General features: G+C 38.3%; 1 pseudogene across 1 annotated transcript; it reads left to right on the top strand.

Moving 5' to 3' along the window:
* Positions 1-28226: 28226 nt before the first annotated feature.
* LOC143535767 (uncharacterized) lies at positions 28227-29217 on the top strand (annotated as a pseudogene). The gene is made up of 3 exons (XR_013135761.1): positions 28227-28555; positions 28628-28876; positions 28967-29217. The product of XR_013135761.1 is annotated as an uncharacterized LOC143535767 (transcript).
* Positions 29218-72089: the final 42872 nt, after the last annotated feature.

Here is a 72089-nt window from a genome sequence, read left to right as displayed (position 1 = left end):
ATGCCTTTGTGGGAAGCTGTTGGAACACAGATGGTCAGGAGTTCCCACAATTAAAATTCTTGAGACTTGAAAGGTTAAATATCAAGCAGTGGGAGGCCTATAGTCCAAGCTTCCCGTGTCTCAAACAATTAGAAATCCTTATATGCTTTAATCTTGAAGAGATCCCCATTGAAATTGGGGACATACCAATGCTTGAGCTTATTAAAATCAAAAAATGCAGGCATTCTGTTGATGAATCCGTTAGAAGAATTCAACAAGAGCAGCAAGATATGACAAGAAACTACGACCTAAAGATTGAGGTCACCCCATCTAAATATAACGTTGTATAGAAACATTCAAAATCAATCAATTTGCCTGCCAATTTTTTAAGATTGAAATTAGGTCAAGAATTATTGTACATTTTTATTTGCTAAATCCCAAATTATATTGTGAATTCTTCAGAAAAAAATATTAGTACTGCTATAAATGGTGAGTTCAAAACTTAGTTCTTTGCATCATATATAGATGATCAGCTTTCTCAATCTTGATGATGATTGCACACACAAGTGCTTAAGCCATTACCAACAGAAGATCAAACATAAACCGAATAGATTCAATCTTAAGTAGGTAATCCTGTCGAAAATAATTGTTAACCGATTAAACAGAGTGACCTGTTTATGATTCAGGTAAATCAGGTTTCGGGTAGGGGAATATGGTTATTTTAGTTTAGACGAAGATTTTCGGTTCTGATTATAGGTGTAGGTGTAGAAGATCTTAATCGGGTAATACTGGAATAAGATTTATGGCAAGAATGCAGCAAGGCATGAGCCACACGCAGAGGATGCGGGAGGCTTGCATGGACATGCAACTTGGAGGTAATTACTATTCCATCCTTCAGGTAATAAAAGCTAGTATATAATGTAAATTTCTTAAATGCAGACATCAGAAGATGGATCAATAACAGTGCAAATGGTGTTATATGAGTCTTTCTAAATGGTACTGTAATTCATGCCTGATATGAGGGGTATATTTCTACATAATAATTAATAATAGTGCAAATTTCTGAACAAGGGAGAGTACTAGTGGCGTATCCAGGAAATTTTCTTACAGTGGTCGGGAATTTTTATGGTCGGTACTAATACAACTATCGGGTCGAATCGGGTCGATTCGGGTCATATATATATATATATATATATATATATATATATATATATAAAAGGATTACCAAACAAAATATTAGATAACAAATACATCAAAGTTGTTCTCTACGAGTTTTCATTTTTTGACATCTAACCATTACATCATCTACTTTAACATTGATAAGCAAGTCTTTCTCAATGTAACAAATACAACTATCGCTTAAATTTTCATCACCCATTCGATTACGCAAATCAGACTTCACATACTTCATCGCCGAAAAGGATCTTTCAACGGTTGCGGTTGCGACGGGTAATACGAGAGCTAACTTTATTAAACGATACACCAATGCAAATGAATGGTGTTTCTTTGTTTAAACCATCAATTGAACAAGACTTGCTAAACCATTCAAGTTTTCAAATCGTTTATCTCCTTTCAAATTATCAATGTATGTCGCGAGTTCAACCGGGAGTCTTCTTTTATCACTTTCATCAAAATCATATGGGTATAACTCGACTAATTGTAATATTTTTGGAATAGAAAATGCCCGAAAATTATCACAAGGAGTTAAACAACTCAAAGAAACAAGTAAGTCGGATGTTACCTCGTGAAAACGGTCCCCAAACTCTTGGATTTGCAAATCTAGAACCGCATTGAAGCAATCATACTCATAATAGTGGCGATTTTTCATGTTTGTCTTTTTTCTTGGCGTTAGTATGTTAATGTAGTAATCATCCATCTTTACCTCTAGAATATCATGTTTTTCACAAAAAGAGCTAACCTTCTCCACAAACTTGTTATACCCCTCCAACCTAAAGTCTTTAGGTTGCCGCTTGGTTGAAGAAACCAATGAATTCGCGTTCACCAAATCTTGTTCTTTTCTTTGAAGACATTGAGACAATGAGTTTGTGACGTCTAGAATATGCAACATCAAGTACAAGTAATATACAAAGTCGTATTTTTTCATTTCCAATTGAAGTCCTTGCGCTTGGCTCATGATAGCTTTCGTCTTACCCGTTTCTTCAACATATTTAAACACATCCATGATCATTGGATATAAAGTAACCAAACGATCAAGTGTTTTATAGTGGGAATTCCAACGTGTATCTCCGGGCCTTGTAAGAGATAGCTCTTGATTCAACCCACTTCCGGTAACCAAGACACCTCTCAAGTGTTTTTTTTACTTTCTCAAAGCTTATCTTGTAGTTTGCTAGATGCGCAAACGACATTTGCTATAGATGCAACCATTTCAAAAAGTCTCCAAATAGGCTTACGTTTGTTCGCAACACCCATAACAACAAGTTGAAGTTGGTGAGCAAAACAATGTGTATAAAAAGCCGAAACATTTTCTTTTAGAATTAAAGCCCTTAACCCGTTGAACTCACCCGACATATTACTTGCGCCATCATAACCTTGGCCTGTAATCTTGCCCAAACTAAGTCCATGCCGGCTAAATAAATCATCAATAGCAGATTTGAGAGTTAACGCTGACGTCTCCAAGACATGAACAAGCCCAATAAACCTTTCCTTAACCACCCCATATTTATCCACGTATCGAATAACCACGGACATTTGTTCCTTGTTGGATACATCACATGATTCATCAACTAATAAAGAGAAATAATCTTCACCAAGATCTTCAAAAATTTGTTGTAATTCCTCTTGAGCAAAGCAATGTTTAAGATCTTGTTGAATTGTTGGACTTGTCATTTGGCTATTCCTGGGTGCATTACCTAAAATAACCTTGCCAAGCTCTTCGTTTTGTTCTCCCATTAATTCTAAAATTTCCAAGAAAATCCCTTTATTTAATGAATCTTTTGATTCATTATGACCACGAAATGGTGCCCCTACCTTCACTAGTCTTTTTGTAGCGATTGATCTTGGTTAAGCACCTAATCTAAGTCGATAATTGGACTTTTCTTTCTCACTCTTTTTATCAACAAAAGTTTGTAGCGATTGATCTTGGTTAAGCAAATCTTCACCCATTTTAAAGGCTTTATTATGAAAACTATTAAACTCCCCTCTCTAATGAAAGCTTGTTGGATATTTCTAACTTGATCCTTGAACAAGTAGCAATGTAAGCAATAAACACGATCGTTTTTTATACTATACTCTAACCACCCCGTAAAATTAGTATACCAACTAACCGGAAAACGTCTTGAATCATTACCGATCATTCTATATGGAAATGCCACACCGCTTGGTTGACATGGTCCTCTTAGTAGATATGTTCTTATTGAATCTCGTTGATTCACGTTATATAGAGATCGATTTTCTATCGGCGGGATCCGAAGGAAGATCATCCAATTCAACAAACTCGGGAGTCTTAGAAGACGATCCTTGATTTCCTTTTTGTTTAAGAAATCTCTCAATTATCGGATTCATTATTCTTTCTTCCTATAAGATCAAAAATACAACAAACTTAGCAAGTAATCAAACTATTAACCTAAAATCACAAAATTCCCCCATTTTCTTTAACATAATCTAAACATCATTAACCTAAAAAAGCCTAACTAAATTAGACATAAATTAAATGTATTATGTATTTATGTTATACCTTATCACAAAGATGGATGTTGGAAATCGAGTCAGAGGAGGCAGAGCCGCAGAGGCTGTGAGTTGAGAAAACATGAACGGACCAGGGAGGGAGGCAGAGAGAGGCTGACGCCGATCAAAGGGACGAGGGTGTGACCGATTATGTTTGTTCTGTGTTCAATTGTTCTTGTTCAATTGTTTGGCCGATCAGATATTCAGAGGCGGTAAAGGGGTAAAAGAAAATATTAATTTAGAATAGGATTGGGTATTGGGCTAAAAATGGAGTAGGGTTTGAGTTGGGTCTTGGGCTTAAAATTGGATTGGATATTAGACTAATGGGCTTATTGATATTAATAGGAAAAATTGTTTGTATAACGTCTATATAATTATATTTATAAAATTTTCATTATATTTTTTAATACGGTTAGTCTCAAAATCTCATGAGGGTCGTCTTGAAGTTATACAGGGTTCGGCTTCAAAATTTCACAGGGGTCGGGGTCAAAATTTTACAGGGGTCGGTCGGGAATTTTTCGGTATATTAACACTAATTTTTTTTTTCACAGGGGACGGGGGACACCCCCGGCTTGTTACTATCTCCGCCCCTGGAGAGTACCTTAAAGGATTGAGGCGTATGAATCTATACTTAAAAGATTTTTCATCTTTTGCTGCTGATCATGACGTATCACAAATGTAACTGTAAACCTCAAGAGGCCATGAAGACTTACTATCCTAAGATACCTCAGCAATGCTATTGTAAACCCCAAAAAGCCGAAAGGTTCAAATGAATATTCAGACTTATTGTAAGTCAAAAGATAAAAGGTTTCGTTTCTGTATTAATATTAATGATAATGTTGCTCTCCTCGAGTTGGAGTAGCTTACAAAGAAAGGTTATCTCCACATATTTTAAGATTCTTGCAAGTTGCAAAAAGCCTCAGCTTCCGCAACCAAAAATCTCAACATGAGCTAATTCCTCCTCCTTGAAAGTGATGATAACGAATCGGATCTCTAATAACAATATTCCGACCCTCCATTTGAGCCAAAAGTTTAGCAAACATGTGACACCCGGTAAATTCCCAATCCCTTAAACCAAGTAATCAACCTAAATATTAGGTAATTATGTTATGTGCGCCTTGCGCGAGCGCGCCATATTAGAATCAGCGCGTGCATTTGTTATGTGCGCCCTGCGCGAGCGCGCTATGTTAATCAGCGCGTGCATTTGTTATGTGCGCCCTGCGCGAGCGCGCTATGTTAATCAGCGCGTGCATTTGTTATGTGCGCCCTGCGCGAGCGCGCTATGTTAGTCAGCGCGGGCATGTTATGTGCACCCTGCGCGAGCGCGCCATGATAAGAACCAGCGTAGGCATATGTTATATGCGCCATGCGCGAGTGTATTGGTTTTATGTATCCATAACTTAATGTTGTCTATTGGGTTGACCGTCTCGCATGAGGCTAAGGCGGGTGCATCCCAAATCGTTTATGCGCGTGCGGAAAGGGAACTAACCTCCCCGCATGGCGGGAACATTGAGAGCTAGTTTGTCTGAAGCTCCAAGATGGAATTGACTTCAACATAACTGATCACTATGTTGAAATACCAAGACCACCTGGAGAACCTACAAATGAAACTCAATGTCCCTGACTGCGAGAAGGTTACGCACCTACCCGCAGCAAAGAAATGTCCTTCACGCAGAAAGCTATGCGCACAAAGTAATACGCGCAGAACACTTGGTTTATTCTCCAGATGTAAGGAGATTATTCCCGCCCAAAAAGAAACAGTAGCGTGTTTCAGAGATTTCTACTTTTTACTGTACACTGACAAAAGTGCCTGAAAAAGCACACTGTAACATGAAAAGTCAACTGTCAGCCACCCTACTCCCACCAACCACAGACCTGCATGTCCTGTCCAAATCAAATCAAAATCTTTTATCCACTACTCCACTTTTCAATAAATAATAATAATTTCCAGACTTTATCATCATTACACCTAGATATGAAAAGATTACAATCCCCTAAAGCAAGGGATTGTGTTCCCTTGAGTTTGCCTATAAATATGTAACCTAAATTATCACCCAAAACACACTTCAAAGAACTGCAAACTTGCACTAATCCTCTCCCAAGCATCCGTTGTTTTCATTTCCGATCCTGTTACTAGGTAAGCCAAGAATATAACCTTGAGATCTACTTTTCAACCCTTATATTCTCCTATTTCTTGATCTTAATATATATACTTCTTGTTATTTAATCGTATTCTAGACCTTCAATTCCGAGGCCAACACCAAGAAAACCCGAATCTCGATTAATCCCTTAACAAGAACCACAGGTGAGTCTCACAGCCCCTATTTTCACTGTTTTCACTACTTTTAAACTGTTTTCGGGGCGAGGGACACGTACTTAAATAATGTTTTATCATGGTATACTTACAAGCTATGCAAGCGATTATGTGTTTAAATTATGTTTCATGATGAGCAATGCGAACGGTTATCTACGGTTTTCGATGTATGTGCGCTAGAATTCGAGTAAGTGATCACTTTACCATTGGAACTCTAAGGGTAGGGACTGCTGGTTTGATCCACCCACTCGTAGGGGTCGCACCTCTTTGCATGGACGAGTGCCTAGTATGGTCATGGGGCAGTACTATGGGATTGAGCCCGCTCGTAGGGGTCGCGCCTCTTTGCATGGACGAGCGCCTTGTTTTCCGGAACAACGTCCGCGCGTAACCCGCGGGACGGTATTATTGATTAGCTCGTAGGGGCAACGCCTCTTTGCATGGACGAGCACGGTTTTTCAGAAATGTCCACGCGTAACCCGCGGGACGGCATTACATTATTTAGCTCGTAGTGGCAACGCCACTTTGCATGGACGAGCACGTTTTCTAGAAACGTTCGCGCGTAACCCGCGGGACGGTATTACTTGTTTCACTCGTAGTGGCAGCGCCACTTGCACAGACGAGCACAGTTCCCAGAAATGTTCGCGCGTAACCCGCGGAACGATTTTATCAGATTATGTTATCAGAACTATGTTTTACTAAGCATGTGTTTCAATGATGCTATCAGAATTATGTATAGAATGATTTTTATCAAGACTATGACGCGATACGATTTATCAAGTTACTAAAACTTGTGAACTCACTCAGTTTATACTGATTCAAATGTTTTTACGTGTCTTTCAGGAGATAACTAGGTAGCGCATGGAGTCACACTTAGAGCACCTCACGCTGAACATCTAAAACTAGCTTTTTGGAAGATTTTAGTTCTATCCCTTCGATGCGCGTGCTTGTTCCCGCCGCGCAAGGGGATATGGCGTGGAAATCTTCAACAGTTTTATACTTGGATGTTTTTATGAAATTTTTAAACAATGTAATGTATCTGTATTAAACATTTCATGCGCAATGAAAATCTTACTTTGAATGTTTGCAATGGCCCGTGCTTAATTATCAATCCCCACACGCGCGCGTCCGGCTGTTTCCGCCGCTCAGGGCCGGGTGTGACAGATTGGTATCAGAGCACTGGTTATAGCGAACTAGGAAAAGAAGTTTTAAACCTAGACTAAAACCGTTGGGGAATCGCATGAAATATTTTTCAAAGAAAATATTTTCAAAAGAAACTATACACACACTTAGGAACACGGGTCACACAGTGTCTAGTGAGTAAAGACAAGAACATTATGTGCTCAGAGTACATGCGCTAAGTTTGATATATTTTCATTCTATTTTAAAGCGAGAATGCCTCCAACTAAATCCAAGGGAATTACCATGACACCCGAGGAACTCGCGGAAATAATCGCGCAAGCGATCGCAACACACGAGGCCAGCAAGGCCGAATCAAGTCAGGGTCGTCAGAATGAGACCCCAGAACCCGAATCAGGAGCCTTGGACAAAGGATGCTCCTACAAGACATTCATGGCCTGTAAGCCTTGGCCATTCAAGGGTACCGAAGGGGCCATTGGGCTCTACAACTGGATTGACAAGATGGAGACAGTTCTCTCCATTAGCGGATGTAGTGAGAACCAGAAGGTCCTTTACGTGACCTGCATGTTCCAAGAAGCAGCTTCGTCTTGGTGGAAGCTTCAAGTGAAGACTTTGGGGCGAGAATTTGCTCTTCACAGGACCTGGGAGGAGCTGAAAGAGATGATGATGAGAAAGTTCTGCTCTCGCGCAGAAATTCAGAGTCTGCAACAGGAATTCTGGAACCACACCATGGTAGGAATGGATATCGACGCCTACAACAACCGCTTCAACGAGCTTTGCCAGTTGGTGCCAGACATGGCAAACACGGAGGAAAAGAAGATCGAGAGGTATATCTTTGGGTTACCTCCTGTTGTTAGGGTTCCGCTCAACGCCGCAGCGCCTCCAACCTTTGATGAGGCGGTAGCGCGGGCCATCACCCTTACAAGGGATACGGTCCGTGCGGGTATGTTGACTACGCGCGGAATCGAGCAGCGAACCTCTGATCCCAAGAGGAAATGGAACTCTCACCACCGAGGGTCCGACTCCAAGCAGCCACCGTTCAAGAAGCAGGAGAGCGCAAGGGCTTACGCGATCCAAGCCGCGGAGCCATCAAGGAAAGGATACAGCGGGCCTCGCCCATGGTGCAACAAATGCAAGTATCACCACGAGGGTGAATGCGCAAGAATCGAATGCGCCAAATGTGGCAGACCAGGGCACAAGGAGATGAATTGCCGTATCAGAGAAGCTGGAGCGAGCGACAGCTGCTACGCATGCGGGAAGCCAGGGCATTTTAGTCGGGATTGCCCGCAAAAAGGAAACCAAGCTCGCGGGAGAGCTTTTGTGATCGGCGCAGGCGAAGCTAAAGAAGAGCCGAATGTGGTAACCGGTACGTTTTTGCTTAACGGACATTTTGCATCTGTCTTATTTGATACTGGCGCTGACCTAAGTTTTATATCCGCTGAGTTTAAAGACTCCCTAGGCCTAGCAACCAGTATGCTAGACACACCTTATACTATAGAACTAGCCAATGGTAGGCAGTTATGCGCGAACGAAAGAACTGAACAATGTGTAATAGTCATGGGAGGTCACGGGTTCAATATTAACTTGTTGCCAATAGACTTGGGAAGTTTTGACATTGTGGTGGGTATGGATTGGTTAGTCGAGAACCACGCGGAGGTTATTTGCCATGAGAAGCAGGTTCGGATCCCACTGTTGAACGGAGAAACCTTGGTAATTCAAGGGGAAAGAAGGGGAGTTGCGACGAAACTGATTTCGTGCCTAAAGGCGCGCAAGTGCTTAAGGAAAGGGTGCTACGCCTTCCTGGCGCATGTAGTAGAGAAGAAAGGAGATGAGCGAAGAATTGAAGACTTACCAGTAGTGCGCGAATTTCCAGAAGTTTTTCCTGAAGATTTGCCCGGATTACCGCTGCCGCGACAAGTCGAGTTTCGTATTGATTTAGTCCCAGGAGCTGCGCCAGTAGCTCGAGCGCCTTATCGACTAGCTCCATCTGAGATGCAAGAGCTATCCAATCAGTTACAGATATATTGGATAAGGGTTTCATACGCCCAAGCTTTTCACCTTGGGGAGCTCCAGTACTGTTTGTTAAGAAGAAGGATGGTTCGTTCAGAATGTGTATTGACTACAGGGAGCTGAATAAGCTGACAGTCAAGAATCGGTACCCTTTACCGAGGATTGACGACTTATTTGACCAGTTACAGGGATCCAGTTATTATTCGAAGATAGATCTACGGTCAGGATACCACCAACTTAGGGTCCATGAGGAAGATATGCCGAAAACATCCTTCCGAACTAGATACGGCCATTATGAGTTCTTAGTGATGCCTTTCGGGCTAACTAATGCGCCGGCTGTATTCATGGATCTGATGAACCGCGTGTGCAAACCATACTTGGACAAGTTTGTGATTGTGTTTATAGATGATATTCTGATTTACTCTCGGACCAAGGCCGAGCATGAGCAACACCTGAGATCGATTTTGGAATTGTTGAGGAAAGAAAAGTTGTATGCGAAGTTTTCCAAGTGTGAGTTTTGGCTTAGAGAAGTTCACTTTCTCGGTCACGTTGTAAACGAGAAAGGAATACACGTTGATCCTTCCAAAGTCAAGGCCATCGAAAACTGGGAAGCGCCAAAAACCCCAACTGAGGTGAGGCAATTCCTAGGACTAGCTGGCTACTATCGACGCTTCATTGAGAACTTCTCCAAGATAGCTCTACCTCTGACCGCGCTAACTCAGAAAGACAAGAAGTTTGTTTGGGGCGAAAATCAGGAAGCAGCGTTTCAAATGTTGAAACAGAAGTTATGTAGTGCGCCAATTTTGTCTCTGCCCGAGGGGACGGATGACATCGTCGTTTACTGCGACGCTTCACATCAGGGACTTGGATGTGTCCTTATGCAGCGAGACAAAGTCATAGCGTATGCCTCGCGCCAACTCAAGACCAATGAAAAGAACTACACAACGCATGATCTGGAACTTGGAGCGGTTGTCTTCGCGCTAAAGATTTGGCGCCATTACCTCTATGGTACAAAGTGTATAATCTTTACGGATCACAAGAGCCTTCAACATATATTTGATCAAAAGGATTTAAACATGAGGCAACGAAGATGGGTTGAATTGTTGAATGATTATGATTGTGAAATAAAGTATCACCCTGGAAAGGCGAATGTGGTAGCAGACGCGCTAAGTAGGAAGGAGCGAATAAAAACGCTACGAGTCAAGACTCTAAGGTTGACCATTAGCGCAGATCTCTCTACCCGCATCCGAGACGCTCAGCAAGAAGCCTTGAAACCAGAGTTTGTTAAAAACGAATCCCTTGGGGGTATGATTAAGAGTTTGGAACTTAAAGAGAACGGCAATCTATATTTCGCTAACCGCATATGGGTCCCTCTCAAGGGAGGATTGCGCGAGCAAGTATTAAACGAGGCTCACAAGACGCGGTATTCCGTACATCCTGGCACAGACAAGATGTACCAAGATGTTAAAGCACTGTATTGGTGGCCCAATCTTAAAGGCGCCATCGCGACGTATGTCAGTAAGTGCCTGACGTGTTCGAAGGTAAAGGCTGAATACCAGAAACCATCAGGGTTGCTTCAACAGCCAGAAATTCCCATGTGGAAGTGGGAACAAATCTCTATGGACTTCATCACCAAACTGCCAAGGACACCTGGGGGTTACGACACGATCTGGGTTATTGTAGATCGACTAACTAAATCAGCGCACTTCCTGCCGATCAAGGAAACCGATAAGATGGAAAAGTTAGCCCGATTGTATATTCGAGAAGTAGTTTCAAAACATGGAGTCCCAGTGTCCATCATTTCTGATAGAGATAGTCGGTTCACATCAAGGTTTTGGAGATCGTTGCAAGGGGCTTTAGGTACTCGTCTTGACATGAGTACGGCATATCATCCCCAAACGGATGGACAAAGCGAGCGAACAATCCAGACATTGGAAGATATGCTGCGCGCGTGCGCAATCGATTTCGGTGGTAGCTGGGATACTCATCTCCCATTGGTTGAATTTTCTTACAACAACAGTTATCACACAAGCCTCAAGGCTGCGCCGTTTGAAGCTTTGTATGGGCGCAAGTGTAGATCCCCACTGTGCTGGGCTGAAGTGGGTGACAAGCAAATGACTGGTCCAGAATTGATCCAAGAAACAACAGACAAGATTTTTCAGATAAGGGATCGCCTTAAGACAGCGCGCGACAGACAGAAGAGCTACGCAGATGTGCGAAGGAAACCCTTGGAGTTTCAAGTAGGGGATAGAGTACTTTTGAAAGTCTCTCCATGGAAAGGAGTCCCCCGTTTCGGCAAACGAGGAAAGTTGAATCCGCGCTATATTGGACCATTTGAGATCCTGAAAAGGATCGGTCCGGTTGCTTATAAACTCCGTTTACCCGCCAAACTGTAACGATTCCGGCAAATCCAGGTATACCCTAGCCGGAATATACTATTTACGTGTCATTTAATATTGATTATATGAGTTATAGTACATATATACGAGTATATATGATTCATAGTACGAATCATACTCGATTATATAGTGAATCGTATTGGAATTACAATTAACCAATGAACGATTATTGAAACCCGAATGAATCGGGAATTACATTATAGACGAAGTATATAATGTTTAGTGATGTTTACGAGGTATGAATGCTTCGGGATAGGTGAATTATAGCACAGAAAAAGGATTTCGATTTAATGGTACGTCGGTACGCTAAATGAAACCTTTAACACCAAATCAAGCAAGAGACGATCAATCAAGCCGAAAAAGATGCGTGATTATTAATAATATGATGTTTTAATGTCATGATTTAAGTTTTTAAAGTTTTTAAGTTGGTTTTACGTAAATTTTATTTTGACCCGAAAAACGACCATTCTATGCTCGTTTTAAGCCGAATTACGAGTTTAAACGAGAAACGAACCGAGCCAGATTATCCACAACATTATCCGGATTGCGTAATCCGAATATGTGGCTTAGAATGAATGTGTGGGACCCACCCCACCCATTACTTTGGACCGATCGGCCCTAGGGGGTATCATTTACCTCACTTTTTCTTTTTTATCCATCAAACAAACAAGAATTCTCTCAAATCCTTCAAGTGTTCATCCAAATTCTTGAGTTTTTAACCAAGATCTTCAAGGTATATACATAATTTGAGGCTTAAATCTTGTTTTTAATTTCATAATTCTTGAGAAAAGGAGGTTTTCATGTGAAAAATGGGTGAAAACCCGAGATGAAACCGATTCTCGTGTGATCAAGGGATGTATACATGTTATACAAAGGATCTTGATCCAAGTAAGTAGTTAAAAGTGTTTAGAATGAATTTTTACGGTTGAAATCTTGTCAAATGAGTTTTCCATGTGAAAGACGGGTGAAAACCCGAGATGAAACCGACTCTTGCATGATCAAGAGATGTATACATGTTATACAAGGGATCTTGGTCCAAGAAATGAGTAAAAAGAGTCGGGAATGGATTTCTACGGTTAAAACCTTTGTTTTTACTTAAAAACCGACACTTTGAAAGAAATGGTTTGATTGTTGGTATAGTTTGCTTGGTGTGGTGTTGATGTGCTTGTAAGTGTTGTATCTAGCGGCTAGCAAAGGCTAGAAACCGAGATCCTTGCGATCTAAAGCTAGAAAACACAAAATAGTTCGGTTTTCGTGTGTTTATGAAAAATGGACAGATTTACGTGTGCTTAGAGTCGGGTCACGAAATTTCACAGAGATGATCTACACATGAAAATATGAGATCTGTGAATTTTTGGTAATTTTTGGATAAAAGATGAATATTTGGTGAATTTAATGCTCGGTTTTGGCCAAAAATAGTGAAAAATAGCAAAACATGATGAAAAATTCCGGAAAATTTAAGATAAGCTTTTTATATCATATAAAAGTCACCCACAAAATTTGAGCTCAGTTGGAAAAGCCTAAGTAGGCTTTTCGGTGAAACGAGTTCTAGAGCTTTCTAGCTCGGTTTTGGGTGAAAATGGCTTGAAAAATAAGTTTTAAATTCTGGAAAAATTCCAGGGAGTTATGAGGATGATAAAGATCACCCCAGAAAAATTTGGGATTTTTCTAAAGTGTTTTGGTATTTTTGATATATTTAGTGTTTTAACAAGATTTAAAAATAGATAAATAAATGTAAATGTAGGAAAATAAATCTGGGAAAATTCCAGAAAGTTATGAGGTTGATAAAGATCATCCCAGAAAAATTTGGGATTTTTCTAAAGTGTTTTGGTATTTTTGATATATTTAGTATTTTAATAAGATTTAAAAATAGATAAATAAATGTAAATGTAGGAAAATAAATCTGGGAAAATTCCAGAAAGTTATGAGGATGATAAAGATCATCCCAGAAAAATTTGGGATTTTTCTAAAGTGTTTTGGTATTTTTGATATATTTAGTATTTTAATAAGATTTAAAAATAGATAAATAAATATAAATATAAGAAAATAAATCTGGAAAATTTTTACAAAATTCCTTACTGTCAAATTAAGTTTTGTGCAAAATTTCAAGACCCGAGACTAATCGGGTAATTATTTGTGCTAAAAGAACATAAAAACAAGTTTTTAAAGCTTAAAACGTGTAAACCGGCAAAGTTCGCATAAGCGAGCTGACTGGTACATGAAAACTCTAAAAAATGGACTATTTCATAAATCTAAGTAAATTAAGTAAAAATAAATCATCCGAAAATAATTCGGATGATTTGAGTAATTTTACCCGATTTTACCGTTTTCGGCACCGAAATACCGGAAATGGGCCCCACGGCCAAACGGGGTGTCAAACCGAGCTATAATTTCATCACCTTAACTAAATTGACTGTCAAACTCTAAGCAATGTCAATCTGAGTCCTTAGAAGTGTCACGGGGTTAACATTGTCCCCGAATCGAGTACAGTACTGGGTTAACAATGTTCCCAGATGTACCGATTGATATGTATTTAAGTTATGGGAATTATATAGTAACGACTAGATATTATATTACAGATCCAGGCACGTAGCTGTTCCTTATATTACTCACCGACTCACAAAAAGGTGAGTTTTCACGAGCCCCTTTTAATGAATTGTTTTAATTATATTTTCCCGGGGCGGAAAACATGTCTTATTTAAAGTATTTAAGTACATACCGATCGTATGGAAATACTTGTACATTTATATATATATGGACTGATGCATAGAATATATAAAATGCTTATAATGTGTTATTGTTCTGGGGTAACATAGTTCCCAGGGGTTGATATTGTTCTGGGGTAACATAGTTCCCAGGGGTTATTATTGTTCTGGGGTAACATAGTTCCCAGGGGTTATTATTGTTCTGGGGTAACATAGTTCCCAGGGGTTATTATTGTTCTGGGGTAACATAGTTCCCAGGGGTTATTGTTGTTCTGGGGTAACATAGTTCCCAGGGGTTATTATTGTTCTGGGGTAACATAGTTCCCAGGGGTTATTATTGTTCTGGGGTAACATAGTTCCCAGGGGTTATTGTTGTTCTGGGGTAACATAGTTCCCAGGGGTTATTATTATTCTGGGGTAACATAGTTCCCAGGGGTTGTTATTGTTCTGGGGTAACATAGTTCCCAGGGGTTATTATTGTTCTAGGGTAACATAGTTCCCAGAAAGTTATTGGAAATGTTCTGGGGTAACATAGTTCCCAGCATGATTGTATGGTTAATAAATGATTATTAAAAAAATGATTTGTCAGTGTTTATTTAAATTAGTGAAACTCACCAACTATTCGTAGTTGACCCGTTTTCTTTACATGTTTTCTAGGTATGCCCAAGTTGGAATGATTGATATGTGCTTAACTATCTGTGCTACCTGTTGGAAGCTTGCTGCTCTATGTTTTGTAATGAATTTATTAATGTCTTATTGGTAATATATGTGTGTAACACCTAGACAGTAACGCAACTCGCAACAATGTAATATGTTATAAATTAATGTAGTGGTATTTTCTTTATAAGCAATGCTGTTGATATCAGATGTGTCTGTTGCATCCCGTGTACGTTTCCGCTGCGGTTACGGGGTGTTACAGAACTTGGTATCAGAGCCATTGGTTATAAAGAATTAGGATGTCTGAAAAAGATACCTAAAATATAACCAGTAGCTCAAGTATTATTGGATCTGAATATCAACTAATAATATATTGTGACGAGATCGGGATGAACTTGGATGGACAAGTGGGTTATTATGGTCCGGAACATAATAACAGACTTGTCTGCACGAGGGAATTCAGGGGAAGTCACGGGGGACTTAAATAGGTAAAATTGGCAACATATGTGTAAATATATGATAATATTATTATGTGGTAAAGTTGTATAAATAAGTATGTGTTAATTTAATTATGAATTACACTGCGAAAAGGATTTTATGTTATGCAAGCCTTTAGAATTTAACGGGTCGGAAGGACCGAATGGGTTAGTGAAATGGTTAGAGAAAATAGAATCAGTGGTAAATATCAGCAACTGTCCCGAGGATTGTGTCGTTAAGTACGCCACCTGTACGTTCACAGACCATGCCTTGACATGGTGGAACACCATAGTACAGACTCGAGGTCAGGCGGCGACAAACCGCATGACCTGGGCAGAGCTTAAGGATCTTGTTTTGAAACATTTCTGCCCAAAGAATGAATTGCAGAAACTGTAACATGAGTTGTGGAACCTAGAGATGCATGGGGCGGACCACTTGGGATATACCAACCGGTTTAATGAACTGTCACGATTAGTGCCGTGGTTGGTCACCCCAGAGTCAAAAAGGGTGGAACGTTATATTTGGGGACTTACTCCAGTAGTGAGGAGCATAGTTAACGCGGGAGGGCACCAGACGTATGAGGGTGCAGTGACACAGGCTGGTATTGTCACGTATGATTTCTTAAGGAGCGGATCGATAAAGGCGACGGGAGAGTCGACTGGGGGAAAGCGAGGTACGTATGACAATAGGATCCGAGAGAAGCAGCAAAACAAACGAGCTAGGCCCGCTGCCCAGAGCTATGCCATGACTAGTTCGGGCGGAAGGCAAGAACCGCAGAGGGGAACGTTTCCTAAATGCGGGAAATGTGGTTACCACCATAGTGGCGTGTGCAAGGAGGTGGTGTGCCACCGGTGTGGCAGGGTTGGACACTACGCACCAAATTGTAAGACAAATCTGAACAACCTGAACCGTCAACCACAACCTATTCGGGCGCAACCATTTAGAACTCAACCAGCCCGACAGCAGAACCCGCAAGGAAACCAGATGGTGACCACTAGCCGTGCTTGCTACGAATGCGGCAGCACGGATCACTTCAAAAGGAACTGCCCGAAACTGAATCAGGGAGGAAACGGGAGACAACTCGCGGGTCAGCCATCGTCGTCCAATCCGGCGCGAGGCCGGGCATTTGTGATGGGAGCGAACGAGGCGCGCCAGGACCCCAGCGTAGTGACAGGTACCTTCCTCGTCTCTGATCAGTACGCTTCTGTATTATTTGATACAGGCGCCGATAGAAGTTTTGTCTCCGTTAGGTTCCTTTCGATAGCAAACCTTCCTATTGGTGAAACCATAGAACCCTACACCGTAGAGGTCGCTAACGGTAAAACCATGATAGTTAATCGGATTGTTCGGAATTGCCCTTTTATTCTGAGCGAACAATCCTTCCTGATTGACTTATTACCGGTAGAATTGGGTAGTTTTGACGTGATAGTGGGAATGGATTGGTTGGCACGTAATAGGGTAGAAATAAACTGTGAAAAGAAAACCGTCAAGATCCGGGTGTCGGATGACGAGGAGGTATTAGTGCAGGGAGAAAAATCCGGCACCATGATACCATTTATATCCCACCTCAAGGTGTTGAAATATATACGTCAGGGATGTGTGGCGTATCTAGCGAGCCTGACGGCCGCTGATTCTGAGGAAAAACGGGTGGACGATATTCCCGTGGTACGCGAATTTCCCCAAGTTTTTCTAGAGGAACTTCCTGGATTACCGCCAACCCGACAGGTCGAATTCAGAATCGATCTGTTACCTCAAGCCGGCCCTGTTGCTAAGGCCCCTTACAGACTTGCACCGTCCGAGATGCAAGAACTATCCAACCAGTTGCAGGAATTGTTGGATAAGGGATTTATACGTCCCAGTTATTCCCCGTGGGGTGCACCTGTACTATTTGTGAAAAAGAAGGACGGAAGCCTTCGAATGTGCATTGACTACAGGGAATTGAACAAATTAACCATCAAAAATAGATATCCTCTTCCCCGAATCGATGATTTGTTCGACCAACTGCAAGGTGCGAGCTATTTCTCAAAAATTGATCTTAGATCGGGATACCACCAAGTTAGAATTCAAGAGGAGGATATCCCAAAAACCGCGTTTCGGACTCGCTACGGCCACTACGAATTTTTAGTTATGCCTTTTGGGCTAACAAATGCGCCAGCAGTGTTCATGGATCTCATGAACCGAGTCTGTAAACCCTATCTCGACAAGTTCGTCATTGTATTTATTGACGATATTTTGATATACTCGAAGAGTAAAGAGGAGCACGAGCAACACTTAAAGTTAGTTTTAGAGCTCCTGGATCAGGAGAAGTTATATGCAAAATTCTCCAAGTGTAACTTCTGGTTACAAGAGGTGCAATTCCTCGGTCATGTTATAAACCACAAAGGAATACACGTTGATCCGAGTAAGGTTGAAGCTATTAAGAATTGGCAAGCGCCTAAATCTCCGAAAGAAATCCGCCAATTCTTAGGCTTAGCTGGATACTATCGTCGATTTATAGAGAACTTTTCCAGCATCGCCCAACCTTTAACCCTCCTGACTCAAAAGGATCGGAAATATGAATGGGGTGAAGAGCAGGAAACGGCGTTTCAAACGCTAAAACAAAGATTGTGCCAAGCGCCAATCTTAAGTCTCCCCGACGGAGACGATGGATTTGTTGTATATTGTGACGCATCCCGTAGAGGGTTAGGATGCGTGTTAATGCAAAATAAAAAGGTCATAGCCTATGCGTCTCGACAGTTAAAAGTTCATGAGAAAAACTACACTACTCATGACTTGGAACTGGGAGCAGTCATCTTTGCACTTAAAATCTGGAGACACTATCTCTACGGTACAAAGTGCACCATATTCACTGATCATAAAAGTTTGCAACACATATTCGATCAGAAAGAACTGAATATGAGGCAACGAAGATGGGTCGAGTTGCTGAGTGACTATGACTGTGACATACGATATCACCCCGGCAAGGCTAACGTTGTAGCCGATGCCTTGAGTAGAAAGGATCGAGTCAAGCCACTACGTGTGCGAGCGTTGGGGATGATAGTCCAGTCGAACCTTTCAGATTTAATTCGAGTCGCTCAACGCGAGGCGTTGAAAGAGGGCCAATTGGTTAAAGAAGGACTTTACGGGAATGAGAAGAATTTCGAACAGCGTGTGGACGAAATTCTTTATTTCAAAAATCGGATTTGGATCCCGACCCTCCATGACCTTCGTGATTTAGTCATGGACGAAGCTCATAAATCGAAATATTCCATACATCCGGGATCAGATAAAATGTACAAGGATGTGAAAGAATTTTACTGGTGGCCAGGAATGAAAAAGGATATAGCCACATACGTCGGCAAGTGTACGACGTGTGCGAGAGTTAAGGCGGAGCACCAGAAACCTTCGGGAATGTTGCAACAGCCGGAAATTCCCGAATGGAAGTGGGAGCAGATCACAATGGATTTTGTGACACATCTCCCCAAGACACCCCGAGGTCATGATGCGATTTGGGTAATCGTGGATCGATTAACCAAATCGGCACATTTTATTCCAATTAGGAATACTTTTAACACTGAGAGACTTGCGCAAATTTATATAAATGAAATAGTGTCTCGTCATGGCATCCCCATCTCGATCATCTCCGATAGGGATAGCCATTTCACCTCCAAACTTTGGCAAGCTGTCCAAGAAGCATTGGGAACACGTATTGACCTAAGCACAGCTTACCACCCTCAGACCGATGGTCAGTCTGAGAGGACCATTCAAACTTTGGAGGATTTGCTTCGTGCTTGCGTACTGGACTTTAAGGGAAATTGGGATCAACATCTCCCACTCGTTGAATTTTCCTATAATAACAGTTACCATAGCAGTATAAAGGCAGCACCTTATGAAGCATTGTATGGGCGGAAGTGCCGATCACCACTTTGCTGGTCTGAAGTGGGTGACTCGCAGGTCATTAGATCGGATCTGGTCCAGGAGACGACCAGCAAGATTCTTGAAATTAAGAACAACCTGAAAGCCGCGCGGGATCGGCAGAAGAGTTATGCTGATACCCGTCGAAAACCGTTGTCATTTGAGAAGGGTGAAAAGGTATACTTGAAAGTATCACCCTGGAAAGGAGTGGTCAGATTTGGAAAGGCGGGGAAGTTGGCCCCTAGATATATTGGACCATTCATTATTACTGCAAAGATCGGTCCGGTAGCTTACCGACTAGAACTGCCTGAGGAACTAAGTGCAGTTCATAACGTGTTTCATGTGTCGAATTTGAAAAGATGTCTGGCGGATGAGACATCGGTGTTACCCTTAGAGGGTGTTCAAATAAGTGATAGGCTCAACTTCGTAGAGGAGCCCATCGAAATAGTAGACGGTAAGATCAAGCAACTTAGACACAATAAGATCTCGTTGGTCAAAGTTAGATGGAATTCGCAACGTGGCCCAGAATTTACTTGGGAACGAAAGGATGAATTCCGGAAGAAATACCCCCACCTATTTCCTCAAAAGGAAGTAGTTGACGCGTGAAAATTTCGAGGACGAAATTTTTATAACGGGGGGAGAATGTAACGATTCCGGCAAATCCAGGTATACCCTAGCCGGAATATACTATTTACGTGTCATTTAATATTGATTATATGAGTTATAGTACATATATACGAGTATATATGATTCATAGTACGAATCATACTCGATTATATAGTGAATCGTATTGGAATTACAATTAACCAATGAACGATTATTGAAACCCGAATGAATCGGGAATTACATTATAGACGAAGTATATAATGTTTAGTGATGTTTACGAGGTATGAATGCTTCGGGATAGGTGAATTATAGCACAGAAAAAGGATTTCGATTTAATTGTACGTCGGTACGCTAAACGAAACCTTTAACACCAAATCAAGCAAGAGACGATCAATCAAGCCGAAAAAGATGCGTGATTATTAATAATATGATGTTTTAATGTCATGATTTAAGTTTTTAAAGTTTTTAAGTCGGTTTTATGTAAATTTTATTTTGACCCGAAAAACGACCATTCTATGCTCGTTTTAAGCCGAATTACGAGTTTAAACGAGAAACGAACCGAGCCAGATTATCCACAACATTATCCGGATTGCGTAATCCGAATATGTGGCTTAGAATGAATGTGTGGGACCCACCCCACCCATTACTTTGGACCGATCGGCCCTAGGGGGTATCATTTACCTCACTTTTTCTTTTTTATCCATCAAACAAACAAGAATTCTCTCAAATCCTTCAAGTGTTCATCCAAATTCTTGAGTTTTTAACCAAGATCTTCAAGGTATATACATAATTTGAGGCTTAAATCTTGTTTTTAATTTCATAATTCTTGAGAAAAGGAGGTTTTCATGTGAAAAATGGGTGAAAACCCGAGATGAAACCGATTCTCGTGTGATCAAGGGATGTATACATGTTATACAAAGGATCTTGATCCAAGTAAGTAGTTAAAAGTGTTTAGAATGAATTTTTACGGTTGAAATCTTGTCAAATGAGTTTTCCATGTGAAAGACGGGTGAAAACCCGAGATGAAACCGACTCTTGCATGATCAAGAGATGTATACATGTTATACAAGGGATCTTGGTCCAAGAAATGAGTAAAAAGAGTCGGGAATGGATTTCTACGGTTAAAACCTTTGTTTTTACTTAAAAACCGACACTTTGAAAGAAATGGTTTGATTGTTGGTATAGTTTGCTTGGTGTGGTGTTGATGTGCTTGTAAGTGTTGTATCTAGCGGCTAGCAAAGGCTAGAAACCGAGATCCTTGCGATCTAAAGCTAGAAAACACAAAATAGTTCGGTTTTCGTGTGTTTATGAAAAATGGACAGATTTACGTGTGCTTAGAGTCGGGTCACGAAATTTCACAGAGATGATCTACACATGAAAATATGAGATCTGTGAATTTTTGGTAATTTTTGGATAAAAGATGAATATTTGGTGAATTTAATGCTCGGTTTTGGCCAAAAATAGTGAAAAATAGCAAAACATGATGAAAAATTCCGGAAAATTTAAGATAAGCTTTTTATATCATATAAAAGTCACCCACAAAATTTGAGCTCAGTTGGAAAAGCCTAAGTAGGCTTTTCGGTGAAACGAGTTCTAGAGCTTTCTAGCTCGGTTTTGGGTGAAAATGGCTTGAAAAATAAGTTTTAAATTCTGGAAAAATTCCAGGGAGTTATGAGGATGATAAAGATCACCCCAGAAAAATTTGGGATTTTTCTAAAGTGTTTTGGTATTTTTGATATATTTAGTGTTTTAACAAGATTTAAAAATAGATAAATAAATGTAAATGTAGAAAAATAAATCTGGGAAAATTCCAGAAAGTTATGAGGATGATAAAGATCATCCCAGAAAAATTTGGGATTTTTCTAAAGTGTTTTGGTATTTTTGATATATTTAGTATTTTAATAAGATTTAAAAATAGATAAATAAATGTAAATGTAGGAAAATAAATCTGGGAAAATTCCAGAAAGTTATGAGGATGATAAAGATCATCCTAGAAAAATTTGGGATTTTTCTAAAGTGTTTTGGTATTTTTGATATATTTAGTATTTTAATAAGATTTAAAAATAGATAAATAAATATAAATATAAGAAAATAAATCTGGAAAATTTTTACAAAATTCCTTACTGTCAAATTAAGTTTTGTGCAAAATTTCAAGACCCGAGACTAATCGGGTAATTATTTGTGCTAAAAGAACATAAAAACAAGTTTTTAAAGCTTAAAACGTGTAAACCGGCAAAGTTCGCATAAGCGAGCTGACTGGTACATGAAAACTCTAAAAAATGGACTATTTCATAAATCTAAGTAAATTAAGTAAAAATAAATCATCCGAAAATAATTCGGATGATTTGAGTAATTTTACCCGATTTTACCGTTTTCGGCACCGAAATACCGGAAATGGGCCCCACGGCCAAACGGGGTGTCAAACCGAGCTATAATTTCATCACCTTAACTAAATTGACTGTCAAACTCTAAGCAATGTCAATCTGAGTCCTTAGAAGTGTCACGGGGTTAACATTGTCCCCGAATCGAGTACAGTACTGGGTTAACAATGTTCCCAGATGTACCGATTGATATGTATTTAAGTTATGGGAATTATATAGTAACGACTAGATATTATATTACAGATCCAGGCACGTAGCTGTTCCTTATATTACTCACCGACTCACAAAAAGGTGAGTTTTCACGAGCCCCTTTTAATGAATTGTTTTAATTATATTTTCCCGGGGCGGAAAACATGTCTTATTTAAAGTATTTAAGTACATACCGATCGTATGGAAATACTTGTACATTTATATATATATATGGACTGATGCATAGAATATATAAAATGCTTATAATGTGTTATTGTTCTGGGGTAACATAGTTCCCAGGGGTTGATATTGTTCTGGGGTAACATAGTTCCCAGGGGTTGATATTGTTCTGGGGTAACATAGTTCCCAGGGGTTATTATTGTTCTGGGGTAACATAGTTCCCAGGGGTTATTATTGTTCTGGGGTAACATAGTTCCCAGGGGTTATTATTGTTCTGGGGTAACATAGTTCCCAGGGGTTATTGTTGTTCTGGGGTAACATAGTTCCCAGGGGTTATTATTGTTCTGGGGTAACATAGTTCCCAGGGGTTATTGTTGTTCTGGGGTAACATAGTTCCCAGGGGTTATTGTTGTTCTGGGGTAACATAGTTCCCAGGGGTTATTATTATTCTGGGGTAACATAGTTCCCAGGGGTTGTTATTGTTCTGGGGTAACATAGTTCCCAGGGGTTATTATTGTTCTGGGGTAACATAGTTCCCAGAAAGTTATTGGAAATGTTCTGGGGTAACATAGTTCCCAGCATGATTGTATGGTTAATAAATGATTATTAAAAAAATGATTTGTCAGTGTTTATTTAAATTAGTGAAACTCACCAACTATTCGTAGTTGACCCGTTTTCTTTACATGTTTTCTAGGTATGCCCAAGTTGGAATGATTGATATGTGCTTAACTATCTGTGCTACCTGTTGGAAGCTTGCTGCTCTATGTTTTGTAATGAATTTATTAATGTCTTATTGGTAATATATGTGTGTAACACCTAGACAGTAACGCAACTCGCAACAATGTAATATGTTATAAATTAATGTAGTGGTATTTTCTTTATAAGCAATGCTGTTGATATCAGATGTGTCTGTTGCATCCCGTGTACGTTTCCGCTGCGGTTACGGGGTGTTACACGAACTCAGTGGAGTTCATGATACGTTTCATGTGTCCAACCTCAAAAAGTGTTTATCTGACGAAACGGTTGATTTTACCGTTGGAAGAGATTCACATCGACAAACAACTGCACTTCGTAGAAGAGCCCATAGCCGTAACCGATTGGAAAGAACAAAAGTTGCGCAGAAGTCGAATCAAGTTAGTAAAGGTTCAATGGAACTCAAGGCGTGGGCCTGAATTCACTTGGGAAAGAGAAGATCAAATACGCAAGAAATACCCACACCTCTTTCAGAACATGGCTTCTGCCAGCGACGTCTCCTAAATTTCGGGACGAAATTCTCTTAACAGGGGGAGAATGTGACACCCGGTAAATTCCCAATCCCTTAAACCAAGTAATCAACCTAAATATTAGGTAATTATGTTATGTGCGCCTTGCGCGAGCGCGCCATATTAGAATCAGCGCGTGCATTTGTTATGTGCGCCCTGCGCGAGCGCGCTATGTTAATCAGCGCGTGCATTTGTTATGTGCGCCCTGCGCGAGCGCGCTATGTTAATCAGCGCGTGCATTTGTTATGTGTGCCCTGCGCGAGCGCGCTATGTTAGTCAGCGCGGGCATGTTATGTGCACCCTGCGCGAGCGCGCCATGATAAGAACCAGCGTGGGCATATGTTATATGAGCCATGCGCGAGTGTATTGGTTTTATGTATCCATAACTTAATGTTGTCTATTGGGTTGACCGTCTCGCATGAGGCTAAGGCGGGTGCATCCCAAATCATTTATGCGCGTGCGGAAAGGGAACTAACCTCCCCGCATGGCGGGAACATTGAGAGCTAGTTTGTCTGAAGCTCCAAGATGGAATTGACTTCAACATAACTGATCACTATGTTGAAATACCAAGACCACCTGGAGAACCTACAAATGAAACTCAATGTCCCTGACTGCGAGAAGGTTACGCACCTACCCGCAGCAAAGAAATGTCCTTCACGCAGAAAGCTATGCGCACAAAGTAATACGCGCAGAACACTTGGTTTATTCTCCAGATGTAAGGAGATTATTCCCGCCCAAAAAGAAACAGTAGCGTGTTTCAGAGATTTCTACTTTTTACTGTACACTGACAAAAGTGCCTGAAAAAGCACACTGTAACATGAAAAGTCAACTGTCAGCCACCCTACTCCCACCAACCACAGACCTGCATGTCCTGTCCAAATCAAATCAAAATCTTTTATCCACTACTCCACTTTTAAATAAATAATAATAATTTCCATACTTTATCATCATTACACCTAGATATGAAAAGATTACAATCCCCTAAATCAAGGGATTGTGTTCCCTTGAGTTTGCCTATAAATATGTAACCTAAATTATCACCCAAAACACACTTCAAAGAACTGCAAACTTGCACTAATCCTCTCCCAAGCATCCGTTGTTTTCATTTCCGATCCTGTTACTAGGTAAGCCAAGAATATAACCTTGAGATCTACTTTTCAACCCTTATATTCTCCTATTTCTTGATCTTAATATATATACTTCTTGTTATTTAATCGTATTCTAGACCTTCAATTCCGAGGCCAACACCAAGAAAACCCGAATCTCGATTAATCCCTTAACAAGAACCACAGGTGAGTCTCACAGCCCCTATTTTCACTGTTTTCACTACTTTTAAACTGTTTTCGGGGCGAGGGACACGTACTTAAATAATGTTTTATCATGGTATACTTACAAGCTATGCAAGCGATTATGTATTTAAATTATGTTTCATGATGAGCAATGCGAACGGTTATCTACGGTTTTCGATGTATGTGCGCTAGAATTCGAGTAAGTGATCACTTTACCATTGGAACTCTAAGGGTAGGGACTGCTGGTTTGATCCACCCACTCGTAGGGGTCGCACCTCTTTGCATGGACGAGTGCCTAGTATGGTCATGGGGCAGTACTATGGGATTGAGCCCGCTCGTAGGGGTCGCGCCTCTTTGCATGGACGAGCGCCTTGTTTTCCGGCACAACGTCCGCGCGTAACCCGCGGGACGGTATTATTGATTAGCTCGTAGGGGCAACGCCTCTTTGCATGGACGAGCACGGTTTTTCAGAAATGTCCACGCGTAACCCGCGGGACGGCATTACATTATTTAGCTCGTAGTGGCAGCGCCACTTTGCATGGACGAGCACGTTTTCTAGAAACGTTCGCGCGTAACCCGCGGGACGGTATTACTTGTTTCACTCGTAGTGGCAGCGCCACTTGCACAGACGAGCACAGTTCCCAGAAATGTTCGCGCGTAACCCGCGGAACGATTTTATCAGATTATGTTATCAGAACTATGTTTTACTAAGCATGTGTTTCAATGATGCTATCAGAATTATGTATAGAATGATTTTTATCAAGACTATGACGCGATACGATTTATCAAGTTACTAAAACTTGTGAACTCACTCAGTTTATACTGATTCAAATGTTTTTACGTGTCTTTCAGGAGATAACTAGGTAGCGCATGGAGTCACACTTAGAGCACCTCACGCTGAACATCTAAAACTAGCTTTTTGGAAGATTTTAGTTCTATCCCTTCGATGCGTGTGGTTGTTCCCGCCGCGCAAGGGGATATGGCGTGGAAATCTTCAACAGTTTTATACTTGGATGTTTTTATGAAATTTTTAAACAATGTAATGTATCTGTATTAAACATTTCATGCGCAATGAAAATCTTACTTTGAATGTTTGCAATGGCCCGTGCTTAATTATCAATCCCCACACGCGCGCGTCCGGCTGTTTCCGCCGCTCAGGGCCGGGTGTGACAAAACAAATGGCAATCTCCACATATTTTAAGATTCTTCTTGATTCTTAAGAGTTTTTCCCTTTGTTAAAGCCATTAAACCATACACAATTGCCAGCTTTTGAACAGCAAAACAAAGAATTGAGTAAAGAAAAACTGTTTGCATAATGCCTATTAAGTCTCAGTTTCTGCTACCAATAATCTCCACATGAGCAAACACCTCCTTGAAAATGATGATAATGAATTGGATCTCTTATAATAATATTCCGACCCTCCTTTGTTAAAGCCATTAAACCATACACAATTGCCAGCTTTTCACTATGATACATCAATGGATCTTCCATTTGCTCCCCTTCAAAATCATGCAACACGAAACTTGTATCCGGAACATAACCAACGCCCCTTAACCTCTGAATATATTGAACCAGCTTCCCTGTGATCTCATATATTTTCGGATGTGAATTATCACGCAAACGCATGAATATGTTAATCCACTTCAATCCTACACCCCGGTTCCTTCCTCACATTATTACCCTTCATCATCTCCCTCACATGTTCGGCATCTTCCCACCTGTTACTATCATCCGGGTTAAGATCTAGCACTCGTTTGGCATGCAGGAAAGTCCTCCATGTCACCGTATTAGACTGAATACGTATAGTCACATAATCTGAATATGTAAAGTCTTGGGATACATATTGTCTTTAGGTTACTTATTTATCCCTATATATCTCCTTGTATCACACTTATTCGAAATACAAATCTATTACAATTCTGATTACCAAGTTAGAGCCAGATTGATTTCAAACCTGGTACACCAGATCACCGGTCATACGATGGCTCTTCTAGCTACTTTCTCCCAAACCGAGAAGACAACCCAAAATTCACACAAGTTTGGATTCACCTTGTCTCCAACCAACCATGGTTACTGGAAGGCAATGATTCAGCCATTCCTTGTTACAAACAACTTATCCGGCAAAGAAACAGAAACATCCTCAGGTAAAGACAAAGAAGACGCATCTCAACCAAACCCTAATCATGCTAATACTGTCATCTGTTTCTGAAGCCTCTTTTCTGCATGTACAGAGTGGGTTTTAAAGCTGAAGGTGAAGTTGTTTTGGTTAATATGGTGTTTCTCAAAGCTGGGACTCCTCCTCTAACTGTAACTATCATTCCTTTTCTGTTATTATTATTATGATTTAGGTTAATCTGATTAGGTATTGGATGATTATAATTCGGGGTGAGTAAAAACAAATCATAACTGAAACTGAACAGTTAACTGAAAACATTGTCTGAAATTAACAATAACCGAACAAAACCAATGTGTCTTCGTGAACAGACTTTAACCAAAACTGAACTGAACCTTGTATGTTTATGTTTTTCCAAATTTTATATTTTACACCTCTATTTCCATATTCGAACATTTTAATTTACATTGCAACCATCTATATCATAGCTTGGAACACTATAACCAAGCTTGGAATTTACATATTTCAGCTTTGAAACTTTATAATTGAGCTTGGAGCACCATAACCGAACTAATTTCCACTAGAACATAGGGGAAAAAAACATTAAAAATACATTGAACAATTAATAGAAACATACGGTTAACGGACCATTCACTTATGGTTATGGTTAAGCAGTCTTCCATACCCGAACCTCATTTATGATTATGGTTAAGGACTTAAGTCCCCATAGCTAAATTGACACGACTTTGCCCCTCCCTAATTATTTAATAATGATGATAATAATAATAACAATAAAAATAATAATAATAATAATAATAATAATAATAATAATAATAATAATAATAAAGTTTCTGCATCAGGGTTTTGTCATGAAACTTCATAATTGAACTTGGAACACAATAAACGAACTAATTCTAACTAGAATATAGGGAAAAAAACATAAATAATACATTGGACGATTAACTGATACTGACCCATGACTGACCTGTGGTCAACCGGACATTCGCTTTTGGTTATGGTTAAGCCCCAATAACCGAACCGGAGCGACTTTGCACACCCCTAAATTTGTTAATAACGATAATAATAACAGTTATTAATTATAATGACAATAATAAATGAAAATCATGTTTTCCGCATTAGGGTTTTGTGATGAACCTACAGCCATCCGAAGCCCAGGCCGGTTTCGACATCAGGCTCCCACCGACCGCTGGCGAACCTTCATTAGAGAGATGAATTGCAGAAGAATGGGCCCCGGTTTCACGCAACATGACATATGAGGTAAATTTGTTGTATTTTCTTAGAAGTGGTATGATTCTGGTTTGTGGATGTTTTTGTTTTAACCGTGTTTAGCGTGGGCAGTTTAAGCAGAAGGTGTCTGTATATGACAAAGATGGAAACCAGAATTTGACGGCTCATGACGGGTCAAACCCGTGGAGGCCCCTGCTAGAGGGAGCCATACTTAAAGCTGGTAGGACATTTGGAAAACCAAAGATCTTTCCAGCCTCCACTGATGGTCGTTACTTTCGGTTGAAAGGTGTTCCTGCAATTGGGTTCTCTCCAATGGCTAACACTCCAATACTTCTTCATGATCATAATGAGGTCAGCTTCTTATTATGTACTATGGTCAAAACAAAGTACTAAAGAAGGAATATAAAATGTTAGTTAACGAAGTGTTTTTTGTTGTTGCAGTTTCTGAACAAGGAAGAGTTCCTGAAAGGGATTAAGGTGTATGAATCAATGCTTAAAAGATCTTGTATCTTTTGTTGCTGAGAATAAGAATGATGAAGCTACAAAAGATGAGTTATAAAGAGACGATCATGGCGTGTATATATGATTCTGTTTTTTAGAAATGCATAATTCAGGCATGGAGCATTCAGTAGGATGTTAATATGGCCTGAACATGATTGATGCATTGATCATTTAAAAATTGCAACATTTAGACATTTCTCGCTTTTTATTGGCTGACTTGCAATAAAACCATTGAGGATCTTGATGAAAATTGATCCAAGGATGTTACTGCACGTGCTAGTATATTAATGTTATCTTATTTTTTTGAATAAGTCTTGGTTAGTTTGGTAGTCTTAGTTGTTATTTTCATCCTAAATAAGTGCCAGTACGTTGTATGTACCGTTGTTATTGATCTATTTAATGAGCCTCCTTCCTTTATGAATAATATCAGAAAGAGCGTTAATCAATTGAATTCTCTAATTCAAATTATCATTTATCCTTATCTCTATACCATCAGATTGGTATCAGAGCAACCAGCCTGATACGATCCTGATATATCCTAACCCTAGCCGTTCTCCTCACTATTCAATCCTATCAGTTCTGCCTACAATCTATGGCAGAACATACCAGCAACCTTCCTACTACTCCTATGTCTGTTTCCGTATTCAAAGGGGAAGGTTATGAATTTTGAAGTGTTCGTATGAAGACAATTTTGAGATCAAGTGACTTATGGGACCTTGTTCAAGATGGGTTTGATGATAAAGAAAAAGATGCAGGCTAAATTGAAGAATACTCAAAAGAGAGATGCTCATGCCATGGCTGTCATTCAACAAGCCGTGCATGATCAACTCTTCTCTAGAATTGCCGCTGCTTCCACTGCTAAAGAGACATGGGAGATTCTAAGGATGGAATTTGAAGGTGATTCTCAAGTTAAGGCTGTTAAACTTCAAGGTTTGAGTAGGGATTTTGAGAACCTGGCTATGAAGGAAGGCGAGGTTGTTGGGGACTAATTTGGAAGAGTCATGGCTCTTGTAAGTCAAAAAAGGGCCTACGGTGAGGAAATCTCTGACCAAACTATAGTGGAAAAGGTACTACGTAGTCTCACGTCTAAATTCGATTATGTTGTACCCTCCATTGAAGTTGGTCATGACCTAGTATTATTAATGGGATGTCTACAATCTCAAGAAGAGAGAATAAATAGCCGATCTACCCCTGAAAACAACTATCTGGAGATGAGCAAGCTCTCCAAGCCATGCAAGAAAATAACCGACCCTTCAAGAACTCCTTATCATTCAGAGGAAGGGGCAGGTCATCTTTCAGGGGTGGTAGAGGCAGAGGGAGAAGCCAAGACCTAAGCAAAATCCCTCAATATACACATTGTAAGAAACTTGGGCATGAACGAAAAGATTGTTGGTACCTGGAAGAGCAAACATCTACTAATGTAGCTGCTGATTCTGAAGACTCACCAGAGGAAAGTGAACAGCGGTTGTTTCTGGCATGTATTGAAGATCACATGTCACTCATGGCTGATAATATCGGTAACTCGGCACCCGCACATGAGTTATGGTTCCTTGATTCAGGTGCTTCCAACCACATGACTGGGTGTAAAGAGAGCTTTGTCTCTTTTGATGACAGCTACAAATTATCTGTAAGACTTGGAGACAAAAAGATCTTGCAAGTAGAGGGTAAAGGAACTGTGAAAATAACCACACCATGTGGTTCTTCTCGGTTCTTGGATGATGTTTACCTTGCTCCGCACTTAGGCTACAACTTGCTAAGTGTGGGTCAACTAATGAAAAAGGGGTACTCTTTACTTTTTGATGATGGGAAATGTACCATTAAGGCCAAGTCCAATGGCATTGTTCTCATGGAGGTGCCGGTTCAGAACAATAATATGTTCTTGGTTGATGCTGCTGATCCAATGAAAGACTCCAAGACTAATGTCACTACCACTGTTTTCTCCATTGATGACAAATCTCTTCTTTGGCACAAGAGGTATGGTCATTATCATTTTCTACGTCTTAAATTATTGCTGACAAACACATGGTAGTCGGATTACCAAGCATCAAACATGCCGAAAAATGTGAAGGGTGTGTTGTCGGTAAACAAGCTAAAGAAATCTTCCATTCAAATCATGGAGAGCTACCAGACCATTGGAACTTATTCACACAGATATATGTGGTGCCATGCAAGCTACTAGCTTGGGTGGGAGTAAGTTCTATCTCTTATTTATTGATGATTACACACGAATGGTTTGGGTGTACTTCATTAAAGAGAAATCTGAGGCCTTTGCAAAATTTAAAATTTTTAAAAGCATGGTTGAAAAAGAAAATGAACATGAGATCAAAGTGTTGAGGTCGGATAGTGGTGGAGAATACACCTCTAACGAATTCAACTCTTTCTGTGAATCTTTTGGTATTAAAAGGGAACTAACAGTGCCTTATACCCTTGAGCATAACGGTGTGGTTGAAAGGGAAAATAGGACTATAAAGGGCATGACAAGAAGTATGATGAAGCAAATGAATGTTCCCAACCAATTCTGGGCAGAGGCTACTGCAACAGCCGTGTATCTCATAAATATAGCTACTACTAAGGCTGTAAGAAATGTCACTCCCTATGAAGCATGTACTCAAAAGAAGCCCTCGGTTAATCACTTAAGAGTATTTGGATATGTGGCTTACCTGCCCAATTCATAAAGAAGTTGGATAAGAAGTCTGAAAGGTGTATTTTCATTGGTTATTCGACACAAAGCAAAGGTTATCGTCTCTATAATCCTGACACAAAGAAGTTTCTAACAAGATGAGATGTCTCTTTTCTTGAGAATGAGAAATGGTCCTGGTGCACCTCATCCTCAACCAACTATCAAACATATTACACAGACCTGCTTCCTATTATTATTGATGAACCAGTCACCACTGAACCATCGGCTGAACCTCAAACTCCTCACACTACTCATAACCAATCTCCTATTTAATCACCATTTACACCTAACTCAAATTTCAACAACTCTACTAATCAATCAGCCACCACTACGTCCAGTAATACCTCTTCCTCTCACATACCATCACAAGCCACTACTACCGTACCTACTAACAACACCTCTGCTACCTAAACATCTCTTCAAAGTAACCCTACCATACCTTATACGCCTACTCCAAGGAGTCAAAGAATGAAGGGATTGAATGAAGTATATGATGAAACAATTGATACGAATGAAAATTTCTATGCTTGTAAATTTGCTCTCACTGTTTCAGATCCTAACTCTTATGAAGAGGCTTGCAAGAAACAAGAGTGCCAAGAGGCTATGGTTGAAGAAATAAAAGCTATAGAGAAGAATGCCACCTGGGAACTTGGAAAACTACCTGGTGATAGAAAAGTACTTGGCTTAAAATGGCTCTTTAAGACTAAGGTTGGTCCGGGTGGAAGGGTGTTGAGGTATAAAGCAAGACTCGTTGGAATCGATTACCAGGAAACTTTTGCACCAATGGCTTGATTTGAAATGATTAGAGTGGTATTGAGTGTGGCTGCTCAGAGAGGGTGGAAAGTGCATCAATTGGACGCCAAATCGGCCTTCCTAAATGGGGAGCTGAATGAAGAAATTTATGTTGAATAGCCTAGTGTTCTTGAAGTCCACGAGAAGGAAAATTATGTGTATAAGCACAAAAAGGCCTTGTTAGGTATTACGTGTACGCGGCTGACCCGAAAGGATCGGATAGGGTAACAGAAATCAATACAATACAACGGCTCGGGCCTTAAGAACTTAACGGTATTTCTAATTGATTTCTAAAACGAAATAAAAACGTGCAGCGAAAACAAACGAGAAGTATACTGAACTCGAATTAATTAACCCAAACAACCAAACTAAAACAGAATATAAATCAGAACCTGGATAAGTAAATTGCCCTTGATCCGAACTGAACACAGCGGCTTCCTTCTGATCGATGTTCTCAAATTGATTGTTGGCTTTGACTTTTAATTCAAGAAAGACAATTGATTTATAATATCAATTATTAATGATGATGGTGCATGCTCTCAATCTCACGTACAAAATAAAAAACCAATCACAAATGCAATATAATAATGTTAACGGCGGCAGTAGGTTATCACAAACAATAATATAATAAAGCAGTAAATATGACACGAGATTTACGTGGTTCGGTCACGATGTGTAACCTACGTCCACGGGCAACGAACAGGGTCTCTTCTTTTATTGAGGTGCTCAAGAAATTACAAGATACAACATTGTTTATATAGGGAGGTTAACTATGGTTTATTTATTTCTCCATAAGTTACAAGAAATAATATAAAACGGGCCACTAAAGTTGAGTGGGTGGCCAACCCATTCAACCCTTCTAGTCTTCAACTGCCCAACCCAAGACGGGCCGGGGCTACACCCGTATTAAACCCAACAGGCCTTGTATGGCCCAAAGCAAGCTCCCCGGGCATGGTATTCTAAAATTAATTGATAGTTATTTCATCAACAATGGATACAAAAGAAGTGAGAATGAACCCACTTTGTATGTCAAGAATGAAACCGACAAGGAGGTTATCTTCATTTGTTTATATGTTGATGATATAATTTGTACATGCTCCTCTACTAAATTGATTGCAGAATTCAAAGAGGGAATGAAAAGAGCATTTGATATGACTGATTTGGGTCTTCGCAGATTCTTCCTTGGTTTAGAAGTAAAACAAACAAGGGAGGGTTTGTTCTTGAGTCAAGAAAAGTATGCTAAAAACCTAATCACAAAATTTGGTTTGTCAAATTGCAATCTCGAGGCTACACCAATGAATTCAAGTGAGAAGTTGCAACTTGAAGATGGAGGAGATAAGTGCAATTAAGTCACCTATAGAAATAGAAGTCTGGTGGGTGGTTTGATCTACCTTACACATACTCGTCCTGATCTGGCCTATGCTGTTAGCATGATCTCTAGGTTCATGCAATCTCCATCAAAGTTTCATTCTGGAGCTGAAAGACGGGTCTTGAAGTACGTGGCTGGAACTCTCAAGTTTGGTATTTGGTATGCTAGAGGAATTGATATTGACCTGGTTGGTTTTTCGGATAGTGATTGGGCAAGCTGCCCTAATGATAGAAAGAGTATATCGGCGAGTGTGTTTACACTTGGAAGTGGAGCTGTTACTTGGAGTTCTAAAATGCAAGCCACTGTTGCATTATCAAGCACTAAAGCTGAGTACATAGCAGCTTCAGCTGCTACTTGTCAAGCCTTATGGTTAAGAAGAGTGTTGGAGGATTTAGGCATAAAGCAAACTCAAGCTACAACTCTATACTGTGACAACTGATCTACAATAAATCTGAGCAAAAATCCTGTGATGCATAGCAGGTCAAAACATATTGAATTAAAGTATCACTTCTTTCGTGAAATGGTGCATCAAGATCAAGTGACATTGAGGTATTGCAAGACTAACGAACAGCTGGCTGATATGCTAACAAAGGCTTTGGGTAGAGAGAAGTATGTGTTCTACCGACATTGGCTAGGAGTCATGGAGCTTGAATCAAGGGAGGGTGATGAAAATTGATCCAAGGCTGTTACTCCATGTGCTAGTATATTAATGTTATCTTATTTTTTTTAATAAGGGTTGGTTAGTTTGGTCAAGTCTTAGTTGTTATTTTCATCCTAAATAAGTGCCAGTACGTTGTATGTACCGTTGTTATTGCTCTATTTAATGAGCCTCCTTCCTTGATGAATAATATCAGAAAAAGCCTTAATCAATTGCATTCTCTAATTCAAATTTATCATTTATCCTTATCTCTATACCATCAGATCTTTCCCGTAAATGAAATAAGATCACACTTTCCATGTTCTCTTACACGAAATGCCATTAAGTTTTGAAAATTGCGCATTCAATTTGCAGCCTGCATAAAGCAAAACAAAAGCGACCTATATTGAGCTTTAAGTATTTAGAAACAGTTTAAGAAGGTGTATGCTTTAAGTATTTAGAAACAATCTGGTTTTGAGCTGTTTATGAAACTTGTTTAATGCGTTTAGGTTAACATGTTTAATCAAACGGATCTTGTATATGTAACCACTAACTAGTTTAATTAAAGAGGTCGACCACCAACCCATTTAACACGTTTATTAAAATCCACCAACCCATTTAACATATTTATTATAACCTGCCATCCTGTTTAACACATTTATTGTAACCTTTTTTACCTGCTTAACATGCTTACAATTTGGTTAAAACTTGTTTAACTCCTTTAGATAAACGAGTTACGCAATCTAATGTGTTTGAGTTGGGATTTATGACTTTGACATGATTTTAAACGTGTTCAATGAAACAAAAACGTATTTTTAAGATTTCTTCACTCACTATTTTATTATTTATTATTGAGAAAAATAAACGTAAAAGTGTAAAGCCTTTGATAAGTTGTATTGGAATTAATTTGACTACAAACTAAATAGTTGGCCAGAAAATGAATTGAAATGGGAGTTCATTAGTATATGAAGACCCTACCTCGGAGTCGGGCTCCCGAGGTGGCCCAAGGCCCATTATGTAAATAAGGTTGGTGGCAACCCAAGTAACAAGGCCAATAATAAAGATAAGGATCACCCAAGCATAGGAGAGAATCTTAGGGCTACTGCGCACTTGACCTGGCGAAGGGCCTACGACACGTTTGTCTCAAGATGCTCAGCATGGCATGACGGATAAAAGGAGGCAAGCTGAAGCTTCGGCGGGGAAAGGAAGAGACCAAATGGGAAAGGCCGGAGAGTCAAAGTGCAGTATATCCATAGGGTAATAGAAGCTTTTCCAATCCTCTATATAAGAGGAGGGAAAATAGCATGAGAGGCAGATTAACAATTATCACTTGAACAAGATACTTGATCACCATTCTTTCTAAAGTTGTTCTTGAACTCTCACACTTTATCGTAAATTCACTTTGGGTTCCAAGATTGGCGCCATCCGTGGGACCCTCTTTGATTGAAGGTCTCACCAAAACCTTGAACGAAGAATGGCTTACCACAGCTTGAAGGAAACACCACTACCGGTTCCATCTAGCTTCGGTAATGACAACTCAATAATTAAACCAACGGAGCTAAACACAACACGCCAGAAGTCGGAGAGTAACCGAGGGGCCGGTATTGGTCGAAGATGAGACCGGAAAAGACGAGGAGGAGCAGAACGATGCTGAAGCAGAATATAACATCGAAAAAGGATGGAAGATAACCCCGGAGTTCATCCGAAATCATTGGGAAACTCTTAAGGTATGTTTAGAGGAACAATAGAAGAAGGAGAGGTTAATGGATCTACGAACCCGACTCTCGTTTGAAACCCCGGGCCAGGCAAAAGAAAGCGAACAGAAGGACACATTAAACAAAGACTCGAACGCGTTACTTGAGTCATTAGCCACCCTTCTCTCTACAGCTATGGGTAGAGAGAAAACCCGCCCATGCACCCTAGAAACTCCTTATCGCCCGTCAGATAACTCTGACATCTTGAAGTTCACCAAGCGCATAGCTTAAGCCACTTTTCTTCCTAAGCTCTGATATCCAACCACTGTCGACAAGTACGACGGACCCAAGATCCAAAATACCATTTGGATGCCTTCCAGGGAGCAAGTTTAGTTAGCCGGTGGTCCATGCCCGCTAGGTGTTTGATGTTCCCCCAAACTCTGACTGGGGGAGCCCGGGTCTGGTTTTAAAGTCTTGAACCTGGGAACATAGACAGCTACATGGAGTTGAGGGGAAAATTTCTCTGGAAATTTAGTCAGTAGCGGAAGGTCATGAAAAATCCAAATGAAATCTTACACATCCGTTGAAGAGATGAGGAAAGGGTGGAGTAGCTCATGGACCGCTACGTGGTGGATTGCATGAATATTAAAGGGGTCCCGGAGATTATGAAAATCAGTGGTTTCATAAACGGGGTGAGATTTTCACAACTCACCAAGAAGTTAGGGGAGGATTTCCCTACCACTTTTGATCAACTTATTGACCGAGTCAGGGCTTTCGTGCGGGGTAAAGACACAAGATCCAAGCCCATGGAATGGGAGACCAAGAAAGCATCTCCCAAGCCAGGGATTGGAGGAAGGGGTAATGGAGGACCCGTGTTTAGCTGGGAGAAGGCTCCAGTGGAGAGAGCTCATTATACTCCTTACCGACCCCCTTTACACCTCCCGACCTATTCACCACATCCTCATAACAACCTAGATATCCCACTGGTCCACGTCCCAATGGGGCACACTATAGGTCCACGTACAATAAAATACCACCATCGGCGATAGGGGACGTCCTTGTGACAGATAAAACCAAGTATGCTCCAAAACCATCTAGCTCGTTCAAACAAGCTTGCAAAGCCAATCCCCAAAGATACTGTAACTACCAAAATAGCCACAGACATGCCACTGAAAGCCGTGTTCAACTTAAGAAACTATGGGAGGCTGCCTAAGGTCAGGCCAGTTGCCTTTACCTTCTAAAGAATCAACCTCAAATTTCAAGGAGGAAGACGAAGATAAACATTATGTGACATGATATGAAAAAGGGAGAATGAGGAGGAAATTAGGGAAAGGGCGGCCAAGATGGGGAGGTTCGGTCAAATATCCTCAAACCCTTCATGGTTGAAGACCCCCTCCTAGATCTCGGCCTTGGTGACCAGGAAGCAATGGAGATTCCCCTAAACATATTTGCCAGCGTGGCCGGGAATTGAGTGGCTTGAGTACACATTGAAGGAGGCAGTGGTGTGGAAGTGATGTACGAAGATTGTTTCGCCTGACTCTAGAAGGAAATTCGAAATAAGCTTGAAGAAGACAATTGCCCTCTGATGGGGTTCTTGGGAGAAGTAGTAGAACCCCTAGGCTCACTTACCCTCAAATATGGCGAAAAGGTGAGGACTGTGAGCCTCCGTTTCTCAGTAGTCAACACCCCATCAAAGTATAACATCATCTTGGGACGGCCAGGGATGAAGGCACTTCGGGCTGTTGCATCTACTGCCCATGGTTGTCTGAAGTTCCGAGCACTAGGAGGAGTAGCCACCATACTATCCTCAGCAAATATGGTGGCCAGTGTAAGGGCGAGCAACAAACCAAAGAAAGGACAAAGGGGAATAGAAGAGCGGGTCCTTAATGGAGATTACCCTGACCAAACGATAAATATTTGGGCCTGTTACCTGATAAATAGAAAGCCAGGCTGAAGCCAATGTTATTACGAATCATGGAAGTTTTCGCCTAGAGACATGATGACATGACGGGGTCCCACATAACTAAGTACAGCACAGTCTTGAAGAGTTATATTGGATGGAACCTGTCAAACAGAAGAAAGGAGTTTGAGGCAGGTGAAAAGCCAGGCCTTGTTGGAAGCGACGTGGAAGTTGTTACAAGCCAGAATCGTGCGAAGTGAGATACCCTCGATGGATAAGTGATGATAGCTAATTCTGATCACAGTTGGCGTATGTGCATCGATTTTAAGGACCTCAATAAATCGTGTACCGAGGATTCTTATCGTTTGCCAGAGGTGGAAAAGAAAATTGAGTCACTCTTCCAGTTACCCTTGAGGTGTTTTTTGGATGCATATAAGGGGTATCACCAAATATAAATGGACCCTACGGATGAAGAAAAATCAGTGTTTTACACCAATGAAAGTACTTTTTTCTATACCAAAATGTCTTTCGGTCTGAAGAATGTTGTGGCAATATACCAGCGATTCATGGATTGGTTGTTTGATCACCAAAAGAGAAGGAATGCGGAGATTTATGTAGATGAGTTGGTGATAAAAAGCAAATATGAAGAGAGAATGTATGGAGACATACGGGAAACCTTCCAGACTTTAAAGAAGGCCAACATGAAGCTTAAACCAAGGAAGTGTTCTTTGGGGTAGAAGAGGAAAATTTTTTTAGGGGTGCTGGTAACTAAAGAAGGAGTCAAGGCTAACCCCAATAAAGTAGAGGCTTTGCTGCAGATGATGCCCCGCGAAGCATCAAGGATATGCAACGGACGCTTGGTAGCTCTAAACCTGTTCCTATCCAAGATAACTGAGAGAACCCTCCCCTTTATGGCATTCATGAGGAGAAGTGTCAAGAAGAACAAGTTATACTGGGATAAGTAAGCCGACCAAGCTTTTCAAGATTTGAAGGTACATCTAAGAGGGTTCCCCACAATTGTGTCTCCCCTGCCAGGGGAGGTACTTATTTTATACCTCCCTCACCCAGATCAATCCTACCTCTCTCACACATATCAAACCATCAGTTCAGTGCTCATGGTTGAAAGGGGAGAAGCCCACGTACCAATATACTTGGTTAGTCGAACATTGAATGGACTAGAAGAAAGGTATTCTCGAATTGAGAAGTTGGTTCTAGCTCTCATCTATATGACCAGGAAACTGAAGCGTTATTTCCAAGTCCATGTTATCCGGGTCCTAACCAATAAGCAACTTCAAAAAATCCTCATGATGCCGGAAATCTCGGAGAGACTAGCCAAGTGGGCCATTGAGTTGGGGATCACACCATCGAGTACAAACTTCGGGCTGCTTTTAAGGGGAAAGTGTTAGCTGATTTTTTAACCGAGACCGTGTCCGAGGAGGAGAACGAGTTGACCCCCTCCGAAGAGCCGGCAGCCCAAGATCAAGTGACCGATAACGGGATTCCCGAGGAGGCATCTCTCTGGAGTTTGTACACCAACGGGGCTTCAAATGAAGAACGAAGTGGAGCGGGACTCATACTAATAAGTGCCGAAGGAATTAAGTTAACATACGTTATCCTGTTAGACTTCCCGAGTACCAACAATGAGACAGAATATGAAGCTCTTTTGGACGGGCAAAGAACGGCTCATAAAGTAAAGGCCAGAAGGATCAAAGCCCACGTGGACTCCCTTTTGGTAGTCAATCAGGTTAAGGGAGACTACGATGCGAAAGACCCCAAAATGATTAAATATTTGAAGAAGGTACGCAAATTACTACAAAGTTTTGAGAAACCTGAAGTGGTATACATTTCCCGGAGCCTTAACAAAAAAGGAGATGCCCTAAGCTAGCTGGTAGCAGTAGCTTTTGATCATTTGGCTAAAGATGTCAAAGTGGAGACCCTTAAGCTCCTTCGATAGAAGGGACCACAATATCTAACGTCGAAAACCCAGAAGTAAACTAGATGACTCCTTTCAAGAAGGGATAGTTCTCGGGTCCACAGGAAGCGCAAAGACTTAGGATTCGAGTTCTCCAATAGGAAGTGATAGATGGGGTTTTGTATAGAAGGTCCTATTTGGGACCTTCCCTTAGGTGCATCGATCTAGCCGAGGCTAGTTATATCATATGAGAGATACACGAAGGGATGTGTGGAATGCACATGGGGTGGTGATAGTTGACGTGAGGTCGAAGACTCACTCAAAAATAAACTGATTACAACTAATTAGATAACAGTAAGCGAGTGTCAAACATAGAGAGTTTGTGAAAAATGTGTCACTAAGTAGATTTGTAATTAATCTATATTAAACTAAATGCAGAAAATAAATACAAGTATTTGGTTGATTGATTTGATTAATGAAAATAACTGAAAACAATTTAACAAGTTTAACTGAATTAATAAAAAGAATGCTCTCTCCCGATTTCAGGCTTCCAAGGTTGATAATGTAAACGTTTACTTTTAGGATGAACTACATAGACATAGTTCGTGATAATGCATTTGATTGTGATAAAAGAGGACTAAGTACTTTGATTGTAAAAACTCAAGGTTGTCACTCGATAATCAGTTTAATATAGTTAACCCTAATTCCCTTCCAATAAATCCCGATTGCTTATTGCACCAAGAACTGATAGACAAGAACACAAATTATACTATACTAACAATTACTAATCAAACTCACAATCACCATAGCAATACAATCATAAGATCAAACTACTATCCCACAAATAACATAAACAATTCACAAATATTCAATTGAAAACCTTACAATTCGGGAGAGAACACAAAGAGTTTTAGCCACACATGATTTGATTCATCATCACATCAGTTTAAGTAAGGAATTGCATAAAAATCAAGTCACTAATGATTATCAAACTACCAATAATCTTCTTGCACTCCAAAAATCGTCCCTATGGTGTTCTTGAATGAGAGATAGATGAAAAGACACCAAAAAACGAAATAAAATAACATGAAAACGGCAGTTACAAATGCCGAACCATGGCCCACGGTCCACACCGTGGGTCACGGTTCCTTCCACGGTGGTCCATGAACCCAGGGTACGGTGGGTTCTGTTTCTTTTTAATAAGTTGGACCGTGGCCCGCGGTCCAGACCGTGGGCTACGGTGGTCTTCAGCCACCGAATTCATTTTTTCTCCTTTTCACGCCTCTCTCGCGTCTCTGGTTCCTTCGGTTGCTTCGTTATACACCATAATAACTCCGGAGCCTCCTTTTAACCTACAAATAACCACATAACAGTAGTAATCTATTTCCCATGAAACTAACACTTAATGCATGGATTTTTATATCGATTAAGCACACTTACGAGTCATACTTTGATGCACCCGTCACATTCCCACACTAGACCGTTGCTTGCCCCCAAGCAAAACCTTAACACAATTTTTTTTTTATTATTTTCAACTTATAACCACCAATCATACCAACAATTCTGGTTCAGTCAAGGTCCCAATCCATACCCTATACCCTAACGTCTATCAGTTTGCACTAGTATACTTGATGTTCTATTTAATCCATAGAGTTCTAACCAAACCTAACATGCTTTAGGTTTTTACCCATACATAACACACATATACACATTAACCCTCTTTTTGGTGATCATACACACATTTTCAAAAATAACCAATTCTCCTCGTATACGCTTGTACAATCATCAAATCTCCACCTATGTAAATGCTTTGACATAAATGCAGATTAAGAGGGCTTAAAACGGGTTATAACGGGGCCATGTGTAAGGGTATGGAAGGGAATATTTAAAGTAGATCAAACGATCCAATCCGAATTATTACAAAACAAATATGTAAACAATGAAATAACCAACTATATACATCACTAACTTCTCTTTTTAGGTCTTTTTTTTCTACATAATACTTGAACATTGCATCTCTAACACAATTTTTATTTTTTATTTAATTATTTTTTATTTTTTTAAGCATAATAAACATAATGCTTTATACATCCTATTGATAAATAATAAAACAATTACAAAGAAACATATTAAGCCGGATCATCTCGCAATATAACACCAGGGTTGATTGTTGAAAAAAATAGGTCCAACAATGTTTTCTAAGGGAACCACCCCCTCCCCTCGCCCCTCTCATTATCCACGCTCATATATGTAATGTTTGAGGCCCAACCCCCAAAACCCACACTCGCACTCATCCAGACGAGGCTCAACCTAATTGACTCTTATCACTTTTGCACTCATGCCAAGCTAAGATCTCGTAATGCACTAATTGCACAAGTTATATCGGAGAATATCAACCTTCTCACCAATCTTTACTTTCTCAATCCTCGAGTGTAAACAAACATGTTATGCATGTTATTGTGCCGAAAGCATGCTAACCTTTATTAGATAACTGCATAACCTCCTTTTAAAAAAAACTAGGCAACATGTTATTTAAGGAATTGTGACCATGAAAAGGGACCAAAACCTTACCCCGCCATCTTACCACTTTCCGGTTTCTTTATAATTTTTAAAATTTTTCTGATTTTTTCTATTTTTCCAAATTTTTTAAATTAACTAAACAAAATGAAAAATTCCCTCATCCCCACACTTGAGTTACATTGTCCCCAATGTACAGTTTTGAGAAAAAGAAAACAACAAACTACCACTTAAAAACACCCTTCTTTCCAACACAACCCACAACACTTAATTATAAGTGTTTCATCCCCCTCCCATCCACCTAAAAATAAATAACACAAAAGTTAAACAATTATACAAAAATATACAAAACAGTGTTCACCTGGCATGATGGGACTCAATCAGAAGTAAGGCGGTTGGGCCGGCCCGAAGATGGACGTCATGAAATCCGAAAATTGCCCAAAATTAAACGCCCCGTCGCCGCCGCTACTACCTTCTCCTTGTGGTGGTGGTGTCATTGACTGCATTGGATTAACCCACACTAAATAATGAAGAGGTGGTTCAACATAGCCTACATAACCGTCATACGATGGTAGAGTCGTGTAATCCCCAACTGGTGGATATGGTACAACTGGTTCGCCCGCATGCCATTGTTTATGCATTCGTTTGTTCCTATCATCCATATACCTCATCTTCATTTTGTGCTCCCTCCCATAAGCTTGGGCACGGTTCCACATCTCCAACTTCTCATTTCTCTCCTTTTCCACCAGCTTAGCATAAGCCCCCATGAAGGTCTGATAGTCGAATAAGGCACGAGACTCTTCCGACCAATTTTCATATGTTGAAGGCCTATGCCTTTCTACCACCTCGTTCATCGACCCCACATGGGCCCAATTATTACCATATGAATCATAACCAACAGAATAATACCAACCCCTGTGTTGGGACCCAATACCACCACCTACATCCATGTACTCCGGTTCACCCATTTCCTCTATCTCTTCCACTTGTTCATCCGCCTCCGCTTCCGCATCTTCTATTATCACCCTCCATCTCACATTATCACTCACAAGCGGATGATGTCTATCAGTTTGTGTATATATCCATCCCGGTAGATCCGTCAAGTTGAATTCCTTGAACACTTTAGTCATTCCCACATAATCCTCATTAATCACACCAAGTGTTGGGATTTAACAAGATTATCAAAGTCTAAATAAACCTTTTTATTAGGAAAACACAACGGAAATTATTAGTTTTAAATCTTGTTTACCGATACACATAAAACCCGATTTATATTAAACCCAAACCAGGATCCAAATACGATGTACATGCTATCAAATACAACATAGGGTGTTAGATTACATACCTCTTGATTTCCAGAAATTTAAAAAGGATGATATTGAGAATGGCGAGATTCCAATAGAGGAAATCCTCAAGCTAGTATACCCTTTACAAGCTATCCAACAAAACACCAAATGTTTTTAGGATTTTATCACTTTGCAAAACCTCTTCTTGTTCTTCCTTATGGTGTTCGGCCGAGAGAAAGAGAATAGAAAGTTTGTGTATGAGAGAGAAAGTGTGGTTGTCGTTCTCCAAGAATTATGATCTACCAATTACCCACACATGCATGTCTTGGAACAACAAAAGGGGAGAGAGAGGGAGGGGCCGGCCCACTTGGGTCTTTTCCCCCAAAAACCAAAACCCATTTTTGTTTGTATTTTCCTTTTACATATATGTTATTTATCCAAATAAATAACATCTCTCGTAATATAAATTATCCACATAATTTATTTATCACACAAGTACAAATATTCAGAAAACCGTTTTTCCAAATGTTATAAGTGCTGATAATTATTACTTAGATCATATCTAATAATAAATATCGCGGTGTTTGTCTAGCTTGTTATTGGGTATGACCCGACTTGGATCATAACGTACTAGCCACATCAACTCAAATATGTGTCTTGGGCAGATCGATTCCAACAATCCCCCACTTGCACAAGATACATAGAAGATTGATGCAAGTAGAAAATACCGCCTAACAACGTTTTACTACCCCTAATACGCATGACGAAGTGCCATTCAATAACATCATCCCCTTCAAGTCCCTTACTTGAAATGATTTAGGTGAAACTATCATTTATCCTTTTGCCACAAATATCATGTTAAATCCAGAGACACAGAGTGATCATTCTCTATTGATTTAACTTATCAAGCCTTAGAAATTTAACTCTCAACGGATAAGAGGGACAAATCCCCTATTGACTACATACGTCTGTCACTATCACCTCGTACTATACTTGAGCTTAGCCTTATATACTGACATATTTCAGAACAACGAAGAACTAAGTCAAAGTATAATATTTTGTGAATATCAAGACCCAATATGTATCTCAGGTCGGAGGATACTATGATATTCTCATTTACTCAAATTTACTTATGATCACAAATCACAAGGATTCCATGCAGTAAAATTGAGGCGGGTCAGTCCAATATTTATCCCATAAATATCTATGAACCTTGGCAGCAAACCCTTTCTATATTCATACCTTATGAATATCTACCAATCCAAGTTCATATTAGTCTTACCTTCACATTTGTTCCCACAAATGTGATCGACTATGGACGTTTAGAATAATTAACTTATTCACGGATTTAAACATGTTAAATTGGAACATAACTTAAATAACATAATCATAAACCAAAATCATATGATTGAGTCAAAATAACAATTGAATATATATCCAAATACAAAATTTGATCAAATCCAATCACTAGAATATCGAAGTCCTAAGGCACAAGTATGACCTTCATGCTTTGGCCTTTCTAGGAGCTTCGTGAGTGGATCCACAATGTTTTGATCAGTGTGAAATTTGCAAATACATATCTTTCCTTTTTCAACTTCATCCTTTATATTGTTGAATCTCCGCTCAATGTGCCTCGTCTTTTGATGTGCACGGGGTTCCTTGTTTTGAGCAATCGCACTCTCGTTGTCACAAAATATTTATTGAGGGTCCTGAATGGTACAGACTACCACTAGATCAGACACAAACTTTCTAATCCATGAACCTTCATGAGCTACCATTGAGGCGTCGATATATTCAGATTTAGTGGTGGACAATGCTACCACATCTTGTTTTGTGCTCTTCCAAGAGACAGCCCCACCATTTAAAACGAAAACATATCCCGATTGTGGTCGAGAATTGTCTCGATCCCTTTGGAAACTCGCATATGTGTAACCCTTTACGACGAGTTCCTCCTCACCGGAGCCATATATTAGAAATATATACTTAGTCCTCCTAAGGTATTTCAATATGCTCTTAACCGCCATCCAATGGCTAGTTCCCGAATTTTGTTGGTATCTACTTGTCATGCTCAAAGCGCAGGACACATCCGGTCTAGTGCATATCATGGCATACATGATGGATCCTATAGCATATGCAATATAAATATTTACTTGTGTCTCATAGCTTGCTTGATAAAATCTTAAATAAAGCTAACTAAATAAAAACTTGATTAGAAACAACTTTAGCGCTAGCCAGGCCGGCTCATTTTTCATAACCGAGCCAAGTTCGTCTTGGCTTGTTGGCTCGCTCTTATACTCGTTTTACTTGGAGCTCGAGCTAACCCGATCTGGCTCGTTTAAATTCGAGCTTGAACCCCGCCGGTCTTTACTCGGTGGTATCATGATGTCAATATAAATATTTACAGTCCATTGTCTCATTGAGCATTCCTAGCAACATCTAAGCATCTCTATCTCCATTACTATAATTACATTGAAAAACACTACATTTTATATCTCATTAATAATTAAATAATACTTTTTCTATACTTTTATCATTAAATTTTCTCTCTTACTCACACACAACCACTTTCAAAAAATATTAAAAAAATATAAAAGATGAAGATTGTCTCTCTAAATTTACTCAAAATAAAATTTCTCTATCTCATCTACTGACAGTCACTTACAACGACTCTATATAATATAAGAGAACCCACTCACAATTATACGGAGGACGAGATGGGAATGCTCTTACTAAATTAAGACCATGCGTTGTCATAATGTCCTAACTCCAGACATTTTATGTAATGTGACGCCCTGTCAGCATTTCAACATTTTGCAAAAAGACAAAAAAAAAGAAAAGAAAAATAGTGTAGTCATAGCTCTACAACAATAATTACTCAATCATGTTCTTTCTTTTTTGCTTTTCTAAATTTTTTTATTTGTATCATACTTTTTGTGTTTATTTTTACAAATTAATGTACATATATATAGTTTCTATACATGTATAAACTAACAAGTTTAAGGACCAAAATTAAATTATTAAGGTTGGAAAAGGGGGGGGGGGGGGGTAAATAACAAAATGGCCAAACAAAAAATAAACCAACTCTCGACCCTTCTACTTCAATTTTCAAAAGAGTTATGCCGAAAATCGCAGGGGACCATTGGAATTCCAAGTAGGAGACCACGTACTATTAAAAGTCTCACCATGGAAAGGAGTGATCAAATTCGGAAAAAGAGGACAATTGAGTCCCCGCTATGTTGGACCGTTCAAAATCACTGATCGAGTGGCATATCAACTCGAATTGCCTTTGCAGCTAAGCGGAATACACGATGTGGTCCACGTATCATTCTGAAGAAGTGCTTATCCGATGAATCACTGATCGTTCCTGTTGAGGATATTCTAGTTGACGATAAGCTTCGATTCATTGAAGAACCTGTAGAGGTCATGGACTGGGAAATATAAAAGCTTAAAGGAAATCGAATCAAACTAGTCAAAGTCTATTGGAATTCAAGGCTAGAACCTGAGTTCACCTGGGAATGACAAGACCAGATGAAACGGAAATATCCTCATCTGTTTCCTCTAGAATCTGAAGCCTGTGACAATCACAAATTTCGGGACGAAATTTATTAAAGGAAGGGAGAATGTAACACTTGGTAAAAATGTATCGCTAATGTAATCATGATTAGCAATAAAATATTATTATATGAATAAAATTTTTCCTTATTAAGATCCAAAATCTTGCAAAGCCAACAAAAAGTCCAAATTTTGCCACGTAACGAGAATGATGTGGAATAACCTCGGGCAGCGAGAAGAAAATAAATAAATCCTTAATATTATTAAATGGCCCCAAAAATTTAAAATATATGTTAAAACATCAGAGATGATGTATAAACATAATTTTAGAAGGCTCAAGTCGCAAAAATTGAAAAATAAGAAAATGAAAGCCGGTACAGGACACTGAAAGGGCCCGACACAAACTATTTTCAGAAAAATAGTTTCTATAATCTATGTTGTCAGGAATTTGATTTCGTTCAAATTCTGATAAAAGTTATTAAAAACGGGATCCGATTGATTATCTAAAACTCACAATACGTTAAACCGATTCACCAAACTAGTTATAATATAATCCAACCCTTCACCTTCAACCCCCTGGTCGGCCCGCCCTTACCACCTCAACCCTCCACCTCTTATTCATCCAATCACCAACCACCAACTCACCCATCCAATTATTACCTCCTAATTCTAGCCTTAATGATTTGTAAGAAATTTATCTAATCCACATTACCCCCTAATATCTTACTTATCAATCCTACTCCCTCCTTACTCTCTCTATATTACGACGCACACACACATTACACTCATCCACAAATTTAAAATTCAAATCATATCACATATTCAAGTTAGATCAAGATCAAGGTGGTGTTAGGCTTATAGGAGGAAGGAGGCACCACATACATCCATCTAATCCATTTCTTCAACTTAAGATCTTCAAAAACTCAAGTAAGTTATAGTTATAAGTTGATTTCCTATGATTGAATAGATTAGATTATGTGTTCTTGGGTTGAGATTGTTCTTAGAGATTGGAAATTATGGATGCATGTGTGTGTGTGTATGAGCCATGTGTATGTAGGCATGTGTAAGAGGAAGTGTTGAACGCACCTATACGTGCATACATTCGTTCATCTTGAAGATCATATTTGGATTGTTGAGATTGATTGAAAGTATTCTTAGGATATAGGATGTTTAGGGGAAATTATGGATGAAATTGGTGATTGAGTTTGATGTTAGGATGGATATTAGGTAATCAATGATCAATAAGAGTAATAATATGAACATGATTTATTGAATTGCTTGTATTGAAATTGAATATAGCAAGAATTTGTTCATAGTTTTGCAATTTAGGGATTTTTGGATTACTTAGATAAATTGATAATTGTTGATGATTGATGAAGTTGGAAAATGATATTGATTGATATTGATTAAGATTGAGGGTAGATTGTATGTTAAAGGATTCATAATCTATTAACTTGAAAGAAAATGCTTGAAGATGATTATTTAAAATTGTTTTATTGCCAAATAAAGAAACTTTGTTAATGCATAGTTGAATCTTTGATTGTTATATGAATACTTAACATATCTTATTTTGATAGATAATGAGTTACTTATTTGAATTAGGATAGAATACATCATCAAAGTACCTATTGGATTATTGTATAGATGATTTGTCACCTACTTGCTCGAAATAGAAACTTTGTAACTTGAATAGTAGAGGAATCAAAATCTAATAGAACAATAGGTTGCATGAAACCTTGTCAAACTATTTAAATGAGATAAACAAAAATCATACTTGATCATAATTGTGAGTTTGGATTAGATAGAACTATTAAATCTTAAAAGCTACTATAATAGAAAACTTTATTGATTGAACACTTAAGAAATTCATAAGTTGATTAGTTAATGATGAAATGCTTGAACTTTTACATGGATGATGAGATGATTTGATGATTTGAAAATGATAGAAATGATCATATGATTGTTGAATTGATTGTAAATGAACAAACATGATTAGGCATACATGTTAGAACATTCTATAAAGGAATAAGGAATATAGTTGAAAAGTACAAGTTTGGCTTATTATAAAGATCATAACAATGATAAATATCTGTACTTTTGGATGTTATGATGATGTTTGATATATTGTATGTTGATAAGTTGATTATTGCCATTATTAGTAAACAAAAATTATGAATTAGGAGTCTAAATTGATTGAAATGTGCTATATGAGATTATGTGATAAAATCTGGAAATAATAGTAAATTATATGTTATAATATGTATATTTAGTTCGTAAGATGATTGGTGTGAACTTAATGATTTATTTTACTTGTCGGCAACTTTAACAGTCGAAAATCGGCTTTTAAACGCAAACCGACACAACAATGAGGGACTGTTTTAGAACAGCCTCTAAAGTTGAAAAATAATCATGTATAACATAAGTTAATATATGAGAAGCAGACAAGATAACAAAACTTGGTCCTAAACGGTTCGTGTCGCGAAAACCGATACGACAACGTTAAAAGTTGCTATTTTAAGAAAATATTAACTAAAATGAAAAATAACATGTTTTTGTAAAATAACTTCTAAAACTTAACTAATATATATGTAAAAATTATTTTCAAAGATTTAAAAGTTATATTTTATACGAAAAGTCGATCGGTTCGTTTTTAAACGCAAAACCGACAAAACCGGCAAAACCGACAAATTTCGTTATAAATAAGAATTAAATATTTTCTTAAAACTTTCTAGCAGGTGAAACTTTAATATTTTATCATAATTATATATTTACTTTATTTATTAATTAATTTAGTTATTAAAACAATAGTTAACGAAACCGAAATATACTTGATAACTTGTTAGGAAATTATTTGCCTATGTGCTTGTGTGGTCACTAGACTAAGATTAAAAAATAAAAGATTTTTATAGTCTAAAACTCAAACCAAGTTTTATTAGCAAACGTGTACTAACATAGGGCACACGATTTTTTGGACGAAAAAGCCTCGACAATGAGTTATTCTAAAAACCCCTCATTTTTAAATGAAATGTTTTTATTGTGTTTTGGGGGGGAAAACATATTCTTTTATCGATTTTATTGAAGTTTTTAAAAAATATTTTATTTTACAAACCGTGTAAAAAGTGAGATGTGTTAACAATTGGTTAAATAACTGTTAACCGAATTAATAAGGGCACAGAAATATAGGTAGATCTATTGGGGTGACGCCCCCCACTTCCAATCGCGTTGGGTTAAAAGTGAGAATATTTTGAGTATGGTATGTATTGAGTTATCAATTTTGATAGTCATACAATTGTTGTATTCCTTGCTAGTCTACAAAAGTACGATTTGTTTAAAAGATAAAATTCTTCGTTTTCATGTCAATTTTAATTATTATGAATTTTTAAAGATTTAATTACAATGTTAAAAGAACGGTAAGAAAAGAATATTGCCGTTGCTTATGGTAATAAATTATGAAAAGAATGCACGAGCATCAACCTTGCCATCATAACCTTTATCCTCAGCATGACAAGATAAAATCACACAAGGCTCGTCCCATGTCCTCCTCACTCTTTGACCTCCTTCGTTATCCTTGCGAATGTTCGCCGCCAAAGTAATCAATTCAGGCATTATAATACACACAGCCCGATAACCCTAATCCACAACGGCTTACACAATACGAACATACTCCTCAGGATTTTCATTACTAGCACTGGCGAAAGCTCCCTACAACTCTAGTCCATTATGGTTGACCACCACCACGACCCCCGATGCGACCTCCTCTAACTAACTCTTACTAGACATACCTTAATCCTACGAAGATAGAATCTTCACGTAATCAGTCACAAGTCGTGTTTAGCACATGGAAGGTAAGGGTAAACTGCTAATAATGTTGATCAAGTTTCATTAATTGTTTACTTTACTTACCCGTTCTAAATACTTCTTGTGTATGACTACATTAATATTCTATCCATAACATCAACAATTAAGAGAGAAAACATGCTAACATACATTGAAAAGTAACGGTTACCGCTTGGAGTGCAGCTACCCGTGGTTGGCAATTCTAGTCCTTCCCGTATTGTTCGAGTCCAAGCACCGAAGGATGCCCGGATCTCTCGAACGTTGGCTCTGATACCAACTTGTAAGACCCCAAAATCTGGAAGTCCTACAGTTGGTAATCATTCTAAATATATTCAAAAATAAAGGTCAAACTAGCTTCTTAAAAATCCAATTTTTCATTACAGAGTATTCTTGTAGTGGAATTATACAAAAATCAAATTATTATCCCTAAGACATGAAAATGTAAATTAAATTATTAAAAGATAAGTCAGTTGCACATAATATAAAAATCCAATTCAGAGTACCCTTGCAGCGAAAAAGTCAATGAAACATTCAAACACTATTTCTTTTTAAGACAAGAAAAGGTCATCCATGGTTGTCTTAATTATTACAAATAGAAATGGGCTTCGACTAGAACTGCCTCGAGATCACGGGTAGTCTTGAGCACCTCCAAGCATTAATCCCATCCACGTGCAACCTGAAAATCATTCTAACATACACGCAAAGTCAGCTTGAGCTGAGTGAGTTCATGTTTTAATCATCAAAATATTTTAAATACCAACAAAGGTGTTTAACGTACAACTTCCATAATGATATATAAATAACATTATACTAATACATAAATAACATCAATGAATAAATAAATAAATTTTCCTCAGTCAAGCACGTAACACGTGTCACATTCCATCATGTCCAAAACACAAAGTTAAGGACCCGAATAACCTTCACCCTAAGGACAGATAAACTGTTAGGGGATTTTACATTCGTTCGCCCTAAGGATAGAACTTCCTGTCTTGGAACACAATCACCTTAACCCCCAACAGGGAAATCAAGGAATTTTTACATTCACATTCGACCCGTTCACGGCTTAACAAAAACACATACACATGGTGGCCACACACACATACACATAACATAAACATCAAGCATACATACTTCCAAGCTTAGATAGTACAAATAACATAAACTATGCAATATCATTAAAATGCTTCAAAAGGGTAAAAAAGTCATAAAACGTGTATGCTAGCCCAAAACGTAAAACATTTAAAAAGGGGCATCATGAAACTCACCTGATATGGTTCACATAAACATCAAAACTGGATCCTCTAGCTAACCACTCATAATCCACAAGCCTGTCAAGTTAACGCACACAACAATCACTAACTTGACCGAAATGACTCGTTGATCCTACGAGATGTCCTAACGTGATTGGATTGACCCAAAGCCACACCCAAAGTTCATATCCATCTACATAAGCCCTCAGAGTCCTTAAATTACCCAAGACTCCCTTTCCAATAAATCACCACCAAAGGTTCCCAAACTATGCATGTTTTACGTTAATTGAGTCGAATTCGTGTGTTAACGAACCGATTAACCAACCACCAACCAAACCAGCCCCATTTGGATAAAATTTGACACTCTTACAGCCTACCCATCAATATTTAACCACCCGAGTTGATGGGGTTTGAAATCTCATCATTTTCCACATTAATTAACAACTAACCAATTTTGTGCGCTCTTTCAAAACGATTAAGGTATCATACACCAAACCAGCCCCTATGACCAAAAACATTAATTTCCCCCCTGTCCTTACACTAACTGAAGACATCAGAAACTGATCGGGTTGGCAATTCCTTCAAATAACGCCCCAATTACAAGTATTACGATTTTAAACCCGACAAAACCTTAAGTTTTGTTTTTTTACAATTTTCCTACCAAAACAACTCCAAATTCAATGAAATTTTAGTATGATATACTAGACATACTTGGGAAACTTTTGACACCAAAAACTCCAACCTTTTACCTCGGGAAGCGTGCCAAACAAATTTAATCCGAATCTGTCCCTAGTTCAAGAAACGGCTTAATTGACCATATTAACGACCGAGATAATGGAATAAAAGAATATGGGAGTGTAGTACACACCATGGTCGACCTCCAGCATATTGAAATTGAATTATCTTCTTCAAAATCGTTGGGTTTGGGGAGTGGGAAAGATGCGACCAGAAAGAGGGGGTAGGGGGGAAATGTTTAGGTTATAATTTCCATAAGTTACATATTCAGCCCTTGCACTTTGTAAATTCCTCCTCTTTGTTCCCAAACTGAATAAAACACCTCTTAGACATTCCATGGGTCCCTGAGCCCTCACGCGAAACCCGAGAATTTAATTTACAAACTATACACTCGGGTCTATCGGTTTACGAGAATTTTTGGGATGTTACAGTAGTGTACTCGCGGTGTGTCATCTTTCCTGCCTTCATATTCAGAAACTTCATCTCCTCCCTCTCAACTTCAGCATCAGCATAGAAACGTTTCATGACCAACTCCTTCAGATCATCCCATCTCATAGCCTTAATCTCTTCCCGGGTCTTTCTTTGTTCCACAGTTTCCCACAAGTACATAGCCTCATCACAAAACGACGGAGTAGCATAACCTAAGGCTTGGTCGGGATGGCACTCGCTAATTCGGATAACCTTGTCCATTATGGTTATCCACTGGAGAGTAGCGATTGTGTTTCCTAAACCAGTCAGCTTCGGCATGTCACAACCTTTGAATGACTTGTAGTTACACCCACCTCGTCCCCTCTTCCTTTCATCAATTTTCACAGACCTAACCTCACTCGAGTCACCCTTCTCTCTTTCATCATCCTTCTTACCATTCTCCCATGTCCTCTCAGTGGTCCTTGCATGGCTTTCAGCAGAGTTTCTTGGATGCAGATTCTTCACTACAGCTGCTACAGCTTGAGCAACGGTGGCTTGAACAGCAGTATCCAGTTGACACCCTTCATTGTTGCTTGGTCCTCGCAGAGTTTCACTCCTCTCCTCCCTTGTGTTAGTAACTGGTTCTACAGAAGGTTCTCGGACAATGCGTGGCCTTCCACAACGCTCGGTACAACCTCCTTAACCAACAACCTTTCTTGCTCCTGCCATTCATATTCTATAAGGAAACACAAACTTCATCACTCAAGGAACTATTTAGTAGAAGGATAGTAAGGCTATCATGTAATAATAGTAGCCAGCTGTGATTAGTTGATCACGTTACTTTTCCTGTTCTACACATTTCCCTTTGTGAGTCCACTTGTGCTAGTTTTACTTTTAGACAGTTAAGCAATCAAACAGTTCATGTAATCATATAATCCTATCTGTAGCAAATAAGCTAACTTCCTTACACATTCTTACATTCCACATGAAATTCATCATATAATTTACCTTTACTTAGCTTGCTTGAGTGACACATAGCTTCCTTGAACTGGCATCTTCTTTCTTTTCTTACTTAATTCCCATTCTCTGTTCGAGTCTAAGCATGTAGGATACTTATTTCTCTTGAACTTATGTTCTGATACCAACTTGTAAGGCCCCGGTCCCGGTTCCATACTTTGTCGTTGGATTTACTCATAAACGCAGTACTAAATATTAGAGTTAATTAAAAACTTTCATGGAATATAAAACTTCTAGATTACATAATCATTCAAATCTTTCCAAAATAAACAATTTTTGTCTTGAAACATAATTTAAAATTCATTTTAAAACACCACAACATTTTTCTCAAGATGACAGTATCTTCAGTCCAATGCCATGTGTCTTCATTCAAGTGAGCCGCCTTAGCCTATTGATGACCGTCGTTTGAGTCAATTAAAAACCTAATTATTCTAAATAGATAGAGCAAGTAGGGTATCGTATCACAAAGAGTATGTGGTCAATGCAATTCGTGTAACAGATTTATAATTATGAAGTAACTGGTTTAGTGCTGATCACACAAGCAATAGTTGAATTAAAAGAACTAAGCATCGAACGAACAAGCGAGTTGTAAACAATTAACAAAGCAAATCACACCCGGGAATTCAAGTAAGCAACCAAACAGTATCTCATGCAACCTAGCAGATTGATTATCAACGATTAACTGAAAATAGATCAACCAGACAAAACCTTAGACGCCAACAATTACTTTACACACGGCACTGGTTATCAAACAGTCCTTGCCAGTGTGACTCAGTTAAGGGTAATTGCACGTTTTATTGTATTCAATCTAAACAAACAGTTATATGACTAATTATCTAGCAACTGGTAACAGATCGTTCATACCAACGTAAACCTAAACCGACCGACACACAGAAATACTAATCATCAATAATCATATATCAATAATCAATAATCAAAACATAAGTATCTTTATCACAAGAGAAAAACTGTAAAGAGTTACAAACTATACATCCTGGGTGCGATTCTAGGAGATTAGCCGAGCCTAGACATCATTGAATCTTCGATATGGATGATAGAAATCATATGTAGGATCTTCACACGAGCTAGGATGGTGGAAATCACCTATATGAACTGCTGGAATCGCCTCTTGGTTGTCAAAAATGAAGTTAGGGTTTCTTGTTGATGAAAATAAAGTTATAAACTCAAAATCCCGTCTGCAGTCCCGTCGCGGTACGCGACGGGGTCTTCTATGGCCCTTCGCGTACCGCGATTGACCAAAAGTCAAAGCCTCTTTAATGTCCCATCGAGGTACGCGATGGGACCTTCAACACACCCATCGCGGTTCTGCTACAGCCAATCTTCAACAAATGTTATCGTTTCGCGTGCTGGACATCCCCGGGTCTTCATTCCGTGTCACAACAGGTCCATACTGAGTACTTTGACGCCTATGACCTGAAATCCAATAAAACACGTATGAAGTATCGATAGTTCTAAAATAAACAGTTAAAAGTAAATAATAAACGAACTAAAACATATACAAATTAACCGACCATCACATCCCCACACTTATCTTTTGCTTGCCCTCAAGCAAAACTCTAAATCAAACATCGACCTCCATCATAGGTTTGTAGATTATCGCCATTAATACTAGTAAGGTTTAAGGTCATACCCAGTTTCCCAGACTGACACTGTTTGTAGATTGACATCTCACAAATACGGTTAAATGTTATAATAAAAACAACATAGCCGCCCAGACAGGTGTACCTTGTTTCCGGTTAAGGCACACATGCTCATACCACTCGTAATGTAACATCTCTCTTCTCGGTTTAATATATGGACTAGCAAAAGATGTGCCAGTATCACTCAACTCTCAATATCACTCAGAAATACATATCAATCCATCAAGCTGCTTTGGCACAAATGCAAATCAAGAGGTCTTTAAAAGGGTTGTAACGGGGCCAGGTGTAAGGGTATGGAAGGGAAATATTTAAGTAGCTCAAACGATCCGAACCGGCTTATTACAAAACATCTAAATAAACGAAACTTTTGTACAACTAACCGACTGATTATGTACATCTAAATAACCAAACTAACAATATACAGAACATCTATATAAGGAAACTACAATAAACTGATTTCACATCTTTTTTTTTTACTAAACGAACTTCAACGAACTACAGAATACATAACTGAATATAAACAGACATCTTTTTGTCTTTTTCTCACAAATTTTTTTAAGCATAATAACGTGATACTTAACAATGAGAAAAATACAAATACAAAGCAAAAGCAAATACAATTACAGATACAAATAAACCTAGTAAGCCGGATCGTATCGTAACATAATGTCGGGGTTAAACAAACGAAAAATAAGTCCAAGAATGTTTTCTAAGGGACCCACCGCCCCCCCGCCCCTCACATTAACCACACCTCACATGTGTAATAATGAGGCCCCAACCACCCCAATACCCACACTCACGCTCATCCAGAAGAGGCTTAACCTAGTTTCCTCTATCACTTTTGCATTTTGCCAACTGTGATCCCGTAATCCATGAACATCAGTGAAAGCACTCAAAAGACATGTGTGTACTATATTTTATATGTGTATTATATATATTTGGGTCAACTCACACACGTACCGGTGGAATAGGGTTGACGATATAAACATGCGTACCTGTCCCCATGACTCGTTATCCCCGCCTAAACGACCCCATTTTCAACTTCTCGTAATAAAAACATTTGTGAGTAAGACTAATGAGACGCTGAAAAACCAACCATGACCAGAAACCTATGACTTGGCATAAATGGCAATAATTAACAGTTAACAACTTTGGTTTCTGAACACACTTCAAGGTACTATCGGGCTAAAATTTTTCAAATTTACCCCATCCCCACACTTGAGGTTTACATTGTCCTCAATGTAAGAATACTTAACATTGTCCTCAAATTTAAAAATTGATAGAACAATTAATGAACATTCGAGGGACGGGGTTGAAATTGAGTTTTTGACTATTAAGCAATTTTAAAATTTCGGGGCTTATGTGTGGCGGTTCTACTAACAATTATACAATTACACTTTTATGAAACTGAAATCACCTGATATCAACGTGAATGGAGAAGGACCAGTCGGCTCATGAACTCTCGTAACACTCGTATACTCTCATCTCATCCAATTACCAAACTGACAATCGAACCTGCAAAATCTCGAGATGTGTAGAAGCAAGCTTCTCACAAGTGTAAGACATAGGTCTTTTAAGAGTTTCGAAAATGAATAATTGTTGATTTTATTAAAACAATTACCGAGCCAAATTAATTCGTTTCATAATAAATTCTGTTAAATTAGTTAAAAAAATTAAAAGAACTAACTCACTTTCGTAGGAATCATGATTGCATTTAGCGTATGCAACAAGCCCTGTAAACCCCCGGTAGCCCAGGAGGACGAGTGGGGTCTCGTGAGGGTTTATAGTGAACAACACCCACAAAGTTCGGTTACAACAAAATATACACGTACCTGGATTAACCAAAGCAAAAAGAACATGAAAGCACTCTGGGTAGCTAAATGGACGCATCAAAATCCCAACTTTTCTCGTGGTGCGGTATCTCCACACTTAGCTTTCGCTATGATGGTACGCTTGAAATACAATTAGTAATATAAAAAAAATTCAAAATTTAAACTAAAATATACAAAATGTACAATTACCACCCTTTTGAAACTTTTATGGCATTCAAGGTGGACGTCTGGCCCGCTCCCGTGCAACCTTCTCATTATAAGCACGCTTTTCTTCAATCATTTGTTGCCAGTCTTCCGATAGGCCTCTGGCCCAAACATCCTCGATCTCCACTCTCGATCATTTTTGTTGGGTGGATGTCTAACCTTCTTCTTCCTTGGTCGGTTACCTTTCTCTTCCACCTTCTCACTTTGTAGTTTCTCAAATCCCTTCTTATCTATCGTGTCAATCACAAAACATTCCTCTTTTCTACGATCCTTGTCCAAGGATACACACTTGTCAACAAGACGGTTAGTAGAATTTTCAAACAATAATAACCGTTTATCACGGTCTCCACACTTGATTCCCAAAACCCCCTTAGCACAATCAATTACTTCATGTGCTGTGGCGAGGAATGGCCTACCCAATATGACTTGTGGTTGTGTATTATTCCCACGTTTAGCATAGTCAAGTACAAGAAAGTCTACCTGAACCATTACATTAGTCACCATGCCCCGGGGAAGTGTATGAGTTTGGTCCGCCGACACCACGGTGGTGTTTACCATTTCTAATGGGCCAAATTCATACTGATCATATAAACTACCGGGCATGATACTAACACATGCTCTAAGATCTAGAAGTGCCCGATCAGTTTTAAATTTCCCGATTTGAATTGATAAAAGCGGCACTCCTGGGTCTTGGAGTTTACTTGAGGTGGTATTATTCTCCACCTCCTCATCTCTCATGTTGGTCAATTTACCATTTAAACATTTTTCACATGTGCAATTTTCACAAAAAGACATTTCATATGTTTTTGGTTCTGATTCATTTTGGAAAATTGATTCATTTTGACCGACATAATCACTCTCACCACTAATATCTTCCACCACCTCCTCAACAAACTGTGGTGGTGAATCCACTTCAACACTAGAAATTTCAAAATGAGGTAAAAGACTTACAGCATTGATGTGCACATTGTTTCCTTCTTGGAGCTTGAGTAGTAATGGTTCGGGTTGACTGTAGTATCACTCGGGAGTTGACCTGCACTCTTTTGCAACTTTGCCATATCTGCTGTGAGCTGACCAATTTGCTTTGACATTGCCCCTACTGACTTATCATGTAACTCAAACTGTTTCTTCGTTTCAGCCTTATGATATGTCATAAACTTCATCAATGCATCCAACTTTGAGTGCACCGACTCATCCGCATTTACCGAGGACCCCATCTGTTGGTCCTGATTACCCGATGAAATTCCACCCCGGTTATCGTCTCTGTTATACCCCCGATTCTGATCAGGCGAACCTTGCTGCTGCTGATAACCGCCCTGGTGGTAATTACCCGGCGACCTGTTCTGGCTCGATCCTTGAAAGTTCGGGTTCAACTGAGAAGACACGTTCCCGTAACGAAAATTCGGGTGGTTCCTCAGGCCCGGGTGATATGTGTTCGAATTGAACCCTTGGCCTTTGGAATCCCCGTAAGTGTAATTAACTTCCTCGGTGTCATCCTCCTCATCATCACAATACTCGGGGCAATTTTCTGCCTTATTCCCGAGTTCACCACAATCTTCACAAACCGGAAATTTAACACCAACTTTCCCGACTTCTTTCTTCCTACCCTTTGTATACCCAGCCAGTTCACATTCTAACTCAGTAATTCTTTCAGATTCACTCGTGACTGACTTAAATGACCTAGAGGAATTACCCCGTCTTCGTCTTTCAGCTGCTGCTTCTGCCTTTGAATCTTCACACATAAATTCCAAAAAATCCCATTCATCTTCCTCAGGCTAATTCAGTAACAAACCATTACACGAGGCCTTAAGATGCTTTTGGTCCTCGTATGTCAACCCATCAACAAAGCACTTTACCAGTTCCCACAGTTCGATCCGGTGATGTGGGCATTTTCTGATCATATCCTTATACCTGGTAAAAGCTTGGTAAAATAAATCACCTGGTAACTGTGAAAAGTGACGAATGTCTGAATGGGCCTCGGTAGTCTTCGACTGTGAATAAAACTCGTTTAGAAAACCTGTTGCATCTCGGCCCAGTTTCTGATACTGTGTGTTGGTAACGAGTTAAACCACAGTTTCGCTTTGTCTTTTAACGAGAACTGGAATAACCGCAACCGGACTTCATCTTGATCAAACGTACTATCACCAATAGACCTGCAGATAGCCGAAAAATCAGATAAGTGTGAATACGATTCTTCCGAAGCCATCCCTTTGAAGTGAGGAACGATGTTGATGTAAGATGGCCGGGACTTGAAAGTTTGCTGTCCCTGCACTCGTTCCTGTGGAACCAACGGGGATGCTCCGTCTGAGATAGCCGGTCTGAACTGACTGTTAACACCATGAGCCGGGGCTATGTAATTTCTCCTCTGCCCCCGGGGTTTCCCATACCGCCTCGGTTAACCGGAATACCACGAACTCTTTCGGGCCATTCCGCCCGATTCACCCTTTCTCGATCACTTCCGTTTCTGTTAACGGGTTCAGCCCATCTTCGAATAACCGGCTCCTCCACCTCATCTTCATAACTATTATCACCCTCAATCTCTGGTTCACCAACCTCGTTCTCGGGCTCAACCGCCCGATTCCTTCTAACCCATCGATCCACCTCATCATCAGCTGCCCGTAAACCCTCGTTTCTATTATTATCTTCCCCCTCATCCTCATCTTCAGTCGGAACACTAGGTTGAACATCATCAAATTTATCCGAACTCGACGGTTGGGGTTATTGTTTGGAGCGGATGGTCAGGCTTGGTCAAAGTTGAGGTTTAAGTTTCGGTTAAGGTTTCGGTTTCGGTTTTGATTTCGGGTTCTAGAGGCACAAGCTGAGTTGTTTTGGTTATTCTGGTTATTGAAGTCTGGTGGGTCAGGTATGTTTTCGGGGTGAAAAGCGTTATTTTGTGGAAGTGGGTCTTGATTTTGGTTGTTGTTCTGGTTTTGGTTCTGGTTCTGGTCTTCCATTTCTGAGTTTCTGTTTTGTACTCGGTTCTGCCGAGCTAACCTCTCAATTTCGGGCTCGTAAACTAATGGAGATTGTCGGCCTGAATGACGGGTATGCATAAACCTGTAATCTGCACAACTAACACAACCCGCGTAAAATGAAAAAATACAAATAAAATTTAAACTAAAAACAGAAAATTAAATTAAACACGAAAATCAAATAACACGAATAACAAAAAGCGCACTAAATCCCCGGCAACGGCGCCATTTTGATGACCGTCGTTTGAGTCAATCAAAAACCTAATTATTCGAAATAGATAGAGCAAGTAGGGTATCGTATCACAAGGAGTATGTGGTCAATGCAATTCATGTAACAGATTTATAATTATGAAGTAACTGGTTTTAGTGCTGATCACACAAGCAATAGTTGAATTAAAAGAACTAAGCAACGAACGAACAAGCGAGTTGTAAGCAATTAACAAAGCAAATCACACCCGGGAATTCAAGTAAGCAACCAAACAATATATCATGCAACCTAACAGATTGATTATCAACGATTAACTAAAAACTGATCATCCAGACAAAACCTTAGACGCCAACAATTACTTTACACACGGCACTGGTTATCAAACAGTCCTTGCCAATGTGACTCAGTTAAGGGTAGTTGCATGTTTTATCGTATTCAATCTAACCAAACAGTTATATGACTAATTATCTAGCAACTGGTAACAGATCGTTCAGACCAACGTAAACCTAAACCAACCGACACACAGAAATACTAAACATCAATAATCATATATCAATCATCAATAATCAAAACATAAGTATTCTTAATTACAAGAGAAAAACTGTAAAGAGTTACAATCTATACATCCCGGGTGCGATTCTAGGAGATTAGCCGAGCCTAGACATCATTGAATCTTTGATATGGATGATAGAAATCATATATAGGATCTTCATACGAGCTAGGATGGTGGAAATCGCCTATATGAACTGCTGGAATCGCCTCTTGGTTGTTAAAAACGAAGTTAGGGTTTCTTGTTGATGAAAATAAAGTTATAAACTCAAAATCCTGTCTGCAGTCCCGTCGCAGTATGCGACGGGGTCTTTTATGGCCCTTCGCGTACCGCGATTGACCAAAAGTCAAAGCCTCTTTAATGTCCCATCGCGGTACACGATGGGACCTTCAACACACCCATCGCGTACCGCGATGGGTTCTGCTACAGCCAATCTTCAACAAATGTTATCATTTCGCGTGTTGGACATCCCCGGGTCTTCATTCCGTGTCACAACAGGTCCATATTGAGTACTTTAACGCCTATGACCTGAAATCCAATAAAACATGTATGAAGTATCGATAGTTCTAAAATAAACAGATAAATTAAATAATACACGAACTAAAACATATACAAATTAACCGACCATCACCTATTCATCTGCGTGCATACTAAAAGTCAACTACGCTGAGTGAGTTCTAGTTAATCAGGCAATATACAATACATTCACATACTCACATATATACGTATCCGAAGTTAAATATTTAACCTGTCTTTTCTTTCATATATGCATACATACTTTCCCTCTTTATATCGTACTTTCATTCTTTTAGCATGTACATTACATACATAACTATTTATTCTTTTTGAAGAGCATTTCGCTCGATAACCTTTGCATATTTTTTTAGGGTCTACAACTCTGTAACCTTCACAGATATTATTAGGGTCTGCAACCCTTTAACCTTCGCAGATATTATTTGGGTCTACAACCCGGTAACCTTCGCAGATATTATTAGGGTCTACATTATCGCGTATATTATTACGGTCTACAACCCTTTAGGCATGCCATCATACAACCATACATTATCTTCTTTATATTTATTTTTAGGTACATTCACACATACACTTACTCTTTTCTATAACTTTCATATGTCATTCATAAAACAATTACATATCATACACTTACCAATTAAGGTAAGTGTATTAACTAATCACATCGAGTATGCACACACCCCAAAAAACATAACAAGGAAATGGGGCTAGAAACTCACATGGGTCCTGTTCTTATCTGAGTTAATGGTAACACCCTTCCTTAGTTGTGCACGACTAACTGTGTAATAAGTTTAAGTGTTAATTAACTAACTCTAACTTTATCATACTTCTATGTTAGTGATACCCCTAGCTACGGAGGTCTGGGGGGCGCCCCTGGCGGCGGGGTCTAGGGGCAGCAGCTCTTAGCACGGTCCAAGGGGATAAGCCCCTGGCTGGGTTCGAGCTGCCTAATCGGCTTGGAAATATGTAATTTTCATTAACTGTTCTTTACTAAAAAGTTCAACAGAAAAACTTAAGTCTGAACTAATCTAATCGAATTATGGTTCTAATTGAATGACCATTTCTAATTGAATTCTGATTCTAATCGAATGACCAGTTCTAATCGAATGGCAGTTCTAATCGAATGGCAATTTTAATCGAATCGAATTACCCATTCAATTCGATTACTTTCTTTCCCATTCGATTTAGTCACTTTTCTAGCTCAATTGATTCAATTACCTACTAATCGATTCTATTACTCTCTTACCCATTCTATTTGATCACTTTTCTGGCCCATTCGATTTGATTACCTACTATTCGATTCGATTACTTTCTTACCCATTCGATTCGATTACTTTTCTATTGAATCAGGTTTCTTAAGGACCCAATTCATATAGGGTTTCATTATTATTGCTTTCCAGTCTTCCCTTTCGACTCGTTTTTCCCATTTTTCATATGAAGCGAGCCTTGTTTTATAACGACATTGTTTCGTTGCGTTAACATGGTCCAAACGTCGCCTGTTTATCCCGTTTCATTCCAAAACACCTCGTTTACATCCAAGTTCATAACTTTCCTACTTAATAAGGCCTGATTTGCCTTTGTATCGAATCTTAGAGCAAATCGTCATCAAAAACTAAAACTTTATACATAAAACGTACATTTTTGGCGTATTTTGACTACGGGTTAGCTTCAACATGCAATTATGGACATTTTACTTGTTTGTCTAGCGAAGACTAACACAAACCCTTCTTGGTTCGGATCTAAATCTGGTCTGTAATGGATGAGAGTGTTTGTGTGTGTTTTCGAGTGTGTATGGAGGCTAGAAGACGGAAATGAGGTTTTTAGGGTTTTATGGTTTTACGGAGGTTTAAGAGAGTTTATATTCCCTTAAGCCCATGGACCTTAGGCCCATAATCATACCTTATTCCATCTTTTATTCTCCAAGTCCACACTTTATTTATTTATTTAAACTTAACTAAATAATAACACAACCTTAAGTAAACGAATTTTTTTATTTATTATTATCAAAAGTAGGATGTTACGAAAGAAAACTTTTTGATTTGGTACAAATTGCTTAATACTTTAGCTTGATTATTGAATACATAGATATATGAATGATTAATGACTTATGATTAGAATTGTCTTAGTAAACATTACTGTGAAAATTGATGAGTTGACAAGATAACTATTAAGTTGATTACTTACTAATTATTGAAACTTTATTGTCTGAAGTGTTAAGAATCCTATGGTTAGATTATGATATGATAAAATAGAACAATGATATAAGTTGTTATGATCTGGAAAATATGATGTTTGAGCACGTTTAGTTGAGAAATTGGTTTAGTGTGCATATTATGTGCTATATGATCAAACCTGAAGGTGATGGTGAATTATTTGTTATTATGTGTATATTTGCTTTATAAAATGATTTAGTTTTGATATTATGACTTAAATTGCTTGTTGGTAACATTAACTGTCGAAAAGTTCGACTTTAAACATAAACTGACATAAGAGTTCGGAACTGTTTTAAAACAGCCCCTAAAGTCATAAAATTCTTATATTTAACATATGTTAAAGTATAAGAAAAAGTGAAGATATCAAAGCTTGAACCTACACGGCTCATATCGCGAAAACCGACACGAATACGTTACAGTTGACGTTTTTCAGAAAACGAGAACTAAAATAAAAACTGTATCATTTTTATTGAAAAACTAGTAAAAATTAGTTAAAATCAAATATAAAGTGTTTTTAATAAATTAAAAACTCAAAGTTTTTTATGAAAAGATGACCGGTTCATTTTTAAAAGCAAAACCGACAAAACTGACAAAAGTGATGTCATATTCAACGAAAATAAAAACATATAACTTTATAATATTCCAACAAATAAAACATATTTATAAAAATTTATATATATTATTAAAGAATATAATGGATTGCTAGAATAATATAAAGTATGGTATTTGTTAATATTTGCTGTTTACTTGTGTACATGTATATTTGTTAGTTGCTAATTAAGATATATATATATATATATATATGTATATATATATATATATATATATGTAAGTTAGGGTCTTGCGTGCTTGTGTGAAAACATAACTTGGACTTAAACAAACTAAAAGTCGCCAACGGATCGTTCAAAATTGGAGTAATAAAAAGATGAAAATAAGCGTTAAAAGAAAACTAAAACATTTGTGTGAAATATTCTAAGTTGGGCAAACAACTTAAAATATAAATATATATATTATTAAACACGTGTACTATAATAATAGGACATGAAGTGTTTGGATATATCTGACATTATACCTACCGAATGTGAGTTTCTCTAAAAACCCCCTCATTTTTAAGAAATGTTTTTACTGTGTTTTGGGGGAAACTCATATTCTTTTATCGATTTTTATTGAAATTTTTAAAAGCATTTTATTTTACAAACCGTGTAAAAAGTGGGATGACTCAAAAATTGGTTAAATAACTGTTAACCGATTTAACAAGGACATAGAAATATTGATAGATCTATCGGGGTGACGCCCCCCACTTCCAATAGCGTTGGGTTAAAAGTAGGAATATTTTGAGTATAGTATGTTTCGAGTTATCAACTTTAATAATCATCACTTGTTGTATTCTTAGCTCGTCTACAACAGTACGATTTGTTTAAAAGATAAAATGCTATGTTTTTATGATGACTTGATCATTGCGAATATTTAAAGTTTTGATTACCAATGTTAAAGAGCGGTGAGAAATAAATACTACCGTTTCTTATGGTAATAAATTGTTACGTAATAGTTGCTAAACTATTAAATGAAAAATTAATGTTGACTTTATGTTGAACTTGTAATTTGAATAAAAATCATGCAATGACTCTGATGGCTAAATAAAGTTCAACTTTCAATAGAAATGCATACGTAAATGTGATGGCTGAAACGACGTCTGTCACCACCCGAATGACGTGGTCAAAGTCTTCCGCTGTCAAGATTAAGGTTTTCGGGGTGTGACAGAAGTTGGTATCAGAACCAATGGTTGTAGTGAATTAGAAATTTTGGAAAACAATTTCTAAATTATAGCTCGTATATTCAAACACACGATTTTCCCTCCTCGTGAAGCAAAGGTATAAACAATTAAATGATTATGCTTTTTAAAAAAATATATAAATAAATGATAATAATAATAATAATAATAATAATAATAAGTAAATAAATAATTAAAATTGTAAAGTTCAAAATCTATATGAATATATATATATGTATATCCTATTTACTAGCAATTACTTAGTACAGATTATGTTACATGTCACAAAAGCCTAGTTCACACTCTATTATCAAAATTCGTAGCATCGACAGTAAGTCCAAGGACCGCCCCAACGACGTCTGTTGTGCCACCAATTGTGCACCGTACCAGTGCCTTTGTTGTGAATCTTAATATTCCTTTTAGTGAAATTATTCACACACACTCCCAGTGCCCATTTCCCACTAACCTTAGGCCATATTTCATCTTCCTATGCAAGATCCGTTTGAAATCGTTAAAGGATGACGAAGCGACCCTGCCTCTCTAGAGTCTCATGATGTGTAACTCTATTAATGATGTTGTTGTTTTAGCTCTTAGAACCTATTTATGGAATACTTGGACTTCTAGTAACTCCCTCTTATTACTATAGTTAGATATTCTATAGCTTAGATATTTTGGTAAGGAAAATTTGAAAACTTGCGATTATTGTTGATGCGTATTCACACATATTTAGTAGTTATTTTAGTAACTCTAAACAAGTACGATAATTTTCCATCATCAAGATGATCTTTTGGGTTGATTTACTGATCATTATGTGGTGGTGAATATTTCCTATATTTATTCACACGCCTTCAATAATTAATAATTACCTTTGTTTAGTTCTGCTATTCAAAAATAATAGAAATGACAATAAACCACCCAAATTAAGACAAGCACCTGCCATTAGAAGATCTAAGAAAAATTAGCTCAATAAATCACATTAAAGAAACAAAATCAAGGACGTAGCGCAAGAAAAGACACTAGCAATAGATCTACTAGTTGAAATGCACTAGGAAGAATAAGATTGAAGGTGCCTGTGATGATTCCAAGAGTTATTAAACCCAGTAGTATACATTAAGTTGAACATTAGGTAAACAAGAAATTCGGTAGCTAGCAATATGCAAACCCAATGTTGTCTTGATAAATGAGCGACACACCCAAAAAGGATTGTCCCAAATTCAAAAATTAGAATGCTAGAGGAAGATCCATGGAAGCTCGTAAGGATTCACTAAGTTATCACTGAATCTAATAAATAACCATTATGTTCTTCAGTTCTTGAACTTATCGATATTAGAGCCAAGTTAAGTCTGGTTTCAAAACGATTAGGGCTATCTCTTGCCAGAAGACCAATAGATTTAAAGGTATTCATTAAGTTTACGTATGGAAATAAAACCTCTATAGTCATCCATGACTGTAATCTTTTGATAGAAACCCATAACCTCGGTAATGAGCTATATTCATCGAATTAGAAAACCTTAATATAGGCATTGGCTAATTATCTGAAAATCATGCTAAGATTATGGGTTCGAAAAGGCTAATACATTTACCACTCGCCAGTGGTGAAACTCTAGCAATCATGGTGATCAGTATGATACCAAATTGATGATTCTACCATAACACGCAAGCAATTGTATGAAGAATAGCCTACGCCTTGATATATGCTTACAATTCCCGATTATATAGAAATTTTCCCCACAGATTTTCCTAGATAATTCCCGTCAAGACACATCAAGTTTAGACCGGATCCTGTACAAGATGACACACCAATATCTGGATCACCGTACAGATTGGCGTCATTAGAAAAACAAAATCAACTGGAACTGAACAAAACAACCATTAAAATTCGGTGGCCAGTATTGAGAATTGATGATTTATTTTATCAGTTGCAAGGACCCGATCTATACCCGAAGATCGATTTACCAAATGGATATCAACAAAAGAAGACTTTCTAAAGACATTTTAGAAACGCGATAGGGCCATTATAAGTTTGTAATTCATACCGTTCATATTGACAATATATTATAAAGTTTTGGAGTGCTTTTCATCACATGATTAATTGAGGGTTCAAATAAAGGTTTGGAGTGCTTTACATGATATAGTGTCCTATTTAGGTGATGTACTTTATCTTTTTGCTCATTACTTTTGGAGTGCTTTTAATCCAAGAAATACCCGAAAATCTTCAGATCTAAGTTTTTGGTGATTTTGGTTTTCGTGTCCGGGCTCTGATCTAGTATAAAAACTCATATATAAACCAATCTATTGGTTTTTAGGTTAAAGTCCTTTAGACTTTATTGATTTTTGGGTTATTATATTCTAAAAAAATGTGTATTTGAATGGGTGAATGTAATCGAGTGTGGTTATTGGATTATTTTAATTTTATTAGATTTTAATATTATTAGATTTTAATATTATTATGATCTTTTTATTAAAAAAGTTGTATTCGAATGGGTGAATGTAATCGAGTGTGGTGATTGGATTATTTTAATATTATTATAATCTCTTTATTTAAAAAAAAAGAAATTTTTATTCGAATGGGTAATGTAATCGAGTGTGGTGATTTGATTATTTTAATATTATTATATTTTAATATTATTATAATCTTTTTATTAAAAAAAAGAAAAACAATTGTATTTGAATGGGTGCATGTAATCGAATGTGATGTTTAGATTATTTTAATATTATTATATTTTAATATTATTATAATCATTTTATAAAAAAATCAAAGTGTTCGAATCTCTCAAAAGTATTCGAATGGATTAATTTTATATTATTTTAATATTATTATAAACGTTTTATTTAAAAAGTTAAATCAAATAAATTGGTTATTATTATTTTATAATAATATTATCTTAATCTTTTTATTAAAAAAATCTAATCTAATCTATTCGAGTCAAATTATTTTGAGTTGACCCGTTAACTGTTGACCCGTTGACTTTGACAAAATAAAATGTCTTGCAATTCTAAGCTTCAAGGAAGTCTAAATATAAGGGAAGACCAAAAGGACATGTTAAAAGAAGAATTCAACATGTTTAAACATACTCAAGGAGAATAGATTGCCTCTCTCATAAACAGATTTGAGTCACTCGTTTTTAAATATAGAAGTGCCGGTATCACAAATAAGTTGTTTGAGATCAACATGAAATTGTTGAATTCACTGCCTTACACATGGAATAGTAGTGTGATTACCATCAAGAGAATGACAAACTTGGATACCTTAACACTCTCAGAGTTGACGTCTACCATCAAGTTTTGGTGACGAGAAAATAAAGCTGAGACAAGTGATGCGGGTGTGAGAAGTCAAGCAATTCCTATCATCCCTGAGTGTGCTGCAGGTGGAATTAGTCAAGCAAGCACCTCTTCAAGCACCAATGATGGAATTCCTACACCTGCCTCTCTCATTCCCGAGGTACATAAACTCTATTCACAAGCTTGCATAGATAAAGTTCTACACTATAGAAATCATAATGCTAAAATCTTAGAGCAAATTCGTAGCATTAAATGTCAGAATGATGATCTTAAAAAGGCTGCAAAGATTTATATTACTAGAATTAACACTCATGGTAATGATATGTGTCACACCCCGAAAATCTTAACTTAACACAGCGGAAGTCTTAACTTAAGCCGTTCGAGTTATGACATATGCCGATAGCCAACAGTAATAGACAATTAATAATAAAATCATCATCTTCTATTATAAGAAAATATTTTACAGAATCAGAGTTTATTACACGTGCTAATTCACGGTTTACAATACTTCACTTTTTTTCAAACATCCCACGCTCTCGTTTCTATGCCACCTCGAAATCTTCACTTTCCTGAAAAGCATATTTAAATAATATTTGTGGTCAACACGAATGTTGGTGAGTTATTCCCGAGAAAACTTATCATATAAATATAGACAATTTATATATAAACAACACATAAATATAATAGTGTACGGCCATTATACTCCCAACAATACCGATCTTAACACGGTACAACACAATAACGAAACCCGCATTTTACCTCTAAGCACAAAAAGCGTTAGTTGTAAACTAGCTAAGAATACAACGCGTGTATGACTACCAATTTGATAACTCGAAACGTACCATACTCGAAATATTCCCACTTTTAACCCAACGCGAATGGAAGTGGGGGGCGTCACCCCGATAGATCTACCAACATTTCTATGCCCTTAATTCAGTTAACAGTTATTTAACCAAATTGATTCATCCCACAATAACGACAATTTGTAAAGTATAATGCGCTTTCAAAACATATATATAAATACGAATATAGATATACAATATGCTTTTCGTAGGAAGAACTCACCTTTGAATCCGATGTTCGTATAACGCTCGTGTCCTATAATAGTACACGTTCGTTAATTTTGAATTCGGGTTTGACTAAAAATGGTTACTATATACATGTTTGACCAATATATATATATATATATATTCTTATTATAAAAATCCATACAAGCACACAACACATAAAATTCTATAAATACATACTTAAAAATATAAACAAGTAGTAATCAACTAATAATTGTTTTATTTAATAATTTAAATTAATTATTAAAATTTATAAAAATTATTACCTTTAGTTGCTGGAGTGTTTTGAAAAATTTAAATTATTATTTTATTTAGAATTTTGACTCTATTATAATCGGTTTTGCCGGTTTCGTCTGTTTTGAGCTTAAAAACGAGCCGGTTGTTATTTTTTGAAAACTTTTAGTTTTAAATTATCAAAAACACTTTTTATATAGTTTATAGTCAAGTTTTATTAGTTTTTCAATAAAAATGTCGGTTTTCGCGACACAAACCGGGTTGGTTTAAATTTTGCTATTCTTGAATTTTCTTATACTTTAACTTATGTTAAATATAAGAATATTATGACTTTAGGAGCTGTTTTAATTCAGTTCAAAAAATTCATGTTGGTTCACTTTAAAAGTCAAACTTTCCGACCGTTAAAGTCACTGACAAGCTATTTAAGTCACAATGTCAAAACTAAACCATTTGGTACAACAAATATACATATAATAACAAGTAATATATTATCATATCCATATTTGATCATCTAGCTCCAAGTATGCACACAAAACAATTCTTTTTCTACACATGCTCAAGCCTTAGCTTAAGCTTTCAACTATACCATGAACATGTTATTTTTGTAATCTCTAAAAGGTGTTTATATACCAAAATTTCCAGATCTTAACAACCCATAATATAGTCCTAATCCATCCCATTATCATCGTTTAAACAAACACATTCTTGATTCTTTAACAACAAAGTTTCTATTACTAGCAAGTAGAAATTTTTAACAACCTTGTTATTATACCAACAATCTTTACAATAGAGTTTACTAAAGTAATCCTAACCACATGTCTTTAATCATCCACACAAGATTATATTCACTTATTAAATCATCTTGCAAAACATCTTGTACAATTTACAAAGTTTCTTTTATTAGTAAGTTTAACACAAACTCTTGTTTATCTAAGTTATCATGTTTCAT

Source organism: Bidens hawaiensis, unplaced genomic scaffold (genome assembly GCF_021521415.1).
Source record: "Bidens hawaiensis isolate Kalapana, Puna unplaced genomic scaffold, B.hawaiensis_p1.1 tig00010601_1, whole genome shotgun sequence".
NCBI classification, from domain to species: Eukaryota; Viridiplantae; Streptophyta; class Magnoliopsida; order Asterales; family Asteraceae; genus Bidens; species Bidens hawaiensis.
The sequence above is the reverse complement of the archived record's forward strand: the minus strand, read 5'-3'. Positions and strand labels throughout refer to the sequence as shown.